This window comes from Neolamprologus brichardi, chromosome 5 (assembly GCF_056152115.1).
Source record: "Neolamprologus brichardi isolate AB-2024 chromosome 5, ASM5615211v1, whole genome shotgun sequence".
NCBI lineage: Eukaryota > Metazoa > Chordata > Actinopteri > Cichliformes > Cichlidae > Neolamprologus > Neolamprologus brichardi.
Window position 1 is genome coordinate 277,019 of NC_142108.1, and position 70,478 is coordinate 347,496.

The 70,478-nt window shown below is 39.9% G+C and overlaps 5 protein-coding genes and 2 non-coding genes across 10 annotated transcripts; 2 read left to right on the top strand and 5 right to left on the bottom strand.

Annotated features, from left to right (window-relative positions):
* The first annotated feature begins 3,008 nt into the window (after window positions 1-3,008).
* On the top strand, window positions 3,009-23,825 carry serinc3 (serine incorporator 3). Its single transcript, XM_087840451.1, has 10 exons — window positions 3,009-3,185; window positions 7,311-7,472; window positions 9,706-9,899; window positions 14,381-14,460; window positions 14,573-14,710; window positions 14,893-15,062; window positions 16,244-16,334; window positions 16,755-16,971; window positions 20,876-21,103; window positions 22,599-23,825. The coding sequence occupies exons 1-10, from the start codon at window positions 3,147-3,149 to the stop codon at window positions 22,732-22,734; spliced, it is 1,455 nt and encodes a 484-aa protein (XP_087696577.1). The 5' UTR covers window positions 3,009-3,146; the 3' UTR covers window positions 22,735-23,825.
* A 2,578-nt stretch (window positions 23,826-26,403) lies between these two features.
* LOC102776900 (uncharacterized) lies at window positions 26,404-36,111 on the bottom strand. Its single transcript, XM_087841235.1, has 7 exons — window positions 36,048-36,111; window positions 35,635-35,973; window positions 34,434-34,766; window positions 34,001-34,120; window positions 32,759-33,103; window positions 28,972-29,289; window positions 26,404-26,955 (listed from the first exon to the last, which is right to left on the bottom strand). The coding sequence occupies exons 1-7, from the start codon at window positions 36,109-36,111 to the stop codon at window positions 26,621-26,623; spliced, it is 1,854 nt and encodes a 617-aa protein (XP_087697361.1). The 3' UTR covers window positions 26,404-26,620.
* A 2,084-nt stretch (window positions 36,112-38,195) lies between these two features.
* On the bottom strand, window positions 38,196-40,360 carry tp53rk (TP53 regulating kinase). Its single transcript, XM_087841236.1, has 2 exons — window positions 40,105-40,360; window positions 38,196-38,833 (listed from the first exon to the last, which is right to left on the bottom strand). The coding sequence occupies exons 1-2, from the start codon at window positions 40,325-40,327 to the stop codon at window positions 38,346-38,348; spliced, it is 711 nt and encodes a 236-aa protein (XP_087697362.1). The 5' UTR covers window positions 40,328-40,360; the 3' UTR covers window positions 38,196-38,345.
* Window positions 40,361-42,366: 2,006 nt separating this feature from the next.
* On the top strand, window positions 42,367-49,702 carry slc2a10 (solute carrier family 2 member 10). 4 transcript variants are annotated; one of them, XM_006800225.3, is made up of 6 exons: window positions 42,367-42,497; window positions 43,702-43,857; window positions 45,156-46,418; window positions 46,561-46,683; window positions 48,780-48,915; window positions 48,994-49,702. In XM_006800225.3, exons 2-6 carry the CDS (start codon window positions 43,785-43,787, stop codon window positions 49,088-49,090), a joined length of 1,692 nt encoding a protein of 563 aa, XP_006800288.2. In that variant the 5' UTR covers window positions 42,367-42,497; window positions 43,702-43,784; the 3' UTR covers window positions 49,091-49,702. The 4 variants fall into 4 exon arrangements, with proteins under 4 accessions (XP_006800288.2, XP_087696579.1, XP_035767655.2 ...); XM_035911762.2 differs by having other exon boundaries at window positions 42,375-42,497; window positions 43,699-43,857; XM_087840452.1 differs by having other exon boundaries at window positions 42,375-42,497; window positions 43,782-43,857.
* On the bottom strand, window positions 47,186-47,289 carry LOC118453660 (U6 spliceosomal RNA). Its single transcript, XR_004843390.1, has one exon. It is a non-coding gene; the product is annotated as a U6 spliceosomal RNA (small nuclear RNA).
* Window positions 49,703-51,819: 2,117 nt separating the features above from the next.
* On the bottom strand, window positions 51,820-67,753 carry csnk2a4 (casein kinase 2, alpha 4 polypeptide). Its single transcript, XM_087840454.1, has 13 exons — window positions 67,612-67,753; window positions 61,885-62,179; window positions 61,682-61,793; window positions 61,500-61,601; window positions 58,074-58,124; window positions 57,740-57,799; window positions 57,399-57,482; window positions 57,072-57,182; window positions 56,635-56,736; window positions 56,163-56,263; window positions 55,356-55,504; window positions 55,157-55,246; window positions 51,820-52,180 (listed from the first exon to the last, which is right to left on the bottom strand). Exons 2-13 carry the CDS (start codon window positions 61,983-61,985, stop codon window positions 52,062-52,064), a joined length of 1,182 nt encoding a protein of 393 aa, XP_087696580.1. The 5' UTR covers window positions 61,986-62,179; window positions 67,612-67,753; the 3' UTR covers window positions 51,820-52,061.
* LOC118454858 (small nucleolar RNA SNORA57) lies at window positions 57,881-58,017 on the bottom strand. The gene has a single exon (XR_004843922.1). It is a non-coding gene; the product is annotated as a small nucleolar RNA SNORA57 (small nucleolar RNA).
* Window positions 67,754-70,478: the final 2,725 nt, after the last annotated feature.

A 70,478-nucleotide genomic window follows, 5' to 3' on the forward strand; every position in this document is an offset into this window, starting at 1 on the left:
GTCTGGATTAAGACCCCAACCAGCCGTGTGTGCAGACCCGTCACAAAGGTATGCCGTCTTCAGGAGACCTTTGACCCAGGATGATGACAATTTTGACACAGCGTGACATAACTTACTTTGATTTGACTTTAACACTAAGAGAGATACATCACAGACTGACTATATTTAGGCTATGTGCTGGTAACCTTTGGCCTATGACTGACTGACCATGTGTGGACAGAAGAAGAGAAGAAAAGAAAAGAAAAAACGACTTCGGTGGACTTTTTGAGCATGTTATGTTGTCTAACTGGGTGTCTGTGATGTGATGTGTACGTCTTGAGTTATGGTGTCCAATATGTAATTATTACAGTACTGATTAGTTGCTGGAATGTGGTTGATAGGCATAGCTTTGGGTGTTGGTGTGAAGTCGACTGTTGCTGACCGCTCAAGCCTGGAGTGTTGTCATCACTGTTGTTTTGGATGGATTTTAAAAATTTTTGATACCATATAAAGAAGTCGTAAATTGAAACTGAATTGCATTACATTGGCCTCTAGTATGACTGTATGGAATCTGGAATCTTCCCATCCACCTGTTAGTGACCCTCCATCTGAATTATTAATATTAATATTAACAAACTAGCAGGTGGAGAAGGCCCCTACTGGCTCATATCTATGGGGGTGATTTCTGCTAATAACGCCCATTGTATATAACATCCGAAGTGCATAGGGATAAATCGCAACTGCTGAAACTTTTTGGAATAGGGTTTGCAGATATTTTTTTTCTTTGAGTACTACAAAGAAAACAGATTTCACTACTTGGGTAACACAGTGATACAACTGTTAGCAATGTCACCTGAAAAACATTTTATGACATTACCTTTGCCAACCACATCAGTGTCACTGAAAATGGTGAATATGAGCTGATTTTTCCACAGGTTACTCATCAGAAACATTTTATATTTTATATTAGTATCTGGTCTTCTCTGTTATCTTTTTTAATGACAGTCCTTGTGACTGTCAGTCAAAAGGAAAGTGAAGTTTGAGGTCACTGAATTTATCCTTTCCCCTGTTGCAAACTCATTGTCAATTCTGCCATCTGCTGACATACAACAGCAACTGGAGAAAAACTCTTTGCTGCTTATACTGAATGGGCTACACTGTACTGAAGTCCTTCTATTTAACACAATGATAAAAAAAAAAACCACAAAACTATTTCATATTCTCATAATATCTTTTAAGAGATATGCTTAAGAGGTATTCCAGGTTGATTTGTTAGCGTCTATTGGCACTGCACTTCATATAAAATGTGCTCGGACACTTGTGTGTCAGTGTGTGCATTTAAAAAACAAAACAAACCCCCCAAATATGTGGTGACGTACACCAGAGAGGGCAAGTAAGACCTAACCTGATCTGATGGGGACCAACTAACAAAAATGGTCAGAGTCAACTGGTATTATGGGAAAATATAATCCAGTTTTGAGATCCCTTCCCAGACGCCTTAACGCCCACTCACACCCTGGGCCATCTGACCTCAGGAATTCGCATGATAAGGTGGGGCCAGGTTTCACAATGAACCCACCCGAAACTCTGGCTGATTGGGACCCACACCCAGTTCCACACCTTGGCTCAGGCGATTAGAGGATCATCAGGGGGTCCTTTTGTCCCTCTGTGGGGGGACACTCCCACTAGGGTTATATCTGGGACTCTCCACCATTTGACCTTAGAACTGAAGAAGCCTCTCGGATGAGAGGTGAAACGTCTTCAAGTAACTTAAAGAAGTCCAGACGCTTTTCTTTGCAAGCTCCTTTGACCACTGTTTTTCATAACTAGATAAATAGCTTAGAACATAATTATAGCATACTTGTTAATGGTATGCAGGTACATTAACAAATTCTACATTTTCAGGTCAAATTATCACTTGGGCAAAGATAGGCAACTATCCATGTTCCCCAAAGAACCATATCATAAAAATTATCACTCATTAAAATATAGCATAGATCATGCAAAGCTTGAATGTGTAGTAGAAGCTCAACAAGGGGCTGCATTCTCCAATCTCCATTCTTGTCACATCTTAGAACTCAGACTTGTGCATGTATTAGTACGTATCATGTATTAGTACATGATATTACCAAAAACCTTCTTTTTCTACTGATTATTTTGAAATGAATGCCCAGATCAAAAATCCTTTGTGCCAATTTCTTTTTTTTTTCTTAACTTTTCTACATAAGTAAAAGCCACTTGTTCTGATTAATTAATCATTTCAGGAAATAGTAAAAAAATAACTATAAATGTGGTCCAAAACCTAAGGTAACCATTTTGAATGTTTGTGATTCTTACCTAAGAAGTTAAGGCTATACAACATGTCTCTTTCACCCACTTAAACAAGCAGTTTTTTCTTCTTTTCTTCTTTTCTTCTAACAGTAGTGCCACTTGGGTTTAGTACCTTAACCAAGGATTTTTGGCATTAGTTGGCTAAGTGAACCACCAACCTTCCAAATTTGTAGATGATCTGCTGTATCAGGTCAAGAAAAAGTCCCTTTTAACAGGAAGAAACCTCCAGGAGAACCAGGTCTTCTGCTGCAACCAGTTGGGAGTGAGGGAAGGAAGACAGGACAAAAGACGTGTTATGGAAGTGAGCCAGAGATTGTGATACAACATACAAGAGAAGGGCTGAAATGAAAGAATGAAAGACCTATAAAAAGGCCACAGGCTTTTCAAATCCTAAATAAATTAATACAGAAAGCGCTTCTTTTATGTATAAATGAAATTGAGTATGTATGACTTATGACTGAAGAAACAATAAACAGTAAACCACTAACACTAGTAGACTTTGCCACTAACTAATAATAACTTTATCATTGTTCTAATATTGTTAAAATACTTTATAACATATAAACCGTTAATGACGATTAGAAAACCTAATTACGTATTAGTATGTCCACATACCGTCACCAAAGCCTGTACAAATGACAACAGGTCAACAACGTCATGACGTCACCCAGCGTTACTTCAGCCCTGAAGTAGTTCGAGGCGCTCTCGTTCTGTCCTGACCGCCTAATAGAGAAGCTTTATTTTCTTTCGATAGTGAAAACACCAGCGAAGAACGGAAGCGAAATAACGGGAAGAAGAACTCAGACTGTGCGCTTCTGTTCAGAAACCCGGCAACCATGGGAGCGGTTCTGGGGGCATTTTCTTTCGCAAGCTGGGTAAGGTCTAATGCTGCGACTCAGAAGTGAGGTTTTTACAAGCGCCTTGATTTAAAGTGATGAGAAATGTAAGGTGTCGTAACAACCTGAAGCTTAGACAGCAACAGGTAGTAGGCTAGTGCTAAAGAACATGGACACACTCAGTTAGCTGCTATATTAATTCCCGTTGTGTTCTGTGATCTAGCTCAGGTTTGTTAAAACAGTTATGGTTTCGGTGACGTTTCGCTGTATTTTGATTTTATCTGCAGAAATCTGAGAATTCCCCTGAAGTAGCTGCCGCGTGAGGAGCAGTTCAAATATACGGCACAACAGATAGTTAATCCCAACGCACTTGGTCATCTGCTGGCATGTGATTAACTGGATTAGTTGCGCTTTGTTACATTATCATAAGAACACAACAAGCGTCGTATTTAGAAATGTCAGTAGATGAAACGTAGAGAATGAAAACAGTGTCTTTTTATATAAGGCAAGAGAGGAATAGCACTACATGGATACGCAATTAGGACGAGAGCAAATACCACAAATATGTCTTGTAATAAAGCATTCAGTTTTTCACAGAGCTGTATTATCTGTCAATTTAACAACTTCATTTATACAAAAAGACAGACACAAGTAAAACTATAAAAAACGGTATTAACAGTATATTTTCTGTCTGGTTTTATGGTTGAGATCATGATGGCCAACCATTTTCAGGCTGTATGTTTTCTGGCAGACATTGTCAAGGCCAGTCTGCAGAAGAACTAAGCTGACCTTGTCTGGCTGGCATACTTGTTGACTATCTTCCAAGTATCGTTATCACTTGACTCCACATCTGGTATTAGTGTATATGAGAGTCCATGCAGTGGTTTACTGTAAATGAATACATATGCTGTCTGACAATGTCAGGCTGTGATTGTTTGTTTTGTTTTTACTACACCAAAACTTTATCAGTTTAGTCCAGTTATTTTTCTACGTAAAGACACTAACATACATATACATATAAAGGTTAGCATGTAGTACTTGCATTATATTACTGCTTCCCACAATCATGTGTCACGTGGGCAGGCCTGTGGGCACAGCCAAGTCCAGCCAAACTAGACTTAGAAACTTTGGAGTAGCAATATACATTTTACATAACGCTAAACAAATATTTTCGTGGCATATTTTCAAAGCTTTAGAATCAATGTAGCTAAAGTATATATTTGAAGAGGAGTCGCTGTGACAAATTCCTGCCCACAGGCCTGCTGGGTCTGACCACAAACACCACATGCTGCCTGTCTTAAATAGCTGCCCCAGTTTTAACAGTCTTTCCTGGGGGTTTTACTGCAACTGATAGCTCATTAAATGAAAGTGAATACTGAAATTTTGATACATTTAGGTACACATATTACCATACTATAGTTTGATACAACATCACATGATTCTGTAGCTTTAACTGTTAATGTATATTGAATATTCTCCAGAAAGCCTGCATGCCCATAGAGGGCATACAGTGTCTTTAATTCAAGAGGTAGAATAGACCACTTGCATAAAGTTATTGGTGCACATGTTGGCAAAGTGCGTCTCCTCTGTCCTCATAACATTTAAAGCATGTTCCCACTGTGGTCCAAATTAATGTGCCTTTACCACAAGGTAACTTAGCAAAGTCCAGTAGTTTCCAGTGAGTAAACCACATTTGCTTCCTCCACTTTATCTTTCTCATACAAATTATGTATCTTAATACAAATAAAAAAACTGGTCTTGTCAAGGGGACCATTTGACAAAGCTTTTTGAACTTGCCATTCAAAAGTCTCTTTTCTTTATCACTTTCTGCTCACCATACATATTGTTACTGCTGCGTCACTTGCAGACATCCTGAACTACGAAAGTGGCCAAAGTCACATACTGTGCGTGAATTCCTCTGTGCATTAATTGTGCATCAAAAAACAAATTAAATAAATACATATATACATATAATATAATATATATTTGCAGCATCTATTCTGGCAGTCAGCAAGCTGGTTGCCTGATCGGTACTGATATGCTATTGTGGTACAACTTGTCATATTTGTTCCATCCAGCATGAAAGTTGATTGAAGTAGCATTTCATTTCATTTGTGATTAAGAATTTTATGCTAACAAGTATTCTATTTGTGTATACCTTTTACCTTTTACCTTAATCTTAAAGTGTATATTTGTTTCTTACTCTTCTTATATTTATTGTTTGTCTTTTGCACTGAATGGAACTGGAGCCTCGTTGTCTCGTCTCTCTGTATACTTTACTGTATATAGCACAGATGACAATAAAGTTTACTTTAACTTTGACCACAATAAATACAACATACAACAATATACCATTCAGAAATGTTGTTTTATTAGCCTGTGCTTAAATAAGGGGCTTTACAGGACTGCTTGAATTTCTTTTTGTCATATTTTAACTAGCCAGTACTCATTTTTCACGTGTCTGTTCAAAATTGCAGGTTCTGATTCAATGTCATGGTAGGAAGGGGTATTTAAAACTTCAGGCTTTTGTCTTTAATATTTTTTGAGACCTAACCTCAGATTTCAAAGTGTGGGAAAACATGCTGAAAGTGGGTCAATAGACATTTTTCAATAAATTTTATCTTGAAATAGATTTGATATATGAAGATGTCGGCCCAACCTTTGCAGCTATAACAGCTTCAGCTATTGCCAGGCAGGCGGGCAGCATAGACACTCAAGTTTGTGAATGCGATAACTTAAGAAGGAAGTCACCGAGGACTTTCAAATCAATACTATAGGTGCATCTACTAGGAGGCTGCGGGGTACCACTGGTGCTTGCCAATATTTTTAAAATTTGTGTTACTATCCATACATGTGTGGAGAGAGACAGAAACATGTTACTGTTTGCAAATATTTGATAATCATAAGAAGAAGAGCCCAGCCTGTTGTTCTTATAATATTATGTTCATATTAAATGAACAGTAACTGTAACATTAGTTAGTGACTAGGCAGGCCCAATGACTTTTATCTGTTTCTCATATAAACAGGTTTAAGTGGCTCATCTTTAAGTACCAGCTAGAAGTCTTAATATCCTTCTGTTCAGTACAGTCAGAGAAGCCAAGGTGTTTGAACTATAGTATTTTTAATTAACATTCAAGCTCACTCAGTTAGTTACCAAACACCAGCTTTCCCCCGACAGCTCACTTCTCGTCTTGCCTAGCAAACTAAGAATATTAATTTACTCATTATCTTAGAAATCACACATTTAACTTACAGAAAAAGTGAGACAATGAGGCCTCAGGTTCCACGTGTCAGTTAGTCCAGTTTACTGCAGAATACTTTACTCTGTCAGTTTGCAGCAGTTGGAAACACTCAGTGCTTCTGCTTTATTTGCAGTTCCAGAAAAGAGATACATACAAGTTTCTCCATGACAGCAGCTGCCAATAAAGGCTCTCATCATTAATTATATTCAGGCAGGGGAAAACAGGACATGGGAAGGACTGCTGCAAACTCATTAGGATTAACGAAGTAATTTTCACAATAAGAGTGAAGGAAATGTCCAATAATAAGTCAGTAAGTCAGTACAAGAAAACACAGCAAACTTGTGACAACTTTTTAACCTGCAGAAAAAAACAACTTAACGAGGGATAATTTGTTTAAAGTCTCAGAACCACACAAGCCAATCTGCTTCATATGTCCTCAAGCCTGATGGCAATAAAGCAGTCACTTTATGACACAACATATCAGATGGCACAGTGGTCAAAATACAGAGCGCTCTCAGTGCAAAGTAGTTTTTCTCTGAATGTCATTGTCTCTAATTGCCAGTGCTGTGCTGAGTCATTGAGTGTTACTCAATGAGACGTTACAGTAGACTGTGTACAGCATAACAGCACAAACATCAAGATCAGTCTATACTGGCAGTTGAATAGATGAAAATCTAAAATAAATGATTGAAATATTTTTCTAAGTTACTAAAATGTGTTGTGTGTGCTTGTTGTCAGTACTGGAATTTAAAAAACAAAAATCCAAAGGTTTAGTAAAGTGCATTATTGTATTATGCGGTAAATGTTTGATTACAAACATGTATATGTTGTGTTCTGACATTGATCGCTTACATCTTTCCTTACACATATCCCTGGATGTTCCACTTTTGCTTCAAGTGCGATTTTTTTATTGATCCTCCAGGTGCCGTGCCTGTGCAGCAGTGCTACGTGCCTGATGTGTAGCTGCTGTCCGAGCATCAGAAACTCCACGGTGACCAGGATCATCTATGCCTTTATAATGCTGATAGGCACCATCGTTGCCTGCATCATGCTGTCACCGGGTGTGGATCGGCAGCTCAAAAGGGTAGGAGTTGACCATAAAAATACCATAAGATAGACATTTACATTCACAATAAAGTTTGCATTATTTAAAGTTAAAATAAAGTTATAATGGTTGAAACTGGTGCATAACTGATGCAAAAAATGAGCATTCATGCAAAGCCACCATGAGATTTATAACACGTGCACCAACACAATTTGTTTCTCGTTTAAAACAATCGTTGACAATTGTTTAAAAATGGATAAATAAAAAGTGAGGCTGACATAACAATGTTGTTTCCTCATTAACTGTGATTCAAGTAAAGTTTGTAATCAAAGTTCATATGAAAAAAGAAAAAGAAGGAAACAAGTGGAAGACAAGGAGCAGATGACATGTCATAACACAGTCCAATCCAGATTCATAGCTCCCAAGAAATAGTACCAAGAAATTAGAATATGTGATAAGTGATGACATCCAGCAATAACAGAAGCTATTTTAATGAAAGGTAAAATCATTTAAGATAAGGAAAACTTGAATATGTATAAACCGAAGCAATTAAATTAAATATCAATCTGTCAATCCTTTCTGTGTCCGGGCCGGGTGAGGTTTCCCGTGTTGGGTCAAATTAAGCCGCAGGCTCCACACAGTATTTTCTTTCTTTAATTTCATTTTTTTTCTATTTAATTCTGAGCATTTTTTTTAGCTTATGGTGTTTTGTAAAATAAATAGTCAATAATAATAATAACTATAATAATAATAGTACTTTACACCTTATTTACTGTTAGTAAAAAGTTAGGATTAAAGTGGAGATGATGATAATTTTGATGAAAGCCAAACCGCATGTCAGCACAAGTCCAGGCCTCAAACCATCTCCATCAAGAGTGCTGTGCGTGAACAGATGCCTACAAACCTCAGTGTACTAAAGCAATTTTATAAAGATGAAAGAGCCAAATCTTCTCCTTATCAATGTCAGAGACAGATAAAATCTTGTAGAAAACCTATTACATCATTGCTGCTAAAGACCTGAGACTGGAATAGAGACTTTGCTTTATCTGACTGTAAAAGAAGCTCGATCATCACAACCCTAACACCACAGCCCTAACTGGCCCCTTCTCGGAGTAGACATCAGCAGGTCACAACGCTTTGACATTATAACAATCTGATTGTTCACATGCAATCTTGATCCTGGACAAAGACTATTATGCTGAACCAGTAACAACAATATCATGAGGATATATCAAATATACCATAAAAGACAAACACAAACTTCCCTGCTGTGTATATATTGTCTGAGTCTCTCTGTTCTTTGTCATGTTGTTGTCATTTGTTCCCTTCGAGCTATGTTTCTTTCCTAGTGCTTAGTTTGTTCCTAGTCTCAATTTTTGAACTTTGTTCCCTGAATTACGGCAATAAAGCTTCCTGTTGAGTTTAGCTCTGGTTGCGAGAACAAATCAAATTTGAATTATTGGTGAAAAAAAACAGTAACATCCTTCCTACAGAAGTTAAGTACTGCAACTGGAGATATTTATTTAGATGGCTTCTCTCTAATTGATCTCTTTGAACTTTAATAATTACTTTCACCATGCCATCAGCATGTCATTTCAGTGAGGAGAGATCATTAGAAGGAAAGTGGAAATGATGTAAAGCTTAGATTAGAAAAAGGTTTTTGTTGTTTTCATTAGTTATGTTTTCATTAGTTATACTTCTTAACAAATCAGAATCTGCAAAGGTCGCACTTTAGAAATTTTGAAATCATAATCAGCTAAGAAAAGTTCAGGTGGTGCATCCGTACTTCTTATGGCCTCAGACAGTGGACTCTTTGTACCTGTCCTGCTAAATCAGTGCAGGATTCAGTACTGTTGACCATAAGATTATACGAGACAGCGTGGACCACACTGTTGGATTTAAAGGAAATACACTGAACTGCTTTGAACCATGTATATCTAATAGATTACAGTTTGTTCAGGTAAACAGGGTGCCTTCTTCACATAACAAAGTTAGTAATGGAGTTCCACAGGGTTCTGTGCTAGGACCAATACTTTTTTTATACGTGCTTGAGGCAGTGTTATTAGAAAACATGACATACATTTGACCTGTAATTTTCTTCTACTAAATTCTGATAAAATTCAGGTTATCGTACTTAGTATTAAAAATCTTAGAAAACATTGTGTCTAATCAGACACGTATTTCAAAGGTGGCTCTTCTTAAAAGCCTTATGTGCATATAAAAATCTCGTCTGGATGTACAGAAAACAAGGGTCTTTCTCTGATTTCTGTAGATCCCAGGCTTTTGTGAGGATGGGGCAGGTTCGTCTGTCCGTGGTCTACAGGCGGATGTCAAGTGTGAGATGTTTGTGGGGTACCAAGCAGTTTACCGTATATGCTTTGGAATGAGTATGTGGTTCTTGGGGTTCTCCGTTCTCATGATAAACATAAAGAACAGCAGAGATCCACGTGCTGCTATCCACAATGGGTAAGTACTGCAGTAAAGCTAGCAACATGTAAATATTTTTACCAGCACAGTCCTACCAATCCTAAGGTTCAGTTTTAGACTTTTTTAAACCATAGCAGGTACATAAACACAAAGCAGCCATAGATCATTTGCATTTAAATATCGCATTTCCAGGCCTTCACTGTGTTTGCACTCTAGTCCACCTTGGCTCTTTAACACTGTGAGGTTGTAAAATGTAAATTATACAAGATGTGTTTTAGCAGAAGACCTTTGTTTTTTAGTTTACAAAGTTTTAAAAATGCAACAATAAATATTTATCATAGCTGTCCGATGTCATTCTAGCACATATATAATGTCCATTATCATATTTGGCTGTAAAGGTCTTATTTGGTTTTATTTTGGTCTCACCAGTAGTGTGTCTTTCAAGTTTAAGTGTAAGATCAGCATAACATAAAAAAAGTAATAGTGATAAATTCTAATAAATTCACTAAATAAGTATTAAATAAATACATGTGTGTTGCACATTCATATCAAAATCAAAGTGTGTTTGGACCTTTCAGGGTAACTGATTGGACTCTGGATATACAGTGGGTTGCAAAAGTATTGGGCCCCCTTGAACTTTTCCACATTTTGTAACATTACAGCCACAAACATGAATCAATTTTATTGATTGACCAACACAAAGTGGTGAACACGTGAGAAGTGGAACGAAAATCATACATGATTCCAAACATTTTTTACAAATAAATAACTGCAAAGTGGGGTGTGCGTAATTATTCAGCCCCCTGAGTCGATACTGTGTAGAACCACCTTTTGCTGCAATTACAGCTGCCAGTCTTTTAGGGTCTGTCTCTACCAGCTTTGCACATCTACAGACTGAAATCTTTGCCCATTCTTCTTTGCAAAACAGCTCCAGCTCAGTCAGATTAGATGGACAGCGTTTGTGAACAGCAGTTTTCAGATCTTGCCACAGATTCTCGATTGGATTTAGATCTGGACTTTGACTGGTCCGTTCTAACACATGGATATGAGATAAGATAAGATAAGATAAAACTTTATTAATCCCTCGGGTGGGTTCCTCTGGGAAATTCGGTTTCCAAAAGCACAGCACCGACAGAAGTTACAGAGCGTGAGCAGAATATTATATATACATACACACACATATATAAATACAGAGACATATATAAATAAAATATACGAAGGGGATAAATAGAATAAATAGGAATAAAAATAAAAATACAAGTGAATTGCACATTTAAAGTATTGAGGTCTATTGCACCGCTGATTATTAACAGAAGTATTGCACAGTGAAGTGAAGAGGCACTACAGCATAGTTGTTCCCCCCTCCTTTGTCCCCCTGTCTCCCCTCCCGCTCGCCTCCAGAGAGGAGTTAAACAGTCTGATGGCATGTGGGACAAAGGAGTTTTTAAGTCTGTTGGTTCTTGTCTTTGGGAGAAGCAACCTGTCACTGAACAGACTCCTCTGGTTATTTATGACCGTGTGCAGAGGATGCCCAGCATTGTCCATAATGTCCAGCAGTTTCTTTAATGTCCTTTTCTCTGCCACTGTCACCAGAGTGTCCAGCTTCATGCCGACCACAGAGCCAGCCTTCCTGATCAGTTTTTCCAGCCTGGATGAGTCCTTCTTTGCTGTGCTGCTCCCCCAGCACACCACAGCATAGAACAGTACTCCATCAACCACCGACTGGTAAAACATCCTCAGGAGCTTCCTGCAGATGTTAAAAGACCTCAGCCTCCTGAGGAAGTACAGTCGGCTTTGGGCTTTTTTGTACAGGTGCTCTGTGTTGCATGACTAGTCCAGTTTGTTGTCCACCCACAGCCCGAGGTACTTGTACTTGTTGACCACCTCCACCTCCTCCCCCTCTATCTGAACCGGCACTGGACCTGCTCTGGACCTCCCAAAGTCCACAACCAGTTCCTTAGTCTTTGAGGTGTTGAGTTGCAGGTGGTTTGTGTGACACCATGCGACAAAGTTCCTCACCAGACTTCTGTACTCCTCTTCCTGGTCATCCCAGATACCCCCCATGATGGCTGTGTCGTCTGCAAACTTATGAATGTGGCATAATTCAGACTTGTAGTCAGAGGTGTACAGGGTGAAGAGAAGAGGGGACAGCACAGTTCCCTGTGGTGCTCCTGTGCTGCTGACCACAGTGTCAGACGTGATGTCCTTCAGCCTGACGTACTGTGGCCTGTCGGTGAGGTAGTCGGAGATCCAAGCGACCAGGCAGGGGTCCATCCTGTTCAGTTTTTCCTGAAGCATACAAGGCTGGATGTATTAAAGGCACTGGAAAAGTCAAGAAACAGGATCCTGACCGTGCCTTTTCCCCCATCCAGGTGTGAGTGGGCTCTATGCAGGAGGTACAGGATGGCATCCTCCACTCCGACACCCGCCTTGTAGGCGAACTGTAGTGGGTCCTGGCATGTTGTACCTGTGGTCGGAGGAGGTTGAGGAAGAGCCGCTCTTCCTGAAAACTGGAGTGAGACAGATGAGATGTGACGTCAGTGCCACCGGTCGGAAGTCATTCAGCTCATTGGGTTCCTTTTGGTGACCGGACAATGCAGGATGTCTTCCATAGGGCGGGCACTCTCCCCAGTCGCAGACTGAGATTGAAGACTCGTTGTAGCGGCTCCCCAAGTTCAGCAGCACACGCCTTTAGCATCCTAGGACACACCTTCTCTGGACCTGCTACCTTTCTGGGGCGAAGCTTCCTCAGTTGTCTCCTGACCTGATCCACTGTGACACTGGGAGATGATTGGAAGGGGGGGGGGGGGGGGGAGATGTCCTGCTGCTGAGAGAGGGATTGGGGGAGGGGGGTGTCATCATAGTGTCAGGAAGGGGGGAAGCGAGGGAGGTAGGGGAGTGGGGAGAGGGCTCTGTAGTAAAGGTGAGGGTGGGGGTGGGGGGGTTGTGGGCTGGTCAAACCTGTTGAAGAAGTTGTTGAGTTCGTTTGCCTTCTCCACAGTCGTCCCCCCCCCACTGTGCTTTTCTTGGTGTTGTGGCCTGTGATGGTTTTCACACCATTCCAGACCTCCCTCATATTGTTCCTCTCCAACTTCTGCTCCACCTTCCTCCTGTAGGTGTCCTTTGCTTTCCTCAGGCAGCGTTTCACCTCCCGCTGTGCCGCTTTCATGTCCTCCTTCACTTTGCTCCTGAAAGGCTTCTTCTTCATGTTGAGGACAGCTTTGACTTCCTGTCTTACCCACGGTTTGTTATTAGGATAACACCGTACCGTCTTAGCAGGGGCGACCGTGTCCACACAAATGTTTTGTTTTAAACCATTGTTGCCCTGGCTTTATGTTTAGGGTCATCGTCCTGCTGGAAGGTGAACCTCCGCCCAGTCTCAAGTCTTTTGCAGACTCCAAGAGGTTTTCTTCCAAGATCGCCCTGTATTTGGCTCCATCCATCTTCCCATCAACTCTGACCAGCTTCCCTGTCCCTGCTGAAGAGAAGCCCCCCCAGAGCATGATGCTGCCACCACCATATCTGACAGTGGGGATGGTGTGTTCAGAGTGATGTGCAGTGTTAGTTTTCTGCCACACATAGCGTTTTGCATTTTGGTCTCATCTGACCAGAGCAGCTTCTTCCACATGTTTGCTGTGTCCCCACATGTTTGCTGTGTCCCCCACATGGCTTGTGGCAAACTGCAAACGGGACTTCTTATGGTTTTCTGTTAACAATGGCTTTCTTCTTGCCACTCTTCCATAAACGCCAACTCTGTGCAGTGCACGACTAATAGTCGTCCTGTAGACAGATTCCCCCACCTGAGCTGTAGATCTCTGCAGCTCGTCCAGAGTCACCATGGGCCTCTTGGCTGCATTTCTGATCAGCGCTCTCCTTGTTCGGCCTGTGAGTTTAGGTGGACGGCCTTGTCTTGGTAGGTTTACAGTTGTGCCATACTCCTTCCATTTCTGAATGATCGCTTGAACAGAGCTCTGTGGGATGTTCAAGGCTTGGGAAATCTTTTTGTAGCCTAAGCCTACTTTAAATGTCTCAGTAACTTTATCCCTGACTTGTCTGGTGTGTTCTTTGGACTTCATGGTGTTGTTGCTCCCAATATTCTCTTAGACAACCTCTGAGGCGTCACAGAGCAGCTGTATTTCACTGACATTAGATTACACACAGGTGCACTCTATTTAGTCATTAGCACTCATCAGGCAACGTCTATGTGCAACTGACTGCACTCAGACCAAAGGGGGCTGAATAATTACGCACACCCCACTTTGCAGTTATTTATTTGTAAAAAATGTTTGGAATCATGTATGATTTTCGTTTCCACTTCTCACGTGTGCACCACTTTGTGTTGGTCTTTCACGTGGAATTCCAATAAAATTGATTCATGTTTGTGGCTGTAATGTGACAAAATGTGGAAAAGTTCAAGGGGGCCGAATACTTTTGCAAGCCACTGTATAACTGTGAAAGCAGATGAGATATTTGATTGAGACAGTTTTCCTGAGACTTATGACAGTAACAATCTGTTTCAGATTTTGGTTCTTTAAGTTTGCTGCCTTGGTGGCAATTACAGTTGGTGCCTTTTACATCCCTGAACGGCCTTTCACCTACAGTAAGAATTTGTATTTAAAATCCTTGATAACTCAGATCTCTTTTACACACAGATTTGTTAGTTTGTATGAAAGACGAGTAGTTCAATTACTTGTGTATTTGTGTTGTCGCAGTATGGTTTGTCATAGGCTCTGGTGGAGCCTTCTTTTTCATTCTGATTCAACTGGTGCTGCTGGTGGACTTTGTCCACTCCTGGAATGAGTCCTGGGTTGACAAGATGGAGAATGGCAACTCCAGAGGCTGGTATGCAGGTCAGTGACGCTGGCCCAGTTACATGCTGTATTCATCTTCTAAATACTGTTACATAAGCGAGCACTTACTCTGAATTTTTTTTTTTAAAAAGCGTGCATATAGCACACACAGATTTCACAAATCTACTTTCAAATCAGTTTTTTGGTTTCAGCTTTGAACTGTTTCTACCTTATATTTTTAGCTCTACTGGCTGTCACGATCCTGAACTACATCCTGTCATTAACAGCTGTTGTGCTGTTCTTTGTCTTCTACACGAAACCCAATGAATGCTTCATCAACAAATTCTTCATCAGCTTCAACATGTTGCTCTGCATCGTTGCCTCTGTTGTCTCAGTCCTGCCAAAAGTCCAGGTGTGAATACACGGCATGTCTGCGATGCACAGATAAACATAAAACAAAAACAAGACACACTAAGCACTGAAGATTCTGCTTTGTGTTTGCAAATGTTTGTGCTACTAGCATCATGTCATGATGAGCATCTATAGTAGCATCTACATGGAATTGATGCTAAGGCCCCTTTGCTGATTTTGACAGTGTAAAACGGAAAGACAGAATAAACCTGAAAATGTTTGGATATCTCTCTCTTAATTCTGTTATTTCAAAACATTATGACTGTGTTTTGTAGCAGCTTGGTTTAGTTTTGCTATAGGAGATAATATTGAAAAGTAAACATAGCTCTTTTGATAACATTTCTACCAGCTATTTTTGTGCAAAACTAACTGAACCGTGTTAATGCAATAATAAAATAATATCAGAAGGGAATAAAAACATTATTTAAGTCTAAATTTTAATTCTAATAAATGTACTCAGGTTGAATTAATCAATTAGAACAAGAAAAACTAAAAAAAGAAGGAAAATTAAAAAATAGCTGTATTTTCTTTGCCTCAAAACAGAAACATGAGTACAGTCAGGGGTTAAGGTGAGATTCAGCGGGCAGGGAACCCTAAAATCAGTTTTACAGATAGTGACAAAAAGCACAATTCACTCAATGTACTGTGATCAGCTGACCTGCTGCTCAAAAAGAAAACACAACCCACTTAAACTGCCCACTATGGCACACGACTGCGCCTCTTTGTTCTCTTTTATGCGATATCCCCTGGTGATTAATGCACGAGCATGATTACCTTTCATTTTTTACTGTCTAGGCTTAAAATTGATGTGTGAAGGCCAGTGATGTGAAACGATAGCTTCCTTCAAATGCATTAAACCAAAAGTAACAAGCCTGTTTTGAAAATGTAAGTAGTAGAAAGTACAGATAGTAAAAAGTTATCAGGAAAAAAAAACATTCATGTTAGAGTTTAGCAGAACAGGTTTTCCCAAGCTACCCACAAACATTCCCACTGTTGCTGGCCTTTTTTAACCATCTAGATATTTTCTAAATAATAAACAAAGGTTAATTTTTGTGTTTGGAGTGCTTAAACAGTAAACACAGGATTATGACTTCTTTTTATATAGTACATATGTACAGTTTCAGTTCAAACCTGTGGGCAGTAAATACTTGGCACTGATAAATCGTATCTGTGTATTTGCAGGAGTCTCAACCTCATTCAGGTCTACTACAGTCTTCTTTCATCACCTTGTACACTATGTTTCTAACCTGGTCTGCCATGACCAATGAGCCTGGTGAGACTGTTTATATTGTCTGGGAATTTCAACAGACTCAAACAATCCTTTATCTGTATATATTTATGTTCTTCTCCATTCATTTCAAATAAAATATCTTTTTGTCTCATAACCTTAAGATTTATTGCTTTTTGGAAAAGCTTTGGGTTATTTTGTTCAAATTGCACCTAAGCTAACACAGCATGATGTAGTTAATTATTATTCCATAAGGTATTTATACATGAAGTATTGCAATTTTAGGTACTATTTTCAAGTTAATTTCACAGAGCTCTTAAAAACATATCAGTTGTGCACCACGTGTAATGATATAGAGTATGTCTCCAAATATGTCTGTGTCAGTTTGTGTAGATTCAAATATTGTGTTTGTTTTTGAAAGTATTTTTAAATTATTATTGTTATTGTTTGTTTTGCTGATCTCAGAGCGGGAATGCAACCCCAGCCTGTTGAGTATCTTCCAGCAGATCGCAGCCCCGACCCCGGGCCCTACAGAGACCGAGAACCAGACAGCCACCATGGCAATGATTACCACAATCACTGGGACAGAAAAACCTGCCTTTACATCTCCATACCTGCAGTGGTGGGATGCTCAGAGCGTTGTGGGCCTCATTATATTTATCTTGTGCATCCTGTATTCCAGGTAACATTGTGTAAAGCTCTTTGAGTGCTTTGTTAGAGTAGAAAAGCGCTATATAAGAACCCGTCTGTTTTACCTCTTTTTACTGTAGACTGCAGTGTTAATGAGCATTAAAAAACATGCTTACAGACTGATGCAAAAAAATGATTTTGATCTCTGTAGCCAGTTTCCTTCATCATAACAACTTTTGCAGTGTACCCTTTTCAGTTAATGGTCACCTCACTTCCTAATGCTAGCTAACAAATTAGCATTTCCTCATTCAAATGTAGTTACCAAATTGTTACCATACCAAAATACTTACATTGGATTCTGTTCATCTGGACTTAGCGTTTTCAGTGGGAGAAACGTTTCATCACTTATCCAAGTGACTTCTTCAGTCTCAGCTGACTGCAGGTTTCCCCAACCTTATAAACAGGAGAGAAGGACAACTGCTGCCTAAGCGAAAACCTGTTGTGATCCCGTATGTGTCAGGAGTATCGGAACAGTGGAACAGTTTTTTTTTCTAAACACCGCGTCTCTGTGGCTTTTACACCCCAAAACACACTGCGCCCAAGGATTGGATCCCCCGACACAAACAGAGTAACAAAGTGTACGCTGTTAAGTGCCAGGAGGATTGCCAGGATCTATACATCGGAGAAACCAAACAACCTCTGGCGAAGAGGATGGTACAACACAGAAGAGCTACCTCTATTGCAGTCTATTACAGGCTGTGTCCTACAGGCCAGTGGACACTCTTTCAATGATGAGGATGTAACATCCTGGACAGGGAGGAACGCTGGTTTGATTTTCATTTACATGAAAAGGGAAAGACCATCTCTGAATTGAGGAGGGGGCCTAAGGGTATATCTTTCGCCATCTTACAATGCTGTGATTGCAGCCATTCCCCAACTCTCTGTGAATGGTACTCATGGCCATTGATCAGTGGTCTTTGATCAGTGGTTGTTGATCAATGGTCATGAGAATGTGCATAATTATGATGAAGGAACTGACCTCCCAGCCCATTGTTCCTTCAGTGGGTTGGTTTCAGTCATTGTGCAAATGTACTGTTTAACAGAAAAACAAAGAAACTCTGCATTTCGTAGGCCTGGCAGAAAGTAACAGAGACCAGGTCAGCCACACAGTGGGACACAGAATTTCCTTTCCTAAATTAAAAGCACAAATGAAACTAAACTAACAAATGAATCTGTGGGGGGGGGGGACCACTGGACCCTCCATTCCAAGTGGGGAGTGGAGGAAGACTGGAGGGGGTACATTACCAAAGGCCCATCTAAGCTGTGTTTAGCGCATTGAATTTGTGGGATTAAAATGTGCTCATTGGAGAATGTGGATTAGGTTGTTCACATGAAAATAACAACATGGGCTGTTAAAAACTGGTTAAGCTGCTGTTTTGTAATGGAGCTGAACTATGAACTGGCTATTGTTCAGTCAGTGAGACTAGTTTAAAAAGGCAAGCAATATCTGGATAAACTTGATTTAAAAATATGATCTCAATTAAATTAAAAAGTTAAAGTTAGCAGGGGCTGTCTGTGAGGACATAGTTCTGGAAACCAGGGGAGATAAGCTAAAACTGGTCAAATATGATCTATTTTTTCTTATGAGCAACCGAGCAGCAGCACTGGGCAAGCAGACAGAGAGGACTGACAGAGACCAGTCCAAGCAGGAGGAAATGAATGACAATCGTACAATCTCTCACAAAAAGAAAAAAAAGCTTATTTTTCAATAAAAAGCAGAGAAGGGAAAAACAGTTTTTCACCACTAAGGTTATTTGCTTTTCAAACCTAAAATCCTAAAGTTTTTTTCATAGGGCTTAACATAGATGGACAGATTCCCAGGCTGATCAGTAAACCCTCTGATGGAACTACCAAAAAGGACAATTTCTGTTTTATCCACTATTTATCATACAGCTAAAGGAGGTTTTGTGCCATCCCGTTCTTAAAGTCCTGAAAGCCTATGATGATGCTATCCAGCCTGGAGCTGTCAGACCTGAGAGGCAGATATAGTTGAATATCATCAGCATAGGAGTAAAAGGAGATAATAGGAAACACAAAGTGCTTTTCCATTTACCATTTCTTCAGTAACTTAAAAGTAAAGAAAATTGAATTAAAAAGAAAATTAAAATCATGATCTGGACCAGTGGCTCCCAAACATTTTTTGCTTGGCCCCCCTTTGTTTTACAAGAAAAGAGATTTTTTTAAAAACTTCTGCCAGGTTGGAGATTTTTGCAAACTCAGTTTTTGCGTTTACGTGTGGACGACTAGAATACGGAGTTCGTCATGCAACGTGAAAGGTGTGTGCCTTTTTCACGTCACGCTGTGCGCCACGTTATTGTTTACATGAGATGAATTTCTTCAATGGCGGATAGATTCAAAATACTGTTACTGTTAATCTGACTATCTGCAGTTTTTACACGCTTACACACACGCAGCTACTGTCCGTCCATTTAGAAAGGCAGAGGTGTCATGGTGTAATTATTAGGGATGCACCGATATCGATACTGGTATCGGGTATCGGGGCCGATACTGTAAAATGTTTGTGTACTCATACTCGTAAAAGTTAACCGATACCATGAACCGATACTAACTTATTTCATTAATCAGAGGGTGGCTTGTCATTTCTGTTGTAGTTTTTTAGATTGGCCACTAGGGGGACATCCCGCCCTAAACAGGCACAGGGTTAGGCGAGTGAGACTGACGGCTCCAGATAAAAAAGAGAAACTGGAGGCTGCTGTAGCTAGGCTAAACAAAATGTCAGCAGTGTGGAACAGCCAACTTTAACTCAGGTTTTGGAAAAGCGAAGAAAAATGTCAAGAGAAAATCCACGGGCAGTTAAAATAACAGAGGCTCAACTCATTTTATCGCTCTGGATGACCAGCCAATGCCGGTCGTGGAAAACATAGGATTGCACCGTCTTCTCAGCATACTCGAGCTGCGATATGAAATTTCCAGCCGCCCACACATCAGGGAGATAATGGTGCCAAAACTTTCTGAAGAGGTAAAGGCAAGCAGTGTGTGCGCGATGTCAGTTCTTGGTTTAACGGCACAGTGGACTGATGATCCACGGGCAGATGAGGAGTTCGTCAATGGCAAATACTTTCGTATTTTGTTTGTTTGTTTACAGTATGGACACTCTGCAATAATTTAAACGTTTATTTTATTCTCAAACCTAATTTGTATTTATTTTATTCCAAACAGAAGTGTTTATTTATTATTCTGAAAGCTCGAGACAGTGCCAATAGTTCAGTGATATTTTGTTAAATTACAATGTGGAGACTCTGCAATAATTTAACAGAAGTGCTTATTTTTCACTTGAAATTTTTTTGTGGTCATTTTTATTAAGATTTTATTTTTTATCGGCAGAGAATAAAATAAAACCTGTCTTCCGATTCATTGCATTTGTGTGTGTGTGTGGTAGAAGTATCGTTTTTGTACTCGGTATCGGCAAGTACTCAGATCCTAGTATCGGTATTGTATCGGTTTGTAAAAATTGGTATCGTTGCATCCCTAGTAATTATTTGTAGTGTAATAATATTCAACATTGCTATCAATACATTTTTCAAAAAATGCCTCTCTGTGCAAAATTGGTGCAAAAAATTGGTGCCCCTCCCCCTCCAGCAATGGCTCTGCGCCCCCCACTTTGGGAACCTCTGATCTAGACAGAACAATCAGTGTGAAATTTAGAAAGATGTATTGCTAGTTACTAAAATTCCTGGAATTTAAAAATTGCAACACTGTGCTGCTATTGGTGTAGAGTACTGTTGTAATTACTAGTTATGGTTCCTCACCTGATGAAGGGTTAACCATTTCTAAGCCTTCCTTGTTAATGTGAACTGTGTTTGTGTCCGTTATTTTTTCATACTGTGATCCTAATACTTGCTTTTCTTTCTTCTTCATCTCTGTTTTGATTCCAGCATTCGTTCATCCAGCAACAGCCAGGTCAACAAGCTAACTATGGCATCCAAAGATTCAGTCATCCTCGCTGAGGGGGGCAGCACAGCAGAACTGTCAGAGGAGTCGACAGGGCCCAGACGGGTGGAGGACAATGAGCGGGACATGGTCCAGTACAGCTACTCCTTTTTTCATTTCATGCTTTTCTTGGCCTCACTGTACATCATGATGACCCTCACTAACTGGTACAGGTCAGTGGCTCCCTTCTCTTTTAGCACAACATCTAAAGTGTAGTTTGAAGTGTTTGGGTGGTCAATAATCCTACAGTATATATATGTGAATGGTAGTTTATTTCATTTCCTTTTTATACAGTGTGTGAAAAAGTGTTTGCCCCCTTCCTGATTTTGTATGTTTGTCAGACTTAAATGTTTCAGAGCATCAGACAAATTAAAATGATGGCCCTGTGTGAAAAAGTAATTGCCCCCTAAACCTGATAACTGGTTGGGACCATTAGCAGCAACAACTGCAATCAAGTGTTTGCAATAACTGGCAATGAGTCTTTTACAGCGCTGGGGAAGAATTTTGGCCTGCACATCTTTGCAGAACTGTTGTAATTCAGCCACATTGGAGGGTTTTGGAAGGAAGCTGGTTTGGAAACATATTTGGTGATGCTTCATCCTCTGCATTGCGTTTGTGTGCTAGCAGTGTCCAAGCATTCGTCTTCTTTTCTTTCTTTTTTTCAAGAGCTCACAAAAGCATTCTGGGGGTCTTTTGTGAGCTCTTGGATGAGTCGTCGCTGCATCCTTGGGGTAATTTTATACAGACAGCCACTCCTGGGAAGCTTCACCGCTGTTCCATGTTTTTGCCATTTGTGCCATTTGGCTCTCATTGTGGTTCACTGGAGTCCCACAGCCTTAAAAATGGCTTCATAACCTTTTCCACACTGAAATATCTCAATTACTTTGATTCTCAGTTCTCCTGAATTTCCTTGGATCTTTATTTTAAAACCTTTATTTAAAAACTGCATATTATTGTCAAATATTTACATTTGTTTGATGATGTGAAACATTTAAGTGTGGCAAACACTGTTTCATGCGATTGTATCCATTCAGATGCATGAACCAGACTGACAGAAACTAAACAACAGAAGGGATAAATGTATATGAAGCAATGCATTCAAAATAGGTTATAAACCAAAACGGGGTTTTTTTTGCATCCAATTATTTTTATGTGTTATGACACAAATGTTATGGTTGACCATGAGAGTCACAGCCTGGCACTAACATAACCCAGAAAATGGTTTAAATATCCAGAATTGCCCTTTATTGGTGTCTGCGGCTGGTATTATTCGGTCAAGTAGTACCAAGAAGAATGAGGACAACAATGGTCTACTGAATTTGCATATCAGTTTCATCTTTTGTTTTGACCTCTTTTTTGATTATGATCTAGTTTTCTGTGCAGCTGTCAGTCCATTGTGCTTTTATTTATATTAGGAAATTCATAACTCATTGTTAAAACTGTAAATGGTCCCACAATGTTTCATTAGGGGTTTAATGGCACCATATAAGCCAAGCAAAGGCATTTCTTACTGTATAATTGATATGCTGACTTTATTTTTCTGAGGTGCAGTCTTGCAGCTAAGAGATTTTGTGATTTCTGCTTGAACAAGTTAAGGAATTTCCTTCTTAAAGTAGCTTTCTCAGTTTTTTATAAATATATTTATTGCATTTTTTTTTGTTCTGACAGCCCTAATACAGACTACACCATAACGAGCAAGTGGCCAGCAGTATGGGTGAAAATCACCTCCAGCTGGGTTTGTTTGGCTTTGTACACATGGACACTGGTGGCCCCCATGGTCTTCACCAACCGAGATTTCAGCTGATCAGCCAGTCTCCACAGCGTGCTCTTATTTTTTGTCTGTTTTTACATTAAATTTGTCAATAATGCTACTGTCAAGATGGACTCAGGTTTTACACTTTTAGATGGACTGAGTTGATTGTGTATGCTTCCAAAGTGCCCTAACAGTTGCTTCAGATAAAGATTTTTACTGTAGAGATTTCACACCAGTCACATCACTAACAATAGCAATATATTGTTGTATTTTTGTACTTGGGTAATTTTCTGGTTAGAGCAAACCTTTTGGATTTTTGTTATTTTAAGTCAGCTAGATTTTTCTTTATCTTCTTCTTCCTCTTTTTTTTTTTTTTTTTTTGCTGTAACCCCAATTTATGGTGAATGCTTAGTTGAAAAAAAAATTCTCAACATCATGGAGTTACACCTATGACTTACTGTGGAGCTGGGGTGAACTGCATTCACTACGAAGAGGATGTAGTTGGCTGTTCGACCTTCATATGCCTTATATGTCTGAAAAATGTTAGAATATTAGATAACTGGGGAGTATGTGCATGAATGTCGCAGACATAACTGCAATATGACCAAAATCAGCTCAAGTTTCTGCCAAATGTAAACGGACCTGCAGGTCCATCAGACCTGAAGATGTCAGGTGGTTTAAAAATATCCTTAGAACAAAGAGATACAGGCACCTCTGAATAGCCTAGAATATCTTTAGTATTTATTTTGATTATTGTTGTAAGAATGTGTTTCTGTAATTTTAAAAAGATTTAAATTTTTAAGAAAAGGACTCTATAACTGAATAATTACAGATGTTTGAGAATAAAAAATCTGAGCATTTGCCTTGTGTTCCAGATTTACCCAGTGTGGTTAATAAGTTATGCATTCTCTGTAATGCATCTGCAGTTTGTGATTATACTGACCTACTATATAATCGTTTGCTTTGCTGTGACTCAGAGATTCAGTGTGCTCATCTGTCACAGAGAGGAAAAAAAGCCTTCTGAAAGTCATCAAGTCATAATTGGTTCCACACTTTTTTGTGTTACTAACTAAATGTTAATATTTTCCAAGGACCACTGTGTTTTTTAATTTTTTTGGTAAAGCTGTGTACTTTGAACCTTTGTTATAACTCTCAGCAATGTGCTGTAAATGAATAAAGGCACATCTGGAGCTTTCTGTGTGCTTTTGTTTTTGAGACACTTGGATATAAGCAGCACCAATACAGCTCAATTATTACGTGTTAACTTACTGCTTTGCAGTGTGCCAGAGAGCAGTAATTCCTTCAAATCAGTTTGATACACCAGTACAATACCAGTAAAATACTAATCTTTCTGAGAAATAAACATTTAAAACCTGGTACAAATAAGTACAGATAACTGTTTTAATCTCTTTCGACACTTTTCATAACAACTTAATCTTTTTTTAACCATTTGGATGATACGTTAAATTGACAAGCAGCGCCCGGCAGTCCTACGTTTTTATCTGAAGGGATGTCAAATGCTATCATTCTTCTGTAAAGTAAATTTACCTACGGGTATAAGTAAAGTAACCTTAACCTTAAATCAGTGGCAGATTGGCACTGATTTAACAGAGCAAGGCCACTGCCTCTTCTTTCACCACCCTGAGATCAGCTACAGTTTCCACTTGTGCGGAAAGACATCCAGCAAATAAACACGCTTCAGAGATTTATCATTGTGACAGATGAGTTTCCTTGGTGATATGGAGAAGATGGCATGTGAAGAGATTGTAAATAACTCCTTTTATTAGCAATGATGGACACGATGATGGAGAGGGGACACCAGCTCTGACCATCTGTCTAATAAAACAGGCAAATCCAGGCTCAGCAGCACTTTCAGAGTAGCATCAATATGAAATTAATAATAATTTAACATTTCTGCATCCAGCAAGAAGATATCTTTTCATCTATAGTAACTAAAGTATAGTTACCTTCTTGTGACGTTAGGACACAGGAGTATTAGGTTATTGTGTACATGTTGGTAAGCTGTCTTGTGGCAACTGATGAACTGAAAAAATGAGCGTGCTGTGCGTGCAACAGCGCGACGAACATTACCTGTCCTTTTATTAACTGCACAGGGTGTCATGGGTCTGTAGCTCTGTCCACTGTTTTAGGGAACATATTTCGTTTTAAAGTAAGTTACAGGGCTTTCCCTGCTTTACCTTACCTGATCACGGGCAGGGCGTAGGTGTTGTTCTTACCGTTCAGCTGACTCCTCAGGACTTGCCCGACCCTCTGCAGGTACTTGGTGGTTGCAACTTTCCTAGCAGCTTCTTCGTGGTTGCCATTTGCCTGTGGGATTCCCAGGTACTTTTAGCTGCCCTTGATGTCTGCAATGTTGCCTTCTATTTGTACTGTTATTTCACAGTAGAAGGTAAATAAAACTGACAAAGCCAACCTAGTAGATTTAGTCGAATTGTTTTGAACCAATAATTTATAAAATCAAATGGCTATGAACCTCGAAACAAAAGAAATCAGCAAAATACTAGCTTTACTTTGCCAGCAGTATAATAATGACATAAAACTGCTTCAATAAAGCATTACTACATTTTCTTCTTTTAAAAAAAAAAAAAAAAAATTCTTCTTTATTTTTAATCTTGGGTTGCTTTATCACATATATCACCAAATGGCAGAGCTTGGTCCAGATCCAGACGAAGTGCTCGTTCTGTCCAGACTAATAATCAGTGACAGAATAAATTTGCCCGTAATACATAAACCCAGAGCACTGTTTTATCAGTACACCATAAAACAATAAACCAGTCCTTACAGTAATCGCCTGTTTACGTAGTTAGGTAGAAAAGCCAATCAAACCATAGCTTACTGCAGACACAAAATAGAGAGGAGCAGACGTTGCGTGCTTGAAGGTGAAAAAAGTTGATTCAGAAAAAAGAAATTTTAAAATTGAAAAATAATATTTTTATTATTTGCAAGTAAGGCCTGAAGTTCACTCTGTTAGCCACATGTGTCCTAATTTGAACAAAAACTTAAATATTACTATAATGAGATGGAAATATATGATTTAACCCTAATCCATGGATGAAAAAGACTTGAGATCTGGACCTTGTTGTGAAAGAAATCTTAGTAACCGGACCTGTTGGGTTTGTAATAGATTACCCCTGCTTTATCACATCATGTAAATTTTCACTTAATTAAAACGACATTGTGACACTGTAACTGAAATACACAAATTATAATGAAATTAAAATAATAATTTTTAAGGAATTAGAACACACTTACTTGCTGTGTTTCAACATTTAATTCTGTTAACAGAAAACAACAACAAAACAATTGTCCCTGTCTCAACAATCTTTGTAACAAAACTTGTTGTTTGCAACTACAAACTACAGTTTGCTATACAAATAAAAATGTTCTGCACAAACACAATAGAACAAAAAAACATGCAGCAATTAGAATACATATAGGAACATATAGCAATGAAACCAAGGTTACTCAAAACTTAGAGTAAATTCAAAGCAGCGTGTGCACTGACTGCACTAACTCTGCAGGTAGCTTAAAAGGTAGAGCCTCTAGCATCACCTTAGAAGAGTTAGTTTAATGGCTTAATAGTTAACTGACACTGTTAACTATATGAAATACAATATTGTGTGTGATAAAAACAAAAAATTATAATGAAATGGCTATTGTTTTATCCCATTTTAAACAGTCTTATCAAGTGGTCTTTAAGATTGTCAGAAAAGGTTTATAGCAGTCTTAAATGTGGATAACCCAGCCTGTTTAACCTAAACTGATATTCAGGCAGGATAAAATTTGCAGATATCAAACTAAAGCATTTCATTTTTTTTGTTTTCTGTTTTACAGTTTTGTAGTCAGCAGAACTGCAGAATTAAAACTAAAATTATTTACTCCCCAGATGTGAAATGATCCAAAGTAGGTTTAGACATCAACAGCTGTCTGTCAGGCAGAGTTTTGGAAATATGAAGATCCTTTCCTCAGGCTCCTTCTGAGCACTATGAACCACCTGGCATTTGAATGTGCAGCCTTGGTAATTCTTGGTGGGATTGAGTTTGAGGAAACTGAACATGGAGTACAGGCCATTGACGTTCAGGCTGGGGGGGGTATTAAAGACACCAGAGACAACCTTGTCTCCATCTTTAGTCCATGTCACCAACACCTCCTCAGGACAAAAGTCTTTTATGTGCAGGTGCAAAGTACACTCTTCATTCACTTTAGGACACTGAGGTTCGTGGTTGATGAACATCACATCAGGAGGGGTTCCTGTTTGAACATACAAAGCAACACATGCAGTAAAGCATTATGGATATATTGATATTGAAGGATCAAACTCTTGTTTGAATAATTTTCAATGAGAAAGAAAATGCAAACTGTGGAATGGAAATAAAGTAGTAATTCAGAGTAAAATTTTAAATAATTAAATTGCTAATTACAAGTCTAAAGTATCCTACTGGTAACAAAAAACCCCAAAAAACTATAAGATGTGGTTGAAATTTAGGACAGTAAGTAGATTTAGGATAGTGAGGCATAGACAACAAAAACGATACCATGACCCGCTACTTTCTAAAGTACCATTTTAAAGCTTCTGTCATCACCATCCTGGTTGTAAAACCCCAGATGTGATGAGGAGGAGAAGTTGTTAGCCAATGAGTGTACAGTTTCACAGATCATCAGTAGCTAAAGCTAGTTTAGTCACTTTGTTTTATTTTCTGACATTTGGGAATTTGACTTCAGTTTCTTTTAACACATCAAAAAGAAATCTGTCATCATAACTGATAGAAAAGTAGTCCTTTTTAACACTGACTAGTCTATCTTCCCAGAGCATCATGGTCTCTGCTACCTTTGACTCTAAAGGTCAGGTTGTGATTTACCATAAATTGCAATCAATTTAATGCCAGAAAGGGACCTCTTATATGCCTCTGACCATTTTCAGACTGATCTCTGACCAGTGCTGTGTGAACATATAACAGAAAACTTAGCAACAAACCAATTATAAATTGTATCTTTAGGCAATGTTTTCAGCCTGTGACACACACACCTGATTTATTCCAATTTCTAAAGTTCAATTTTGAATCTATAACACAGTTATAGTCTTTTTACACCAACAAGAATTTCCATTAGCTGTCATATCTTAGCAGAAAGGTTCAGCGTGTCCTTAAAAACTTTGAGGAAACTACAAAACACGAAAAAGGACAAAAGAAAAAGTGGGAGGCCTTAAAACTATCTATAGGATTAGTACCACGTCCTTGAGAAATAAATTTGTAAACATTGTGGAGACTGTCATGTTTGGGGCTACTAGTGGTGTTTGGGATGTTGTCAAAATTGATAGAATTATGACCACGGAAAACTATCGGGAGCTATGCATGGTGGTATGTTTTTGCACTGTAGACATATTTCCATTTATGTCTGCATGTTTCATAAATCACTGCATCTAGGTCCCATTTCAAGCAAGATATAAAGAAATGAGGGGGTGTCTCAAGACCTTTCCATACTACTGTACATCCATCATCACCAGGACATTTTCTTAACCAGCTAATCTAATCAGAGAGGCTGAGGTCTTTTAACATCTCCAGGAATCTCCTGAGGATGTTTTACCAGTCGGTGGTTGCTGGAGTACTTTTCTATGCAGTGGTGTGCTGGGGGAGCAGCACAGCAAAGAAGGACTCATCCAGGCTGGAAAAACTGATCAGGAAGGCTGGCTCTGTGGTCGGCATGAAGTTGGACACTCTGGTGACAGTGGCAGAGAAAAGGACACTAAAGAAACTGCTGGACATTATGGACGATGCTGGGCATCCTCTGCACACGGTCATAAACAACCAGAGGAGCCTGTTCAGCGACAGGTTGCTTCTCCCAAAGTCAAGAACCAACAGACTTAAAAACTTTGTCCCACACGCCATCAGACTGTTTAACTCTTCGTTGGAGGGGAGAGGGAGGGGAGACAGGGGGACAAAGGAGGGCGGGAACAACTGAGCTGTAGTGCTTTTTTTCACTGTGCAATATTTTATTTTTTAATATTCGACTGTGCAATAACTCAGTCGAATGTGCAATCCACTGGTATTGTTATTTATCCCTATTATATATTCTGTATTTATATATGTGTATATTTGTATATATGGTATATTTATGCTCATATCCTTACTCTCATTCCCCTTTATTTGGTATTTCAACTCTGTAACATGCTACGTCTGTCGGTGCTGTGCTACTGGAAACTGAATTTCCTGGAGGATTTAATAAAGTTTCATCTAATCTCATCTAATCTAAAACATTTGAAGCTGCTACCTTGAGTGTTGATGTGGTAAAAGACATCCTTGTACCCCGGAGCTTGGAAGCTGGAGTGGTAAACACGGCAAGTGTACATGGCCCTCTCATCCTCTATGGCCATGATGAGCTCGATCTTACTCCACACATTGTAGAGGCGGCTCTGGTCAGAGAAGGGGCCAAAGTGAGTGACGAGGTGGACCTTCTCCCCATCATTCCTGTACCATTCCAGGTCGATGTCCTGGGGGTAAAAGTTCTCCACGCGACAGCAGAGAACCAGCAGCCTCTCCACCTTTGGGATCTGAGGAATGCTGGAGATCTTAAGAAAAGATGGTTCTACTGGAAATATGTGAGTGTGTGTGGTGGGAGGAGAGTACATGAGAAGAAAATGAAGTCAGTCAACAGGCATCATTTTATAATTAAATTATGTAGCCAAACATGCTAATGGTAGAAAAAGCTAAGATTGAGTCATACCATAAATACAGTTAGGTCCATAAATATTTGGACACGGATATCTTTCTAATTGTGGTTCTGTACATTACTGCAACGAATTTGAAATGAAACCACTCAGAGGGAGTTGAAGTGCAGACCTGCAGCTTTAATTCAGTGGGTTGAACAAAAAGATAAAAATAAAATGTGAGGAGCCAAAGCAATCTTAACACAATCCCTTTATTACAGGGGCTCAAAAGCAACAGGACAGATTAAATAACTGAAAATAAAATGTTCATTTCTAACACTTGTATGAAAACCCTTTGCTGGCAATGACAGCCTGAGGTCTTGAACTCATGTATGAACTCAGATGTTGGGCTTCCTCTTTTTTAATGCTCTGCCAGGCTGTTACTGCAGCGGCTTCCAGTTGCTGTCTGTTTGTGAGCCTTTGTGTCTGACGTTTAGTCTTCAGCAAGTGAAATGCTCTGTTGGGCTAAGATCAGGTGACTTGGCCATTCAAGAATATTCCACTTCTTTGCTTTAATAAACTCCTGAGTTGATTTGGCTGTATGTTTGGGTCATTGTAAATCCATATTATGAAACACTGCCCAATCAATTTGACTCCATTTAGCTGGATTTGAGCAGACAGTATGTCCCTGTCACATCATCAGTAAACACTAGTGTCCCAGTGCCACTAACAGCCATGCACGCTGCCTCTGCTGTGTTTTACAGATGATGTGGTATGCTTCCCCCCTGGAGAGTGTTGTTTACTTAATTGGCTATTGTGAAGGGGTTTCTCATCGCCATGGAAATAATTCTGCAATCATCCACCACTGTTCACAAGTGCTTCTTTCTTTCTCAGGATGTACCAAACTGTAGATTTTGCCACTCAATTTATTGTACCAATATTAGGAGTGGGTTTTGTCTGTTTTCTCAGCTTTAGGGTGGCTTCTTTTCAACGGCATGGAGCTGTTTTCTGTTCACAGCAAAATCTTCCAAATGCAAGCACCAAACCTTAAATCAACTCCTGGCCTTTTATCTACTTAATTGATAATGACATTACAAAGGAATTGCCCACACCTGCCTGTGAACTAGCACTTTGAGGAAACTGTCCAATTACTTTTGTTTTGATGCATGCTCAGTCATCCAGGTAAGTAAATCTCCAAAAGTTGATTCTGTTCATCTGGACGAAGCGTTTTGTGGGAGAAACGTTTCGTCACTCATCCGAGTGACTTCTTCAGTTTCAGCTGACTGCAGGTTTCCAATCTTATAAACAGTACATTTGCATAATGACTGAATCCAGCCCACTGAAGGAACAATGGGCTGGGAGGTCAGTTCCTTAATCTTAACGTTTCTCCCACAAAACGCTTCGTCCAGATGAACAGAATCAACCTTTGGAGATACACATAATGTTCAATGTCCATTGTCAAACTACAGTAAACGGTGTCAACAAATCCCAAAAAAGTTGGGACAAGCAGCAATAAGAGGCTGGAAAAAGTAAATTTGAGCATAACGAAGAGCTGGAAGACCAATTAACACTAATTAGGTTAATTGGCAACATGATTGGGTATAAAAAGAGCTTCTCAGAGTGGCAGTGTCTCTCCTCCGGGTAGAGGATCACCAATTCCCACAATGTTGCGCAGAAAGATAGTGGAGCAATATCAGAAAGGTGTTACCCAGCGAAAAATTGCAAAGACTTTGCAGTTATCATCATCAACTGTGCATAACATCATCCGAAGAGTCAGAGAAGAAGAAGAAGCCATTTCTAAGCAAGATCCACATGCTCAGGCGTTTTCACTGGGCCAGGGATCATTTAAAATGGAGTGTGGCAAAATGGAAGACTGTTCTGTGGTCAGACGAGTCACGATTCAAAGTTCTTTTTGGAAATGTGGGACACCATGTCATCCCGACCAAAGAGGACAAGGAAAACCCAAGTTGTTATCAACGCTCAGTTCAGAAGCCTGCATCTCTGATGGTATGGGGTTGCATGAGTGCGTGTGGCAGCTTGCATGTCTGGAAAGGCACCATCAATGCAGAAAAATACATTCAGGTTCTAGAACAACATATGCTCCCATCCAGACGTCATCTCTTCCAGGGAAGACCCTGCATTTTTCAACAAGATAATGCCAGACCACATTCATCAATCTCAACATCATGGCTGCGTAGGAGAAGGATCTACTGAAATGGCCAGTCTGCAGTCCAGATCTTTCACCTATAGAGAACATTTGGCGCATCATAAAGAGGAAGGTGCGACAGAGAAGGCCCAAGACGATTGAACAGTTAGAGGCCTGTATTAGACAAGAATGGGAGAGCTATTGCTAAACTTGAGACACTGGTCTCCTCGGTCCCCAGACGTCTGTTGAGTGTTGTAAGAAGAAGGGTAGATGCCACACAGTGGTGAAAATGGCCTTGTCCCAACTTTTTTGGGATTTGTTGACACCATGACATTTTGAATCATCATATTTTTCCCTTAGAATTATAACTTTTCTTAGTTTAAACCTTTTTTCCGTGATTTATGTTCTATTCTGAATAAAATATTGACATTTGCCATCTCCACATCATTGCATTCAGTTTTTATTCACAATTTGTTTAGTATCCCAACTTTTTTGGAATCTGGTTTGTATATAAGTTATGGTACAGAACTTAATTATATAATGTAATATAGATAAATAGAATTTCAACACAATCATTACTTCTTTTCTATAAATAGGATTAAATATGCCGACTGCACTTACTGGTACACATGGATTGGGTCACGTGTTTCTCCAGTTAAACCTTTTAGAGTTAGGATGCATGGCATTATGGGAGTCCAACACAGTCTCATGACATTTCTCGAAATAGTTGTAATATTTAATCTTTAATCTATTGATATTTGTTCCTGGAAACAAATTTTATAGTTTTTTTTTCTGTATCAGTTCATGTCCATTTACACGTATTGAATATTTCCCACTTTTAAAGGTTGCATTTTAGTGATAAGAGGAATTGGGGGCGGAGTTAAAAACCTTTGCCACTGTGCTGTGTATGACAATTTCAAGTCATACACATCACAGATTTTCAAACAGCTTGTTTGAGGTTAGGGATGAAAAACTTATAATTAGAAAAAGATTGTGTTTGGGAAGAATAGTTGCCACATCTTTTAAAGCTTTCTTTTCTCAGTGTGATACTTTCTGTTTCTCTGGGAAAAAAAATCATGCTTCTGTCATGAAATATCCTCCCTATTAAAAAAGTTTAATTACAAATCCAAGCTCGCACTCACAAAAAACGTAACAGTTTGTGTGCACATGAACATGTTTTCTTATGAAACCGGGCTGAGGATTTCCCCACTGAGCTGAATTCTCAGAGTGTCTGATAATCTGCTCCCAAAGCCAAAACTACTCACCTTTAACCTTGACTGTGGTCTCCCTTCTGAAGCTCCTGTCCTTGCACCACACTACACACTGGTATTTGGTTTGGTCTTCAGTAACAGTCAGAAATACAGGCAGGAGAGATGTGTGATTTTTGCCATCTGACTGCAGACAAGCCCGTTCGCTGAGATCCTCAGTCTCCAGCAGGGAATCTGAAGAACCTGACTCTGACTGAATCACTGAGTCTGGACTGGTTCTTTGTTTAAACCATTTCACTTTGAGCTCCCACCTTGTGGCTCCCTGAATGGTGCACTTCAGTTCTGTGGGTACCTGAGCGTATATGATGTTGGGCTGACTGATTTCCGAAACATTAAATGGAACTGTGAAGTGAAATAGCAGCATTTTCTTTTCATTTTAATGAAATCAAACTTTTTAAAAATCAAACACATTTTATGATATCTAGGTAAAACTTTAAAGGGATGGTAATAAAGGGATAAAGAAGGCTCCCTAAATACAGAATTGAATTTAAAATCCTTCTCATCACATAGAAGGTCTTGAATAATCAGGCTCTGTTTTATCTTAAAGGCTTCATAGTATCGTATCACCCCAATAAAGTAATCCACTTTCAGACTGCGGGCTTACTTGTGGTTCCTAAAGTATTTAAAAGTAGAACAGGAGGCTTTCAGGCCTCTCTTCTGTGAAACCAGCTTCCAGTTTGGATTTGGGAAAGAACACCCTCTCTACTTTTAAGATTAGGCTTAAAACTTTCCTTTTTGACAAAGCAGGTGGTCTCTTTCTGGCATCCTGCTTATCCCTTAGTTACGCTGTAATAGATCTAGGCTTATCCACAGCATGTCTTTGTCTTCAATGGATGAAGAGCAATATTGGCCAAACAACACTAACTAAAATGGGGATTTATTTTTAACATATTAAATTGAAATTGTTTTTGGTTTTATTGGATCATTTATTTAGAAACTGGAAAATATGGCATGAAAAATATGTTGTTTTATAAAAATATGTTATAATATTCTTGTTAACGAGGTAGTTAGTTTTTCCACAAATAAAACTCTGAATGTAACCATGAGGTCAACTCCAATTTGGTCTATTCAGAGTAGTTTTAAGCTGTAGGTTTTCCCTTAATTTACACATAGTTGCCAAATTTGTTAAATCTGTAGACATCTTTAATGTGAACATCTGACATTATCGCATTCAAATAAGACCAAGCAAAGAAAATTATCAAAATTGAACAAAAAAAATGTGCTTGTGTTGATACATACCTTTGTAAAAATATCTGTAGAGATATAAAGATCCTCCAGTAACACAGGCGACCAGTAGCAAAGTTATTACACTTGTAACAGCTATCACAGTGGCCGTACTGTGGAGCGCCTCTGATGGAGCTGAAGGAAAAGCACATGAAAGTAACATAGTAAATATTAAATAGTTCTTATGTCGTGCTTTTCTTCTCTACTGGAAAACTCAACTACAGGCGCTTTTGCTTTGTGCTTTTTTGTGCTTCCTGTCTAACATTCACACTCATACGCCAATGGACACATCAGAAAGCAACTTTTGGTTCTTGCCCAAGGATACTTTGCCATGCAGACTGGAGCAGCCAGGGATCAAACTATCAATCTTCTGATTACCTGCACTACAGTATACCACTATGTATCTATGAAATCAAGCGATCCAAAGAATAAATAAATAAAATCCCACCTTGAACAGCCAGTGTTACAGATCGGTTGTACAGACCATTGTAGGTCTGGTGCTCAACTTGGCAGATGACATGTATTTCTCCACCCCGTAGAACTGAGGAGTGCAGCGTGATGCCACTACGAATGCTGTAGGTGCCATCTGGATTGTGTACAGCCAGCTCATTGCAGACACGGGACAGTTGGCCCAAGCCTGCATGGATGGTCTGGGTGCCATTTTGGATCAGCCACGTCACAGCCACTTTCTCTGGGTAGAAACCTGTTACATCACACTGTATGGTTTTCTCCTGTCCTTCTCTCACTGTTGCCTTTTCTGGGAGCAACACTGAAGGCAGAGCTGAAGGTGTACGGTTCAGAAACAGATATTACAGTGTTATCATTAGAATTATTTAAAATGATTGTGCTTGAATTCGACAATTTGCACCAAAATGGATATAATGTCACTAATTGTTGAAGCTTTGAAGACCATAAAGTCCTCAGTAACACGTTTATTAATAATCAAGTGAGCAGTTGGGTAATTTTCTTAAAAAGAAAGTACACCCTCGTTCAATGCTAAGGTTTTATAGGCATAATAAAAACATCCAGTAAAGACAATCACAGATTAACATGTCATGTTACGCCATTATTTATTTAACTAAAACTAAGCCAAAATGCAAAACCACCTTTAGCTGCACCCATCCATCGCTTATGTAACGAATGACCACTGTACAGGATTCAGTGCAGCCCAAGTTTGTTATTTTCATTTATCAAAGCTTAACATGGAAGCTCTGTGGAGCACTAGTGCCAACAGCAAACACATCTGGCAGATCTCCATACCGTGCTGCTGATAAGCTGCACCCTGGAACTTTTACAACTTTGAGACAGTTCATTTAGGTTTGCAGGCAACTGTTTGTGCACATATACATGTATATATATATATATATTACTGTAAATCCTATCAGAATACTACCTTTTTATAGTTCAGCCTGTTCCACGGGGTCACCTTGTTTAAACTTTGAGAATAAATTCATGCATGCATAAACTTCATACAGCCTGATGTCTTAAACAAAAATAACCTGCAGCTTGTCTGTTTGGTGAAGCTCGCTGACATCTGAAATGTCACATTTTAAATTACCTGCAACTTCACTTTAAAGTTTCTCCTTTTTTGTATTATTAAGCCAGATAAACACTGTGGCTTTCTTGGCCCATATAACTCTCAGGCGTACCGAGCACTTTCAGAGCAGTGGACTCTGTGTAGATCAGAGGGTTGATGACTCTGCAGGTGTACAGCCCTTCATCTCCTACAGTGACATTATGAAGCTGCAGAGACGCATCACTCTGACGCAGGCGCGTTTCATTCACCACAGAGCCTTCTTTGTACACATGAGCTCTTCCATCTTCCAGCGTGTACACCATGCTCTTCTTTGCGTGTTTGTCCACCATGTTCCATTCAATACTAAGAGCACTCCACTCCACTAGCTTATGCGGCGTGTCGAACATGCAGCTGAGCGTTACCTCTTTGCCCACTAAGACACGGAGCTCTCTGGTGATCTCAGCCAAGGAACCTGGAAGGAGTCATGTAGACTATGAGAAAGGACAGAGCTGTCATTTACAAGCCAGAACACTGACAAACACTCACCTTTACAGTACAAGGCAAGAACCATGAGTTTAATCGTCATGTTTGTAATACGCTGCTGATCCATGGGGTCTCAGATGTTACCGTCACTGTAAATTAAAAATGAAAGCGACATGTGACACATTCGTTTTTACTTGGGTGTGTTCGCACAATTCAAACACAGTTAACTAAAGATCACGTGGTGCGTTACAAATGCTGTGTTAATAAGCATAGTTGTGGTGGCTAAACATTCACCTTAAGCGTTTGCTTATCAGTCATAGTGCACCTCCTCTTGGACTTTGACCTGCCTACCTGACTTCTAGTGCCATTCAGACTCAGAATTTTAACTGCAGAAGAAAACCAAAGAGGCACAAGGAAAATCTGCAAACACTATCCACAAAGGCTCCAGCCAACCATGAAATTTAAACCCAAAACCCTGTATGTATGTCGTCACCAGTAAGTTCTGGTTTGGTCTAACCATTACAAATTGGTACTTGTGAAAATTTCTGGTAATTTCTATTCCAAAGTTTGTTCTGCATCCAACATGTTCACTGTATTGCTGTAGGGCATGGCTATTCAACTACAAAGTTAGTTGGGCCAGATTTTCAAACCGAGGAATTTATCTGGGCCAGATCTTTTTTTTTGAAGCCAGTAAGCAGCAGATCATGATCAATTTCAAACCCACACAACTGTATTGAAAAACAAGTAATTTTTTTATTCCTTTTCCCCTGTAAATCTGGTGACCTCACAAATGCACACCAAAAGGTCCATTAAAAAAAAGGGAGCTATAACTAAACTATTTTTTGCACATTTGAAATAATAATAATAATAACAAAAAACATTTTGATAATTCCCTTTCAAATTAAAATAAATATTTCGCTGACCACTCACTTTTCCTGCCATGGATGGAGCCCCATCCGTCACAAGTATACAGACACGCTTCATATCCAGACCATTTTCCTCAAAAAGAGCTGAAATCTTCTCAAACATTATTTCGCCAGCTGTGTGTCCCTCTAACGGTAGTAAGCGAGCAATTTCCCATCCAAAAAACGGACATATACGCACAACTGTACATTATCAGTTCTGTCTGTGATCTCCTGGTATAGACATTACACCAGTTTCCTTCAGGTCATCTAACAGCATTTCAAACTCGTCTGACGCCAGAACTTCAACTCTACGAATATTTGAACTGTCCTACAGGGGTACGTTTTTAATAGCAGATGTCACACTTACTTTAATTTTTTCATCACTTTTCACCGCATCCACTACGTATGCAGTATTTCACTGCTTCAGAATCTGTGAAAGGCCTTTTCTTCTTCGCCAAGAAGCAAACACGAAGGGAAGCTGCTGCAGCTCTCTCTTGGGCTGTACAGGACCCTCATCATGGTAATACAACTCCGGTTGTAAGATTATTAAACTCGGTAAAATGAATAAGTATTTGTCAGTCCAGGCAGAGTTAAACCGACAGTTTTCATTGTCAATTTTGCGCTTTTGGAGAGAGAAAGACGTGCTGTTGTCGCATCATATATTACGATGATTGTTTAATATGTTTACATTACGGTGCATTGTGGGTTAAATATTGCTAGGCTACTAGGAGTGTTGCATTCACAGTCTACACTACGCTGTAGGTTTTTTTAATTTTTTTTAAATAATTAATTTTTTGCGTTTTCTCTGTTTCTGCCAGGACCACAGGCAGGGCCACTCGCAGGTTGCTTCTGGGCCGCATTTGGCCCGCGGGCCGCCATTTGAATAGGCTTGCTGTAGGGTCTTTACTTTACAATATGAAGCACATTGAGGCAACTGTTGTTGGAATTTGCTGCTATATAATTAAAACTGACCTGAACTAAAGTCACTTGAATAGCTGACTGTTCTCTACAAGTAACCTTCTCCGTGATTGAGGAAACACTAATTTCTGCTGTCTTTAAAATCCTGCATCGCCGCTTCAGCTATCAGTGCTCATTTCAAAAGGAATGCAGTAGTTTTTTAAAGTTTTTAATACTAAATTGATCCACGTGTGTGTGTGTGTGTGTGTTCATAAATTCAGTTTACTACTTGATATATACATATACACACATATCTATGTCTCAATCCTTCAAGCTCAGGTCCTCTACCTGGGAGCTTGAGGGTACTGAGCAGTACCTTAGGTGCTTTTATATAAATCACCACAAACTGCAAGATCTGAGGCCCCATTTATTAGAAATATTGTTATATTCAATTACAATTTTTGCATAATGTTAATTTACAGACTGTGCACAACAGTGTCTTAATTTCAGCGTTATGAAATTCCACAAGTTTGCCCCTGTACACACATGGGGAGTATCTTCACCCCACCATTGACCTCTTCCTTCCCCTCAACCGAACCTCGTCAAGCTTTTTAATGACAGCTGATGACTTCTTGGATGACGCTGTGTAGCTTTTCAGCAGCTTCTCAAACAGTTCCTCTGTGTTGGGGTGGGTACTGAGGAAGGCTTTCTCCAGCACATACAAGTCCACACCCTTATCCTCGGGCAGAGCGGAGATGTAACTCAGACCAAAATCTATGAGGACCAGGTCGGATTCTCCTCCCTCTGGGCTGGGTCTCAGCAGCATGTTGGAGGTGGTCAGGTCTCCATGGATGACATCTTCATCGTGCATTTTAGCCAGGACCTGCCCCACGCGCTCGACCAGCCTCTGCAACTTCATCTCCTTGCAGGAGTCAGACTGTTGAGCAGATGCAATATAGTCACGCACAGTTGAGGAGCCCACAATGTCCTCCAGGAAGATACAGTGGCAGGTATAGTCCACAAAGTAGACTACAGGGGCAGATATTCCTGTGAAGAAGAAAAAGTCTGATTTTACAAACTTTGTGTGACTACAATACCATTCAATTATCGATTAAGGTTTGTGTGTGGCTAAAAGATGTTTCAGTGTGGGCGGAGCAGATTTTAGAGAAAATGTTCAGATCCATGTTGAATAAGGGGCAAAGATAACACAAGTTGAGAATGCACAACAAAACATAAGAGATAAAATGTGAGAAGGGTTGAATTTGTAATTTTTCATGCAGAAGCTGTGACTAAACATCTGTGGAAGCATTTGCTCATCTATTGTGCCCCCTTGTGGAGAAGAAGGGGTTTGTAGACAACATACTAACTATGAGTTATGTAGAGATCACTTTCTTGCATTTGAATGAAACGAGCAAAGGAATAAACACATTCCACTTTGTTGTTAATCTACTAATGGCTGCTTAATTATTTAGGCTATGTCCACACGTACACGGGTATTTTTGAAAACAGAGATTTTGCGTTTTCGTTTTAAAAAATAATCCCGTCCACACGTAAAGGCAGAAATGAAGGAAAACGCTGCTAGGAACATGCCAAAGCAGCAGGTGGCGCTATATTCCTAACCATGCAGAAATGTTGGCCAATCAGAAGTCTAGAAGCCTCGGTGGGAAATAGTAAACAAAGATGGGGCATAGAAGCAGAACCGAGTTGTATGTGTGGAGGGACAGTAACTGTGTGTGTATATGTAAGCATTTAAACACTGCAGAGAGAACAATTAACAGTAATAATATTGTAGAAATTCATTTCACCGAAACAATAACGTGGCGCACAGTGTGACGTCAAAAAAGGCGCACACCTTTGACGCTGCGTTTTCTCCGTTTTTCTCGTCCACACGTAAATGCAAAAACAGAGTTTTAGAAAATATCCACCCTGGCAGTTTTTAAAAATCTCCGTTTTCAGTGACCGAAAACGCCGTTTACGTGTGGACGAAAGGTGCAAACGCATAGAAAAATCTGCGTTTTCAAAAATACCCGGGTACGTGTGGACGTAGCCTAAATCATGGTGCAAGTATAAATATTCACAGATCCGAAGCTTCCAACAAGGTAGAACTGCTGCTGTGTACGTCTCTGCAGACTGAATATCGTCTGTTGTTCAGATACTAAAAGCAATTTAGCTGAAAAGTCAATCTGGCCTAATCATTGACTCAGAAACTAACGACCAGCAAAGCCAACAGTCTATCCAGTGGGTTAGTTGGCTACAAATATTCTTAAACCACCTTCGGGTGGTGCTAATTTGATCACCTCCACCAGCGGAGGACTTACCTGCTCTCCGACACCGTAATATGGCGCGGACCTCCTGCACGGTCCTGCGGTGTGTCAGCTTTTCGTCTAAGGCCGGGTGTCTGTAGCGTTTAGGGAACCTTTCCTTCACTATGGTTGGCGTTCCCAGAAACTCGGCCCGGTATACCCGGGCTTCTGCTCCCTGCTTCAACAACTCTGCTTGCCCGAGGAACTCAGGGACCGCCGTGTTGTTCTCCCGCGCCATGTTTACTTCCTGCTCCGCGCTGTGCGGTCCCTCCGTTCTTCTTCTTCTTTGTGTTTAACGGCGGTTGCAACCAACGTAAAGGAGCATTACCGCCTCCTACTGTTCCGGAGTATGGGTCAGACAATGAGTTTACAATTCGTATCCAAAAAACGGTCCCTCCGTTTTCCTCTGTGCTCTTTTTTACGTCTGCCACCTAGCGACCACAAAAATACCTACACATAAATACAGAGAAACGTTTTATGTATATGTAGAACACATATACACAAATAACCTCACAAAGTTCACGCCATCTAAAACCGGCTTCTTGAACATGACTCGGGTTCACTGTACTTCATTGTTACTGTTAATGCAATAGACCACCTTTTGAATGTAGTGGAGCAGTGATTCAAATCATGGAGCTGACAAATCTGCAGCAGCTGTGTGATGGCAGCATGTCAACATGGACCAAACTCTCTAAAGAATGTTTTCATCACCTTGCAAAAACAATGCATATGAAAACTAAGGCAGTTCTGAGGGGAAAGGCGGTACAACACAGTGTACCTAATAAAGTGGCCAGTTAGTGTATTCATTCAATTCCATTCAATTATATAGTGTCAAATCATAACAACAGTCGCCTAAAGGCACTTTATTTATAATGTAAAGACCCAGCAGTAATAATAGTATTAACATTTTAAGTGTAGTTTGCATTGATATATACTGTTACATCCATATCAGCATTTTCAAATTGAAGACAGCCGTCGGCCATTCTGCTGCTTACCTGAACCCTTCAATCCCAGTTCTGAGCAAGTGTGGGTTTTTTTGTTTAACCACTTCGAGTTATTTGCCATTACTGACAAAATACAAGATGGGGTCAGGATGAAAAACTGTTCAGCAAATTAAGGATAAAGTAGAATTTGTAAATCCTGTGGCTTTGTTATATCACTTTTCTTTTCTTTTTTTTTTCTTTAAGTAACTCAAAGATCCCTGAATCTACATTTCTGAGAGGATTATGAAAAAGAAAAGACATTGGTGGAATTTTCAAAGGAAAAAAAAAACTTTTTTTAAAACTTATCTGGTAGTTTTATGTCATTGTTTTTATATCACTGTGACTACAGGTTTTAAAATTTGTTTAGACAAAAAAATAGCTGCCCACAGTAGTTTCAACATGGAGGGTGGTGAAGCTCATTTCTAGAAATTTGAGATCAAATTGTCTTCTTTATATATACTTTGGAAGACTCCTACAAAACCATTTTAACAAATAATTACATTCTGTCCAAAAAAATAATCCATTGGCAGGTTGAAGACAAATGGCACCTTCCTGGCCTGCCAGATCTTGATAAATTTAAAAGGCGATGGCAAATAGGAGGAGAGGAGGAGAGGGGCATGAAAACAACAACTTTTGTGTGGCAGGAAGTCGGCATTGATAGACATACCACTGGAAGGGGGATTTGTGGGGTGTGGTCCTGCTATTGAACTTCAGATACATTATCTCCAGTATGAATTCCATATTAAACACATATTTCTAAGGTACCATCAGCGCAACATTTTCATTGAAAATTAAATCGATTATATGAAGTAAGAGCAGAATTTCACCATTTCCAGTTTACCAAACCAGAATAAATAGCAGGCACACACAAACAGAGGTTGTTAAACAGTATTTCTGTTCAGCTACAATATAGTGTAATTAATTAAGGCAAGCCTACAGTGTATACATATAGATTTCTTACATATCTCTTTTTTAAATGTAAGAATATATTCTAAAGCTTTAATTATTCTAGAAACCTTCAGTGTCAGCAAATTATGTGATATTATATTATGTTTACTGCACTGACATATCACTATCATCACCAGTAATTATATCACAGTTAATAATACGCGCAAAATGCAGTACGAGTATTTTTTTTAACTCTTCAGCTCTTTATGCTACTTATAAAATAAATAGTTAACTATACTCGTCATTAATGCGAGTGGACTGGTCCTCCTCTCTGCTCTGGCCGGCTGTGGGCGGTGCTTGCAGATCCTCTGCCTGGATTACGTTCCCGGGAACTTCCATAGCTGACGACCTCTGGCGTCAAAACTTAGCCAAGAAATTCTTCTTTGCAATTCGACACTGCTGCCACGTAGCCCCAACTTCCTGGAGGGCCAGAGGTTTTCCAGGAGCATTTTTGTGTATTGTTTCCTGCTGCCAGAGGTGAGTCCATTTCTCTGTTCTACCCAAAATATATAAATTCACAGCGGATTGCCCTGTGTGTGTGTGTGCGTGCCCACTGTGCCTGCTGAAATACAGTGGGAGGGATGAATAATGGAGCTACATTTCTCCACAACAGAAGAAGCTGGAGCGCTAAAATAGGCTGCAGAGACTTGTGAAGAGGAATTTTTATGGAATTTTGAATTTTACGTAAATATGGTGGCATTTACGTAACTATAAGTAAAAATGTTATTGAAGTGTTTTATAAGGAAATATTTTACTTTTTACTGTCATGGTTTTAAGTGTGAATCCCAGCCGTGCTACAGATTTCTAAACATCGTATTTAATTCCAGGTGGATTGCTATTATTATCATCATTATTCTTATTATCATTATTTTTGCAATAATAGTCGGAAACAAATATAATAGTTGTATACCGTATTTACTGCCTTACTATCGAAAAAGCACAGCAAATTTTGTAAAGTAACTTATGAAATCATTCTACTTGCAGATTTTAAATATTTAAATATTTAATAAATTGAAAGATTGAATTAATCCACCTTTTACACAAAAAAGTTTGTCAAACAAATTAATTGTTTTAAGAAAAGTGATGAAAAGTTACTCTGTTAAACTAGTCAGGTTATTCTCATAGAAGGCTCTTATACACCCTGGACTGACACTAGCACAAAAAGACAGACGACTCTGCCAACATACCTCAAAGTTTCAGTTCAAGCGTTAAGTTGAATCGTTGTCTTTTGCATGTTAGTTATGAGCACTGTCCAAGTTATTGATCAGTGAATGAACTGTTGGATGACTCATCCACCAGTCAGGAAAGTCTGGATGTTTCGGTGACAGTTCAGTGTTCCAGCTAATGAATACTGAAGCTTGTCAGTGATCATTAATGTCTTCCAGAGTCAGCAGAGACACAAGTGCTTTTTAACTACAGTAGTGGTGTTCCCCTCCCTCTTGATATTTCAGAGCGACACATCAAATTCTCCGCTGCCTTGTCACTGTCAGGTGACAGGATGTTTAGCAGAATTATACTTTGACGAGCTAACTGCTTCCTACACAGACATGTTTTATTTAATTCTTTTTATACCTTCTTTGCATGGACTCCCTAATGAAATCATTGTAATCAACAAGAGCGTTGTCATGGCAGCGGTGCTGCTACAGGCTCTGATGGGCTTCCTTTGATTTTCTGTCAGCAGGGCTTCCTGTTGGTGCCAGAGCAGGAGGACAGTACACGAAATGGAGATGATCTTTTTATTGTTTCTCATATACTCTACAGTGAATGTCTTCTGAAAGATGGATTCAGAGCTGCATGGTCTGGCTTAAATGTGCACATAACAGGACAGAAGCAATGAGTAAGTAATTTTATGTAAATCAGTTTACCACAATAAAATGCTGATTTTTACTGTGACATAAAGTAAATTGGTGTAAATATTGTGTGAAATGCATTAGTGTTGACTAATGTGATCGGCCAGTGCAAATGCTTGCTTGCTTGTTCTAGCTGCTGATAGCTCACATTTCACACGAAGCCCTGAATCTACATTCAGAACATGGTTATTGAACAACACAACATCTTTAATTACTCAAAGGTGCAAAGGTGAAAATTAAATGACTATCAAGGGAAGACTGAACTCCAGCAGCTTACATCTTCATCTTTTTCTGCCTCATTTGCATTTCAATCAATAGAATCTGAACATCAGAGAACCACATTGATCACAGTAACCAGTGTGGCTCATTTATTAGGGTACTTTCTAATGCTAAAATGCACCTGTTGTTCTAACGTGATCAGCACGATCTTCTTCTTCCTGGCGGTTTATATCCCGCCACGCAGGGTCCACTATCTTGCATGCCTTCCTCCACTTCTTCCTATCAAGGGCGTCTTCTGGTGTAACATTCACAGCCTTCATATCATCCTTGATTCGGTCCATCCAGCGCTTTTTTGGTCTTCCTTGTGGCCTGTTTCCATCCAGATCTAATTGCTGTGCTGTCTTTGCAATGGAATTTTTATTGCTACGGACAACATGGCCGTACCCTTGCCTCTCGCATCTTGTCTGTGATTGGTGTCACTCCCCATTGTTTCCTGACATCTTTCGTTCCTCGCTCGGTCAAGTCGTGTGAGACCCAGAGGCCACCTCAGCATCTTCATCTCCATGGTGTGAAGAGCTTGTTCGTGTTTGGTCGTCGCTGGCCAGCACTCTGACCCGTAGAGTGCCACTGGGCGCTGACTAAAGCTGCCCAATTCAAGTACCTCGGGGTCCCTTGTCACCACGGACTGCGAAACTCTACCAGACGCCAGACTCCGTGTCAACACAGCAAGATGAAGTTGTAATACCACTTGCTGATGATGTCAGGAGTTTAGTAAATTGTAAACTAACTCCTGACATCTGAAGGATTTAAGGTTTTGTCCAAATAACATCATCTAAGTATCCATCAAACCAAGCCGTTTCAAGTTCTATCTTTATTTCTAGACGCTAACCCAACAAACACAACGAAAAATAATGTTTCCAATTCAGTTTACCACAAATAACATAAAAGGAATGGATTCGAATCTTATAACCGTTCAGTAGTTTCCTTCTGTGTAATTCCTTTGGGAGGCAATACATTTTCTTTTATACTTTAAAAATTAACCATCTTAATTTTTCTTTCCTCACAGGTTGTCCTATCACGCCATTGGCCAGTGTGGTGTCTACTCTGGGCGGACTTGTCTTTGGTTATGAGCTGGGCATCATATCGGGCGCTTTACTGCAGCTCAAGGTTGATTTCAGGCTGTCGTGCATTCAGCAGGAGGCGCTGGTCAGCTCCTTGCTGATAGGAGCCTTGCTGGCCTCGATCATTGGCGGCTGCTTAATTGACCGTCATGGCTCCAGGAACTCCATCCTCATCAGCAATGTCATGATCCTGACAGCCAGCCTGGTTCTGCTCATCAACTCATTCTTAGCACTGGTCATAGGAAGGATCACAATAGGCTTTGCCTTGTCTGTATCCTCCATGTCCTGCTGCCTCTTTGTGTCTGAGGTAGTAAGTCCAGACCGCAGAGGTTTCCTGGTGACACTGTATGAGGCTGGGATTACTGTGGGCATCCTGTCAGCTTATGCCATTAACTATATCCTGTCTGGCTATAAAAGAGGGTGGAAGTGGATGTTTGGTCTAGCTGTGGTACCAACACTGGTACAGCTCATGTCCATCTGCTTACTCCCTTCCAGTAGTAAGGATTCTTTCAACCAGAGTCAGTGCTTTGACAGCACTGAAGCCCAAGAAGCAGAGGACTCAAAAGTGCAGTCTAGCAAGAGAAATAAGAAGGTTCAACACAGCACTTTCTACCTGTTCAAGCGCCAGGACAATATGAGGACTCGGACTATCATCGGGCTGGGATTAGTTCTCTTTCAGCAGTTCACAGGCCAGCCAAACGTACTGTTTTATGCCTCCACCATCTTCCACACAGTGGGATTTCAGAGTGACTCCTCAGCAGTGTTGGCATCAGTTGGGTTGGGGTTGGTCAAAGTGATTGCTACTCTGATATCCATGGCGTTTTCAGACAGAGTGGGCAGAAGGCCTCTGCTCATCGGAGGCTGCTCTGTCATGGCTCTGTGCCTAATAACCATCGGACTCTTCAGTGGACATTCGCAGGTGACCGCTATGAGACCTTGTGATTCTCAAAACATTGACGCTAACGAAACACGGGCACATCACTCACCTGTTGGCAATTACTCTGTTTTTGATACGTCTCTGACTGGAAACCACTTTCTTTTTAAAAACACCACACAAGATAAGGATGTAGTGTTCAATAAAATCGGCCACATTTCTTTGGAACCCACTCCTGAAACTTTTACTAAAGCCCACGGCAAAGTGATCAACTGGATCATCCTCCTGTGTATGATGGGTACTGTCAGTGCATACTCTGTTGGATTTGGACCAAGTGTGTAAATTTACTCAATATTATTTACTTCATAGATTTAAAGCTTAAATAATTTCTGTGTATTTGTCAAGCATAGCTTTACCTCCATTACAATTTTTACCTGTGGGTCATCATAACTTTTTTTTTTTTTTTTTTGGATCAGTGACATGGCTCCTCCTGAGTGAAATATTTCCAGCTGCTGTTAAAGGAAGAGCATTCGCATTCACCAACTGCTTCAACTGGGCTGCAAACCTGCTGGTCACCTTCACCTTTTTGAATGTTATTGGTGAGTTTTGGAGTTTCAATAGCACTATAGGTTTTAAAGTAGCTAGATGTTTACCTTTAGTTTACCAGAAAAAAATAAATGAATAAAAAAAATCATCCATCCATCCATCCATTCGCTTCCGCTTCTCCTTTTCAGGGTTGCGGGGCGCTGGAGCCTATCCCAGCTGTCATAGGGCGAGAGGCGGGGTACACCCTGGACAGGTCGCCAGTCTGTCGCAGGGCTAACACATAGGGACATAAAAAAAATCATAATAATTATAATAATAAAATGCTTCCAAAATAAATGTTCATTACATCTATTGATTTCATGATGCATGATAAATGGACTGCTCAGTCAAAGCGCTCTAAACTCCATGCCACATTCACCCACCCTCTGACTGATGCATCAGAGAGCAACTTGGCGTTAGTATCTTGCACAAGGATATTTGCAGGGCCAGGGATTGATCCACCAGCCTTCCAATCAGTAGATGATCGGCTCTACCTCCTGCGCTACAGCCACCCACAAAAATGTGGAACGCTTCACGAATTTGCGTGTCATCCTTGCACAAGGGCAATGCTAAACTTCTCTGTATCGTATCCAATTTAGTGCGCACCCTAAAATAAAAGTACTGGATACAATAAAGTGTAATTACATTGTATTATGTGGTGAATATACATATGAACTCATAAATAATGTACAAAAAGACAAGGATCCACTGTTGCAAACACAATAAATGCCTCCGAGGGCCTGAAAAGGCAACACGCTAACATTAACTGCTAACATTAAGCTACCAGTGGTGATCCCACCCTGACAAATGGCTCGACTTGCTAAGTCAGACTCATTACTGGTGGGAGTTGGACTCTGCCAGGGCTGCCCTTTGTTAACAGTTCTGTTTATAACTTGCATGTGAAGTGGTCCTTAGCTTAAAAGCCACAGAGACGCAGTGTTTAGGAAAAATGCATCTCAACTGTTCCAATACTCCTGACACAGGAGGCAGTGGTTGTCCTTCTTTCCTGGATCGGTTGGAGCTTTCATTAGGTGCCTTCCCAGGTTTAACAAATGTCCAGTAAGGATAACCACGTTTACTCAGGGCCTTCTTGATGTGATGTTCTTACATCATTAATGATCAAGGAACTGACCTCACAGCCCATTGTTTATTCAGTAGTGCTGGTTTCAGTCATTGTTTATAAGAATGGCGAAACCTGCAGTCAGAAGACTGAAGAAGTCACTTGGATGAGTGACGAAACGTCTCTCCCACTGGAAACGCTACGTCCAGATGAACTGAATCAACCTTTTTGGGATTTACTTACCTGGATGATTGAGCATGTATCAAGATACCACTGTTATCATGGGTAGTATTGTAAAGCAAGTTACTCTCTCGGGCCCACCTCCAGTTTTTATCAGCTTTGCTTCTGGCTGTGGATAATACTCGAATACTACAATTATTTGTGCTTCTTGAGATGAGAATTTGTGATCGCTGTCATGCTGGCAGATAAAAGTTGAAAGCTGCTTGAAAGCTTGTTAACTGTTAATTATGTGAAAATTCAGAGTGACTTGTTTATAACTGAATGGAGACTGAAAGTGTGAAATATGGAGAATTATACTTTTTGTTTTTAAAAGTAAGATAGCTATAATGTTGACTTTTAAATGAACCCAACCTTGACTTGAGTTAATAGTATACCAAAATAAAAGATCTCCAGTTTGAAGTTAAATGTGTTGCACGAAATAATTTAATATTTTTTTGATAATGAATAATCAAAAAATGCAAAATATTAAATCTATAAATGCAGAATTTAAGTTTAACAGTTAAGATTACTTGTTTGATTTAAAATCCACTGTTGTGATTTACAGAAGCAAATTGGTTTTTCTTTATTTTCATTATTCAAAAACGTATGGCTCTAATTGTATGTCATTAACCTAGAACCCAACACACAAAGTAATGGCAGCCTGTGTATGTCCAAGTAGTTATTGAACATTTAGGATTTTTAAAATGAAAGATTGTTCTTTTTAAATAATTGCTTTAGTACGAGAGGGGATCTTTAAAAACATATCAAGACCCACAGTGTAAATATTTTTTTGAACATGGTAGCAAAAAGAAATGTGTTTTAATTCTGCAGATATGATTGGACTGTCAGGGATGTTTCTTGTGTATGGGCTGACTGCTGTGGCAGCTGCAATGTTCTTCTACTTCATGCTGCCAGAGACAAAAGGGAAGACTCTGGAGGAAATAGACAAGGAGCTGCGTTTAAACAGGTATGATCTGCAGTCTATTCATCTGATCAAATACAGAGTCGAGTGATGCAATGTGAGGCCTCCACTGTTGTTTTGCAGGTTTTACCACCATCTGGAGTGCTGTGGCTTCAGCAGCAGCAGAAATACCTCCCCACAATACCAGAGAGTGCACTGTCAGGTTTGCACATCAGGGTGAACCAAAAAGATAATGAACTGTTTAGGAAGACATCACCTCAAACAGCTGACCTGAAATCTTTAGTCAAAATAAAAATCGACAGTTAGCGTGTGCCGAAGTTCATGAGGGTTGAACATGAATGATATAGAACTTTGTAACATGTCTTTGAACTTAACTGGGTGACATGAGCTCGTTTTTATCTTTACCACTGTGGGCTTATTGGATTTCTTTGTTAAGAGAACTTAACAGGTCAACATCTTTCCAGCTCCTGCTTTAGAACAAACAAACCTTTATTTGTCACATACACATTCATACAGAGCACAACATGTAGTGAAATGCTTGTGTCCGAGCTGCAGACAGGCTGTAGACATAGCCGCGGTCTAGCCAGGACCCTTACTGGATACCGGGTGGGGAAAACGAACGACTCTCACTCCAAAGGTGTCTAGTCTTACCACTACACTATCCAGATGCAGGGGATAGTGGGGATGAGAGGTGACTGTCAAACAAAAGGTTTGCTTGTTTACCTCAAAATATCAACTTTAAGATATTAAGTCTTCGGAAAATGTTTTCATAGATTTTACAGCTTGTCCTACTGAATAAATCTTTCATACTACACCAAAATAACTGTTTTCCTACCATCTACAACAGAAGTGTGTGTGTGTGTGGAGGTGGGGGGGTTATATTCTATCACAACTGGGCCTATAAGCGGACCCATCCTTATGGCAGACTTTTTGAATGGAAAAAGGAAAATTAATGGCAGGAAAAACAACTGTGTTCCATCCATGTGAACAGGCTTCAAATTCGTGATATTGTGCAACATCTGAAGAAAAGCATCCACTTCAACTGGACACAGATTTGTTTTTGCACAGAGAGGTAGTAGATTTTAACCACTAGTAGAAACAGCACACTAGTCATTGTTGCTGTAGCACAGAGTTGTACACACTGAACTCGAGATGGCAACACCTTTCAAAACTGAAGTTGCACTTTGGGATACACAAATATTTCTTTTCCATATTTATAGTTTCAGTGTTCATTTAGCATCAGTGCATCTTTCTTAAACTCTTAATTTAGAGCATTTGTGGCAAGACATCCAGATGTTGCATCTGTAGCAGTCTGTGTAATCATGACAGACATGAATCAGACAGATTTACCTGATAAATAAAACACATGTTTATTTACACAAATATTTTCAAATACTAGTCTTCTACATAAGGACAGAAAAATATATACAGTGATGTAGGGATTTAAACTGCTCCATTGTCGGGTCAATCTATACATGTTTTGATTTATTTGCATTTTCAGGTTTTGAAATGGAAAAAAGGCATATGTACAGCAGTCTAAAACTAAAACTTGCACTTTCAAACTCTGGCACTAAAACATTAGGGGAAACCATCTTTCAAATGCTATTATACTCCTCTGCTTCCCTCAACGTGTTGGTGAAAGCCAACAAACTGCGTGACTCTTCAAAAAGCATGTCACTCACTATACATAAGAGGTGAACGTTTCTCTAACAGTCACCAGCAGGTAGGGCTGTCTCAGTGAAAGGATTATACCTGCCCTACGCAATGCAACATTAATCTTAATTTACTTTACTTACTCTGGACTTTAAGGGGTGCGTTTCCCTCATTTAAGCACTTCTTTTCAAATAAATGGGAGTCTATCCCATTTTGCTTTCATTTCTGGTTGCACTTGCGTCTCAAGTCAGTTTCATTTGTGGAGAGGCACGTGAAGAGAGTTGATGACAGCCCCTCATCTTATTCTTCAGTTCCATAAAAAGTTCAGCAGAGGAACACAGAGGGCCAACAATGTTCCTCCTCTGATTGTGTCGTGATTACACAAATACAAATCCTCGCATGTGGCTTTAAAGCACAAAGGTGTTCCAAAAAAAGAAAAAGAAAAAAGAAGATATACATCACTGTACTTCATTTTGTTGGTATTGTGACAGCCCTACCAGCAAATGACAATGTCCTATGTTTTCATTTCATTCACTACACATATCACACTGTCCACTCTGTGAGCAACTCCTACTAGCTTCCCACTGGAGGGGAAGGAAAAAAAAGCAATTGGTCAGCCTCTTCTTCCAAACAACTTGAGTAAACTTTGGTTAGATCTTGAAGTAATTCAAGAAAAGCCACTTGAAGTATTTCAAGGAACTGGAAAGCAGCACATTTAGAGAAACCATTTCTTTGAGAACCTGAATGACCCTTACCTGGCTTCTTAAAAGATCGCACAACAACAGAGTCGAACAGACACCTTGATGGTGGAGAACTTTTATCCAGCAGTCCACAATGTTTTGGATTAGAGAAAATAAAAAACAAAGGAGGATGACGTGACAGGGAGTCACAGAGCAAAACAAGTCGAGTGATCTTGTTTGGTAAGAAAGGCAAGACAAAGCTACTCGGGCAGAGAAAGTGTTGAAGTGTCATTGTGTTTACATACACCTGGGGTACAGAACAGCACCAAAATCTTCCAAAATACTGATCTGGAGGGTGTCTCAACTCTCCTGGGGAGGTCAGATGAGTGTTCTCATTAGGTCGTGTGTTTGACGCTGCTCAGTAGTAAACTATATATATATATCCTCTTGGTCCTGACAGCCAGCATCTCCTTTTACCTTCTGCTGATATTCTTATTGACCAGTGCCTTCTCTCGCCAAACTAAAACACACAGTGGGGGAGGAATGACCATTGCTTAGTCTCACCACCCAAAACATACTTGGGGGGCAAAATGAAAAAAATACCAGATAAACAACATTCATTTCATATGTCATGTTAACACTCTCATTCACAGGAGGGAAAACAGCTCTTTTCTGTAAGATAACTGCTGCCTCCAGCTGCTGAAGCGTAGTCACACCGAGTTAAGTTGGATATGGTGACGGCTGGCAGAGAACGGCTAAGACACCCCTCCCCCATCCCGACTGGGTGGTGGTGAAAGTGGGAGATTGATAAGACAGGGAGGGGTGGGGGTGTTTTTAGTGTGAATCTGGGTGAGGGTGTCACTGTGGGGCGCCAGCAGCAGCGGGCACCGGGGTGCTCAGGGCATTGGTGGCAGCAGATAGGACAGGTGAGCCAGTGAGAGGCCCCAGGGCAGTAGAGGCTGGCAAGGCAGAGATACCTGAGAGAGAAAAGCCAGACAGACATCAGGACAGTCGAGCGCTCTGACGATTAGCATTTCTACCTCAGAGTTGACAGAAATTTTTCAATAGTTTCAAATTCGCATGAGAATTGATAAGAATTAACCAATTCCATTATCGATTCTGATTGGGTGCTCACTGGCCCGCTTGAAGAGTCACCACCATCGCATTGCATATCAAAGGCTACGTTCACTCTGCAGGTCTTAATGCTCAATTCTGATTTTTTGATCAAATCCGATTTTTTCGTCTGCTCGTTCACACTACAGATAAAATGTGACAGCAAACGTTCTCTAGTGTGAACGCTCAGAGCGGCCGCATGCGCAAAAGAAGACGTCACACACAACGCGCTCTGTTCAGTGTTGCCAACTTAGCGACTTTGTCGCTATATTTAGTGAGTTTTCAGACCCCCTAGCGACTTTTTTTCTAAAAAAAAGTCGCTAAAAAGAGACATGAAAGCACATATCGCTTTTACTCTCAACAAGCAGCGGGTGCTGTAACGCAGTCAGTTCTTCTTTTACTCTTATGCTGTTTTGTGGATCAGGTTTAAAACTACTTATAAACACACACACACACACACACACACACACACACACACAAAGTAACTCCACCAGAGTGCCTATTTCGGGTCACTTTTGCCGGTCCAAGCCCGGATTAAGGAGCAGGGTTGGAATTGTGACATTAAAAAAAACAATAATTGCTAAAAGAAATTTAATTTGTAGTTCTAAATAAATTCTAAATGCATTTAGGACGTTTTTTGCTCACTTTATGTCTCTTCCACGATGTTATTTCTCTCTCCAGCAGTGTAGGTTACAATTACATTAGCATGACCAATTATGCAAATTAGGTGATGACGTCATTTAGCGACTTCTAGCGACTTTTAGGACAACCAATAGCGATTTTCCTTACTGAGGAGTTGGCAACACTGGCTGTGTTTAGACCCAAAGCAAACAGTATTGTTTGACTGATGGCCCTTAATATAAAGACTTGTTTTGGACTTTACGTTTCCCAATTTTGCTTTAAGTGATAAAGTTATTTTGTTATTTACATTTGGCCTAACAATGATCCTTATTGCTGTTTTAGAGGAGCGGTGCTTCAAAGGATAGTTGCAGATTTCTGTCAGAATCTGCAGATTATACAGTACAAATAAAATGTTCACGCTGTCTTCCCAGCAGTTTCACCAGATGGACAGGAAGCGTTCGCGATGTCTTCTCGGGCGCTGATAGTTGGCGTCTGTCTTGTGTCAGTGACGTAAAAGACGGATTTAATGCGACCTGACCGTTCAAACAGCAGTCGCTTTCTGAAACATCAGATATGTATCGGATTCAGTACCACATACGAAAGTGACCCAGATCGGATTTGAAAATATCGGATTTGTGCCGCTCACACTGTCACACCATGATCGGATATGGGTCGCATAGGGTCACAAAAATCCGATTTGATGCGCTTTCGCCTGCAGTGTGAACATTTGCAATAAAATGCGTGACAGAATAAAGACATTTGTGCAAATTAACTGCATGCTGTGTGGTCAAATGTGTTGCATGTTGGAGGTATCAGCTTTGAGGTCATTTTAAAAAAGTAATGTATTACACATTACACAGAACAGTTCTGCAGTACAGTTATTACTCCCAGGAGAAAGGGTTTTTTTCTGTAAAATAAGATGAAATGTATTATCTCATAATTACCTTTTAATAATATAAACCTATGGGTTACAGTCCCACACAGCAACACAAATCCCTATCCTAATAAGACAGAGATGATATTTCTCTTAGTATTTATGTGTGAACATAAAGCCAACAGCACAAAGCAAAGATTAAACCCAGCCCACAGTAATTCTACTTTAGACATATGACACAGAAGCTGCAGCCTGACTGCTCATCACTTTGCTGAAGTTCAGGGTCTGGCTGCTGGGCTGGGGTCAGCATTCACTCAGCTTCGGGTTCTTGACTAGCTGTGGCTAGCATGCTGCGTGTGCAGCTGCTTACAAAGAGTCACAGCTGTGTTAATGGGATAATGCAGTCGTTTCTTTCCTGGACACAATTTAAAATTTACCACTGCACTCTGATCCTTTTGTGCAATAGAAATAAAAGTGATGCCCATATCTATGCTGTAGACTGCACTACTAGTTTCCTCCTCCAGCACACAAACTGCCCAACTGCAAGTGAAACCAGTAAGCAAAGCAGGCAGCTTCAATTCCAAGGATTTGAACTACTGGTTAAAATTAAATCCATAATTTAATGCAATCACACTGTGTGTGACCAAAGGTAAACCAGGAAGTAATATTACGAATCTGAAGTAAATTTTTACTTTAGGACAGCAGTGGATATCCTTAATATGGTCGGGGCTGACACCGTCCCAGGTACACACCTGGGACGGTGTGTACCTAGGACTTGGCACTTTTTAATAATAATAATGGATTGCATTTATATAGAGCTTTGAGGGCCCTCAAAGCGCTTTTCAATTCCCACTATTCATTCACTCTCACATTCACACACTGGTGGAGGCAGCTACATTGTAGCCACAGCTGATCTGGGACAGACTGACAGAAGCGAGGCTGCCATATCGCGCCAGAGGCCCCTCTGACCATCACCAGTAGGCGGTAGGTGAAGTGTCTTGCCCAAGGACACAACGACCGAGGCTGTCCGAGCCGGGGCTCGAACCGGCAACCTTCCAGTTACAAGACGAACTGCCAACTCTTTGAGCCACGATCGGCCCATTACATGACAGTAAACTGAAGATTTGGATGTTGTACTGTAGGACATCCAGATTTTTGACATGCATCTTAATGAAGCTAATGCATAATAACTCTGCCATATTGGTTGAGGAAAATGTAAACCTAAAGCACAAGGATGCACAAACCCGTAAGTTTTGTTTTTTTAAAGAGAAACTTTGATGGATTAAAAGGCATGGGGATTTAAATTGTAGGCCAGTATACTATCAGTATAAGTGCGCGTTCTCACCAGTTATCATGTTTGCTGTGCTAACAGCAGGGTTCCCACTGGGTAGGTTGGCTGATCCGGTCACACGAGACTGATCTTTCCCAATAGGGACTGTAGAAACAATAAATAAATTACTTCTTGTCATGGCAACCTTCATTTTATTGTTAGCAGAAGAAATAAATAACTATAGATAGACACAGAGGTGATGGTGAGGGCTTACAGAAGTATGGGTGATCCATGGCCTCGCGGGCAGTGAGTCTGGCCTGGTGGTCGTAGCGCAGCAGTTTGTCTAGGAAATCCAGAGCCTCGGGGCTGACCAGGTGCTGGTTCTCACTGTGGACAAATCGCTCCCACCGCTTACGAGAATGCCTATTTTGGGGTGGGGGGGAGAGGAGATTAGTGCCTTGTGTTTGTATTCGTTTACAGCATGTAAACACAAAACAGTAAACACTTTAGATCACAGTTGTCCAAAACTCAAAACTGGAACAAAGTCGCGGGCTAACATTAATATTTATTGAAATCTTCCTCCAGATATAAGAATCAATCTTTTCTTATTGACTCAAACGAGTTTTGCTGAAAAATGGCCCGCGGGCCAGAGTTTGACACCTATGCTTTAGATTATCCGATTACAAACCTCTGTAACGTTTTGTGGCCACCAAAATGGGTACACACACATGAATGAGTAACAAGATGGGAGTGGAGAAGATATACTCAGTGGATCATCAGTCACCCAGCAGCTAAAACTCTTCTTTTGAACTGTGATATTTAACTTAAAATGTGCAATATAAATACAATTTTATTCACATTGATTCTTTGTATTGCTCTGTTCTCATGTGGATATTTAAATGAGTTCAGTCTTTGTGGAGTTTGGTTGTGTTTGTTTCTGACTGGAACATCACAAACCATGAAGAAATTCCAATTTGACCCATCTTAGATTTACCTGACAGCATGACACCCCCCCCCCCCCCCCCCCCGTCGACCCCCCCGCAGGTGTATTTGCTAACAATAATTCAGCTGAACCTAGTACCTGCCAAGAATGTCATTGAAGCGAGGTTCCAGCTCAATGTTGTATTTGTCTATGTAGTCGTAGAGGTCTTCTGTCCCCAGCACCTTGGCTATTCTCACCAACTGCAGGAGGACATGCAGCAGTCATTTAGAAATCATCAATCACACACACACTATAATAAAATCTATTTCCCAGTTGTTTACAGAAAACATCTAAACACTTAGTAGATCAAAACCCTATAAAACAAAGCTCAAGGTAATATCTATAAATCCTGCTGGGAATTAATTTAATAGTCGTTTAAGAAAAAAAAAGAAAGAAAAGGAAACTACAGTAGTTGACTAGTTTGAAGGACAGAAAACATCAACAGACTGTGTATACTTTATGTGCGCTATAAAACTCATCATCTTTAGAATTAACAAGTACAGACAAACGGCAAAAACCAATTTTAAAGAAAATAAAAAGGGAAACACAATAATAGCTTAGATTTATTCACCTGGTCATAATTGTCATGACCATGAAAGAAAGGTTCCTTTCTGAAGATCATGGATGCCAGCATGCAGCCCAAGCTCCACATATCGAGGCTGTAGTCATACATCTGAATACAGTGGAAGAAGCAATGATGAGGAAAGAAGACGACTGAAACACTACTCGCTGAAATCTGTTACAAAGTCTATTTATTTACCTTACAATATAAAGCACCTTGAGGTGACTTGATATGATTTGGCACTATATAAATAAAACTAAACTGATTTGACTTAAAATACAGCCTAGCATTTCAAAAGGAACAAGACTGTAATTTTGGACACAACAGGTTCATTCAGGGTTATTCAGCGACTGACAAAGACTCAAAATTCAGTATCCACAGTACAAAGACCTCCAACTGCACTCCAGGAAAACGCTAAAGCACACGCTACTACCTCACTGCCATACCTGATAGTCCACCAAAAGTTCGGGTCCTTTAAAGTAGCGAGATGCAACTCTGACATTGTACTCCTGTCCTGGATGGTAAAACTCAGCCAGACCCCAGTCAATAAGACGCAGCTACAAAGAAATTAAGCGATTAGCACTCAGAACCAGGGTACGTACCAAGTACAAGTAAAGTAAGTGGAAATTAAAACATTGTGCTTCAACCTGTGAATGCAGTAGAGTGACTGTGAAGAACAGGAATCCACACAGAGAGGCAAACAGAGCACAACAGCAATGACAATAACTTTATCATGTTGTTACATTGCAGAAGCGACGTTATCTCTCACCCACCTTACGGTGCTCATGATCTATCATCACATTATGTGGCTTCACATCTCTATGCATTATTCCCATGCTATGGCAGTAATCCAGAGCCTACAAACAATACCAAAGGGACTTTGTTAAATACTGTTTAAGTTTTTCTTCCCAAGATTTCCAAAACAGCTAGAGATAATTCGTTGATTCTCCCTTCAGGAAAATGCTGATAACAAAATGAATTCAAGTATAAAAAGCCAAAGAAAAACACAGTCAAAGAACATTTTCCAGGGAATTAGTGTCTTGTGTAAGGTCTTCTTCACATGTATCACAACGTTGTGAGTTTGACACATCATAGAGTGAGCTGGAGGACTCACCTTGAGGATCTCATACATGTAGAATCGAATATCAAAGTCCGTCAGGGTCTGGTATAGTTGCTGAATACCAAAAATAAAATCATTAGCCTTTTAATGATAAAGTCCTACAGCTAAATGACAGCATGTGTCACACAGAAGGAGCACTGTGCCAGTGATTGAGGATAGAACCAGAAGACTGTTGACTTTCTGGCACCGAAGACATAGCACTGGACTATGCTATTCCTCCATCACATACACACACGTGTACGGTAAAACAACGAGTATGCCAAGAAAGGAGGATGAAATATATTACAACAAAATGCGTGACAGAATAAAAATCATAGTGTGTTCCTACCTTGAAGTCTGTGTTGTTAACATGTTCAAAGACTAAGGCAGGTGTTCGGGACTGCAAGAGAGACATTTCATGTATTTTATTTTTCGTTTGCAGTTTCATACAAAATCCAAACAATTTAAGAAGAAGAAGAAGAATACACAAAGAAAAAGCACTAAATCTATCTCTGTACAAGCCAAGCAGACAGCACTCTGAGCCTTAAATTTTGTTTTAATATAAAACATCAAAAGTCTAATCAAACTGTGATCTCTGCACAACCATATCCACAAATAATGCTAATCACAGTGTGAATCAGAGCTACCAACTTTCACTATTAAATCTTTGATGCTCTATTAAAATCAGTTTCTATTTAAGTAGGAATAACCATGAAAGATATTCTCCACTCTCACCCAGGGAGATCAGTCCTGGAGATTTCTACCCTCTGCTTTTTGGACACTTTTTTTTTAACTGGTCACAGATTAGGGCTGCTCGATTATGGCAAAAATGATAATCACGATTATTTTCACTGACATTGAGATCTCGATTATTATTTTATTTATTTAACAATAACAATGTGTTGAATAATGACTTTAAAGATTAAAAATAATATAAAATAGTGTGCAAATACTGATAACAGTGCAAATGTTTGCAATATAAGAAATTAATGAAAAATGTAAACATCTATGTTTAGTGAACTTTGCAGTGTTGCTCTGTGGTGCAGCTACGACACTGTAGCAAAGTTTACACACTGTGTCGACTTGATCCACGTCTGACTCCACGAACCCATAATGTTTCCACACCACTGAAGTTTTTTTTTACCTCTTTTCAACCAACAGCAGTCACTCTCCTCTCCAAATAACTTCTGCTTAGCTTTCCGAGCTTCCCTCGGGTCCTCTTAATCAGCGGTCCCCAACCCCCGGGCCTCGGACCGGTACCGGTCCGTGAGTCGTTTGGTACCGGGCCACGAGAGTTGAGGCTCAGGCTCAGGAAATGTATAGTTTTCAGTTCTCAGTCATAGTTTTTTTATCGTTTACTCGGTTTTCCTGGGTCTTTTCACATGTGTTATGAATAAATCTTCTTTTTTTCGGTACCGGTACTAGTTTTATTTTGTTGTATTTATCCGCGACACCTTAAAGGCCGGTCCGTGAAAATATTGTCGGGCATAAACCGGTCCGTGGCGCAAAAAAAATTGGGGACCGCTGCTCTTAAATGTTGTGACACGAGTTCGAAACGCAGAGAGGTGCGCTCGATTTGTCACACGGAGCAGCGCGAGAGTAAAGCACGAGGGAGGGGCTAATAATCGGCTCAGTCATTTTTAATGATCGTTGAAAGCCCCGATCGTAATCGTGATTAAAATTCGATTAATTGAGCAGCCCTAGTCGCAGGTTTGTCCAAAAATAAATAAAATAGGTACTCAGAAACCACGTGTTACAATAGGGTAGATATTTTCATAAACAGACTTCTAAAATTCTAAATCAGAAGTCTTAATCTGTATCTGTTTTAATCTTGAATGACCATGATGGCTCAGACACAATGTGTTGTTCCGCTGCTTGGACAGAGCCCTCACTACATTTTATTACTATAAAACTGCTTACATGTACAGTGGGGCAAAAAAGTATTTAGTCAGCCACCGATTGTGCAAGTTCCCCCACTTAAAATGATGACAGAGGTCAGTAATTTGCACCAGAGGTACACTTCAACTGTGAGAGACAGAATGTGAAAAAAAAATCCATGAATTCACATGGTAGGATTTGTAAAGAATTTATTCGTAAATCAGGGTGGAAAATAAGTATTTGGTCAATAACAAAAATACAACTCAATACTTTGTAACATAACCTTTGTTGGCAATAACAGAGGTCAAACGTTTACTATAGGTCTTTACCAGGTTTGCACACACAGTAGCTGGTATTTTGGCCCATTCCTCCATGCAGATCTTCTCAAGAGCAGTGATGTTTTGGGGCTGTCGCCGAGCAACACGGACTTTCAACTCCCGCCACAGATTTTCTATGGGGTTGAGGTCTGGAGACTGGCTAGGCCACTCCAGGACTTTCAAATGCTTCTTACGGAGCCACTCCTTTGTTGCCCAGGCGGTGTGTTTTGGATCATTGTTATGTTGGAAGACCCAGCCTCGTTTCATCTTCAAAGTTCTCACTGATGGAAGGAGGTTTTGGCTCAAAATCTCACGATACTTGGCCCCATTCATTCTGTCCTTAACACGGATCAGTCGTCCTATCCCCTTGGCAGAAAAACAGCCCCATAGCATGATGTTTCCACCCCCATGCTTCACAGTAGGTATGGTGTTCTTGGGATGCAACTCAGTATTCTTCTTCCTCCAAACACGACGAGTTGAGTTTATACCAAAAAGTTCTACTTTGGTTTCATCTGACCACATGACATTCTCCCAATCCTCTGCTGTATCATCCATGTGCTCTCTGGCAAACTTCAGACGGGCCTGGACATGCACTGGCTTCAGCAGCGGAACACGTCTGGCACTGCGGGATTTGATTCCCTGCCGTTGTAGTGTGTTACTGATGGTGACCTTTGTTACTTTGGTCCCAGCTCTCTGCAGGTCATTCACCAGGTCCCCCCGTGTGGTTCTGGGATCTTTGCTCACCGTTCTCATGATCATTTTGACCCCACGGGATGAGATCTTGCGTGGAGCCCCAGATCGAGGGAGATTATCAGTGGTCTTGTATGTCTTCCATTTTCTGATGATTGCTCCCACAGTTGATTTTTTTACACCAAGCTGCTTGCCTATTGTAGATTCACTCTTCCCAGTCTGGTGCAGGTCTACAATTCTTTTCCTGGTGTCCTTCGAAAGCTCTTTGGTCTTGGCCATGGCGGAGTTTGGAGTCTGACTGGTTGAGGCTGTGGACAGGTGTCTTTTATACAGATGATGAGGTCAAACAGGTGCCATTCATACAGGTAACGAGTGGGGGACAGAAAAGCTTCTTACAGAAGACGTTACAGGTCTGTGAGAGCCAGGGATTTTCCTTGTTTGAGGTGACCAAATACTTATTTTCCACCCTGATTTACGAATAAATTCTTTACAAATCCTACCATGTGAATTCATGGATTTTTTTTTCACATTCTGTCTCTCACAGTTGAAGTGTACCTCTGGTGCAAATTACTGACCTCTGTCATCATTTTAAGTGGGGGAACTTGCACAATCGGTGGCTGACTAAATACTTTTTTGCCCCACTGTATCTATCTAGCCGTGGTTATTTAAGTACTTACAGACACAAATTTCCCAAGTGTAACCAATAAGCTGGCACAAGTGGTAGGTTCAATGTGCTATTGGTACAATGACACCATCCCAATATTTAATGCATCTTTTTTCTGAATAACACATTATGTAATCAGAAAAAAGAAAACGCAAATAAAATATAATTTCCGCTGTACTTGTGAACAAGACCTTAAATGTTCTTCATTAATAACTATGATACTTACTACAGGGTCTTTCACTATATCGATTAGAGAGATTATGTTAGGACCTCCACGCAGGTTCTCCAGAATCTTAATTTCACGTTTTATTTTCTTTTTCTTTACAGGCTAAAGGATAAACGAAGAAAAAGAGTTAGGATGCATAATGACTTCATGAGGTATAAAAGTAAGCCTTTGTACAGCTTTACCTTGAGTATCTTCACCACAACCTTCTCGTTATTGGTGATGTTGATTGCCTCAAAGACTTCACTGTACTTGCCACGTCCCAACTTCCGCACTAACTGAAAATCATCCTGGTTTCTGTAAAATACAGTAATTTTGCAACCAAATATCAGTTACGAACATTTCTCAACTAGCATGTGTAAATTTGTCTAGAAGTCAAAATATTTACCCCCATTCAACCACATGGGACTCGTAGTCCCAGTACTCCCTTGGCCGGTGAGTGTTGACCTCTGTGTACACTCGGGCCCGGCTTGGCACGGGTCCTGACATGTCCGACAGCTTGGCGGATATGATGGGGAAATCTTACTGCAGCGGATGACAGCCAGAGGGATGGAGGCTGGGGGGGAGGAAGAGGGGATGGGGGGGGAGGTAGGGGTGAGGGGGTCGATCCCACAAGGGAATAGGGTTGGGGGGGGTTTTGCCTGAGGATGGGGGGAGGGGCCACCAGGGGCAAGGTGGGAAAGCTGACAAAAAATGATTGGAACAGAAAATTAATGATCAAAGAAACCTGATTTGGGCTCACACTCCTGTATTACCAGCTCCACTGTCTTTCTGCTGTACATTAATCAAGCTATCATTCTGATGGCAATGCAATTTGTTTGCAATACTTACAACCAAAGAGTGGCTATTAAAATACTGGCAAAGTGTACACCTTTTTAACGCTATAAATGCAAAAAGAAAAAAACAACAATTATTTAAGATAACATACGCTAACCTGTTTCAGTTCAAGGTTAAAGGTAAACACAAACAGAAGTGATTAATTAGTCAAATAGCTTTGGCCAAACCCTGAGAGAGAACATGACATCAACAGGTGGATTACCTGCGATGTGCAATAACTGTGATCAATATTGCAATAACGATATGACTTGATGTATAAGTCATGATAAAATAAATAGCAAAAAAAATAAATAAATACATAATTTCCGTTTTACTGCAACAGTTTTATTTAACCCTTTAAGACCTACCATAGAACCAAGTCCGCCAGAGCTTATATTATATTTTTACAAGCTGTGGAGCCATTTTTGGCAGCATTTCAAGTTGATATACATCAATACAACCATTATAGACCAAATTTTAATAATATGTCTGCATTAAGTGCATAGTAATTACATAAATTGCAAAAAAGTGCAATAAACTACAACAAAATTGAAAATTGTTTTTGTTTTTTTAACATATATTTCTAGTTAGAGAAAAGAGGCTTATCCCTCAAAACTGCAAATACAAAAAAGTTGCACAAAATAGTTTCCCACCACAGGAAATTTATTTTGAGTGTCTTCATAGTTTTATTTTTGAAATACACCAATTTCTATACACTGTAGGAAAAACGAAAATAAATATTATAATGCAAATTTGCAAAAAAGCAGCATATGCATGAAACATTGCCCCCATAAAAGATTTTCTGAGGCTTGAATTCTGAAAGACATCCTTCCCGATCTCTATAATTAGTTTTAAATAAACATAACTTAAATTATACTGCAAATTATCTCAGTGCAGTTGTTCATCATTTTACCACTCACCAAGTAGTTATGTCTGGAAAATACACAGTCTCTAGATACCGTGTTTTCAGTTCAAAGTCTTCGGTGAGGAAGTGCACTGTGAAACTCATATATGGTTCCGTTGTACGACTTGACCAAATATATCTGTAGTGCCTGCGTAGTTTTCAGGCTTGGCTTAGTTCAAACATGACGGTCTTGCGGCATGTTTTGTACATTTGTGGAATGGCGAACTGGTGAAGCCCTCCCTGCTAACTGTATTTATAGGCATCACGTCTTTAGCCAAAAAATGTGTAATGGCCTCTGTTATTTCTTTGTAGCGCTTCGACGTTTTCTCATTAGGAGTTCCACTTGAAAAACTCTGATACAGAGACGGCTGTTGGACTGCTGCGCCCTTTGTCTTAACATTAACAACCTTTGTTTGGCTAGCCCTGTCTTTCTAGAACTCTTCAAACAGTTCTCTGTGGTTGTATTGAAGATGATGGTGGAGATTAGTTGTGTTTCCTCTGGTGGTTGCCACGAGTGTTCGGCAAGTTTTGCAGAGTATCTGTGTTTGGAGAAGGTCGTGTTTATTAAATCCAAAGTACCTCCAAATAAGCGAGGTACTATTTTTTTTAGCCACAAGTTCATAAGTCAGTAGCGCTTTCGTCATGCGTCTCGCTCTCAGCCATTACAACTTTGACTCGTTGCTGCAGCGTTGTTCGCTCCCCACCTACGTAGGAGGTGGGCCTCTAATCCATTTGATTGGTTAATGCCGTGAAGGGCTCTATTCGACTGGTCAAATGTATAAAGGGGTTTCTTTGATTGGTAAATTCTTTAAAGCACGTGTGTAAACATTTTAAGGTACCCAATTATCGCAGTTTACGCCGTCTTTTGCGATGGGCCCATCGCACAGGCTGATATCGCGATGACAATAAATTTTCGATTTATTGTGCAGGCCTAATGTCCCAATTATAAATGTATGTCATACATGTGATACCAAGACATAAAACTGCACTTTGAAGCGTCCTCCAGCTTGGGCTGGTAAGCTATGAAGGCGCACCGCTTGATGGATTGCCGGAGCATTACGGCTGCCGTAGTCAGGAGCCCTGCGCACTAATCTGGGTCCAAAACGCCGTCCACTTCAGGTCCCAAAGTCAAAACGAACACTGCGGCATCACTGAAAGTTAAAAACTGTCTACATTCTTTCACCTTTAATAAAAGGATCAGCGTTGCTGCTTTACCAGGTGTAACAATTAAGTTTAACATCCAGGCATCCATGAAAACAGAATTTATTAAATTTAAAGTTAGAAGTTAGCAGGAAGTTAGCTCGCTAGTTACCAACTAAACACGATATGCCATGTTATGACTGAAAGATTTCTGAAAAAATTAAAACGTACAGCTCTGCTATCACTTCATACATAAATGAAGACAGAAAACTAAACAGCAGTGACGTTTGTAGGGTTACTGAAGTTGGACTAGCTGGTATATAATGATCTCCTATGTGATCGCTAGCAAAACATCTACGTTAGCATAACATTAGCACAGTGAAGCTGAAAGATGAACACTAACTTTTTTCCACGCAATAAAAGTTAACGTGAGGGTTTCTGGTGGTTAGGTAACAAATGCAATTGCATGGTAGGATGCTGTAAACGGACCAAACTTCAGTCAGGAGAACAACTGAGAAAATCCATCCACAATACGAGGTTAGTCATTAATATACTGCAACAACATGGGAATAGAGCAGTTGCCAGAGAATTCAGCATTAATGAATCAATGGTATGGAAGTGGAGGAAGCGCAGTTTTTGTCTTTCCCCATATTCCAAAAGTGCTTCGTCTTAGGGCTGTGCGATATGACCAAAATCTCATATCCCGATATAAGAAATCTATCGTCCAGATAACGATATAAATCACAAAAATGTAAAATTTTCTGTAAATTCTGCGAATCTCGGGCAGCTCGTCTTGCGGGAAGTGTTTCCAGCTGCGCGTCATGTGTCGAGTGTTTTAACCGATGCATGAAACTATACACTTTTAGACATAAGTTGTAAAGGCCGCCGTTTTCTTTGTGAGTATTTATTACACGGCGTGCTGCGGGGAAAAGCCTGTTCTAACGTTTGAGTCTAAGGTTTATTTTTTAAGCACCTGGCGGCTCTTTTTTAATTCTCATCCGTAAATAATCTGCTCTTTCACGTGATTCAGTTTAATTTGAAAAGTCTCAATAGGAACTTGAGCTTTATTGTGAAAGGTTTATGTAGAACATAAACAAGCGGACACGCGATGCTGTTACCGTCGTTGTTGCTAACCACAACGCATAAAAACAGGCGCTTGTCCGTCCGTAGTGTGGTTATATTAAATATAAGAGAAAGAGAGAATTTTAAGAAATTAATATAACCACTACAGTGACCATCAAAACGATGAAAAATATTGCCGTAAACAGTTTATTTTGCGACACCACGAAACAAACAATAGCGTAAAATGAAATGAACAGCCCTACTTCGTCTCTTTGCTATTACTGTCGCCCGGCATAATTTGCAGATGTTGTATGCAGCCGCTGCAATGCTTTCGACCAAAACAGGTGCGGCTTGATGACACCATCAACGTGCACTATTGCGGTAGAGTGGTAAAGTAAAAATCTCTACTGTTGGCCAAATTTATATTGTTTCTACCGTATACCGTTTATACCATCCACCTCTACTCGCTAGTTTCCACATAAACATGCTATAGCATATTCTGACAGGGAGGTTTTGGGGGGGGGGGGGGCTCTGCTATCACTTCCAACATAAACAAAGACAGAAAACTAAACAGCAGTGACTTTTGTAATTTGCAGATGATATTGCTTGCAGCCGCTGCAATGCTTTCGACCAAAACAGGTGCAGCTTGATGACACCATCAACATGCGCTATCACGGTAGAGTGGTATAGTCAAAATCTCTACCATTGGCCAAATTCATATAGTTTCTACCATATACCATTTATACCGCCCACCCCTACTTCATGGGATGGGTTTCTATGGTCAAACAGCTTCACCAAGCTTTACATCACCAAACACAATGTAAATTATTGGAGACAGCGCTGTAAAGCATTAAGCTCCACTGGACATGGAGTGACAAATCACACTTCCCTGTTTGGCAATTCAATGGAAAAGTCTAGGGTTGGTGGTTGCCAGAATTGTACTGCACTGTGCCGAATGTGAAATTCGTTGGAGGGGAATTATGATGTGGGGTTGTTTTTCATGAGTCCATTAGTTCCAGTGAAAGGAACTCTTAACACTTTAGTATAAAAAGACATTTTTAAAAATTTCATGCTCCCAACTTTATGGGAACAGTTTGGAGATGGCCTATTCCTGTTCCAACATGACTGCACACTAGTGCACACAGTCCATAAAGACATGGATGAGTTAAGTTGGTGTAGAAGAACTTGATTGGCCTCAAACTTTGCCAGCACTTCATGTCCAGCATCAGTGTCTGACCTCACAAATGCACTTCTGGAACAATGGTCACAAATTCTCATAAACAGTCCTAAACTTGTGAAAACCTTTTCCATTAGAGTTGAAACCATAATAATAATAATAATAATAATAATGGGATGTCACTCAAGGTCTTACGCATGTCAGGCAAACAAGTAAAAGCAACATAATGTATATAACGCCAACTGGATGTTATCACTTCAGCTTATGGCCCTTCGTTAGGTAGGGCTTGCTCACCATTGGGGATTAAAAAAACCGTTAGCTCTCTCTTTCACACGTGATTGACACAGTCTTCCACATAAGGTAAATACAAAAACATTCCGAATGTACCTTTACGCATATATTCCTAAATTTAACTTAACTTTAAGAAATGAATCGTCCCTCACTTATAATCAACAAAGAATCATGCACCGGGGACCTTTTTTTCAGGTGAACCGGTGGAACACCGGATAAACTCATGGGTTCAATAGAAATCCCGCTAACTTTAGCTAGATGGAGGAGTTAAGTAGTCCTCTAGCACATTTAAGTATTGCCAAATTGAATTAACCTTTTGCACAAGGCTCGCATACCACCTTTCACCGAAAACCGCAACACTAGATATAACGGTAACGTGGACTAGTGTCATGTTATCTTTCAATTAGATAATCTCGTTTGAATTCGACATTCGGTAAGTCAACGTTATAGCGACTTACGTATTAAGCCTGAAGAAATGTAGTGTTTTCAAATGTAATGCGGTGGATATTGTGTTTATCGATAGTTCAAGCACTTGATCTAGTTCGTTAAATCCAAGACCGGTACTGCTTTCTGTGTATTGAGGTTTCGTTAACTTATGGGCTCTGGGCAGGCCCTGTCTAATAGCCTGCTAACCTTAGCATGGCTAACATTAGAACTCGCCAGTTCCAACAGAAAAGCTGTTTTTGGTAAATCAACAGTGAACACAAAAATTGGCTGGTATTTACCCCCTTGATCAGTTCTACGACCGAAATGCTTCCAAATAATGAGGGTTTCTGCAAACTAAGAGTCCTCGCCTCCCTCCTTCACCGGTGCGCCCGTGCCAGTGTATGATTTCTGCTGTATCAGAGACAATATGGCAGACCACCACCTACATCCTACGTCCCAGACATTTGCTACGGGGGCACTCGATGGACAAACTTGTAGAAAGTTGCAAAACCATAGACCAGGGGTGTCAAACTCAAATACACAGTGGGCCAAAATTCAAAACTGGAACAAAGTCGCGAGCTAACATTAATATTTATTGAAAAAAAAAAATCTTCCTCCAGATATAAGAATGAATCTTTTCTTATGGACTCAAATAAGTTTTGCTGGAAAACTGAATATGGAACAAGCAAAGCTTAATACTAAACAATATATATATTAGCTGTATAATACCAGTAGGCCAGCTAATTTGGTATGGCTTCAGGCCCGCGGGTCAGAGTTTGACACTTATGACTTATGGCAAAGTTACAGTCTCAATGTTATTTTTTATTTTTTCTCAGTGTCTTCTTGAGGGACAGTATGTGTATATGTGTATGTGATATTAAATGAATGTTTAAGTGCAGGTTATTGTGCAGACTCAGCACAGAGCATCAAAGAGTTGATTTGTAGTGTGTCACATCAGTGTGGTGGCAGCTGTCCTGGCAGCCATGATTCATATCAGTATGTCACACATAAACACATTGTATTGAATGACACAAAAACAGAATCTTATGAGAATTATAAGATTCTGCTAACATTCTGTCCACATTTGATAACCTGCTGTGAAATCATCATCAATGTGTGTGGGCAAAACAGAAGCAACTTTGGATTTCTAACTACAAATCCATTCTCTCTTGTTTCTTTTTGTCTTTATCCCACTCTAAAAGTTGAATGTAACAGTGAGACCAAATTCACAACCCAATAGAAACAGATCCAGGTACATTTACTGCAATATTCAAACTGAATACAGGCTGCTGGCCATTGACATGTAGTATCCTTTTGACTTGAAGTCACCTGGAACTGTAGCTGTGCTGTAAACAAATAATGAAGCACAGTTTGACCAGAATAAGAACTAGAATCTTTAACACACTAAGATAATAAAATACACAAGCTATTTAGCTGGTAACTGGCAATAAGCCAGAGGACTAATGGCCCAGAAGGCCCAAATGAAACTAGTAATGTCCAGACATCTAGCCTATATTACTTAATATTCATTAACCTATTTAAAAAGCACATTTGCTCTGTTTCAGGTAAAGTGTAAATCTGCACCTCTGATTTGTGTGATTACATTTTCTCTTTGTCTTTTTCTGCTGCAGCAGCCAAAGTCTGATTTATTAATGACAAACCAGTGGTAGAAGCATCATAACATCAAGAAAACTGGACAGTTAAAGGATTTTTCTTTATACATAAAAAAGAAAAAAAATGTTTGATGATCTGAAATGTTTAAGTGTGACAAACATACAAATAAATTGGAAAACGCTTTTTCACACCATTGTCATATAAAAGACTTACTTCCTTCATTCTGTTCATTGACCCCATTGTGGACCACTAAACTTTTGTATACTATGTAGTGTATACCTTATTTACTCTATTTATTAAATTTTGGGTTTGTTTTGTTTTTTTGCACTACATTAGACAACATCAAAATAGCGTTGTCAAAAATGACAATAGCGTTGGCATTTTTGTTACTTGTGTTTTGTAATCTTTATAAAAACCTAGAAAAAAACCACCTCTTAATCTTTGGTATATGGCGAGGCGCTGTGGACATCCAAGTTTGTGATTGTGTAGATTTTTCAAATCAATACCATGGTTGCATCTACTGAAAATCTCTGTGAAGCTTAAATCTCAGTGACATTGACTTCAAGGTCAGAGGTCAACTTTTCTGAAAATCGAGGAGTTTCACATTTATAACACAGGTATGTCTACTAGGAGGCTGAAGGGTATCACTATATATTTATAAACAATCAAAAACAACAATTTATTTCCAATTTGTATGGAATTTATTTCTGTAAACATGGTGTTTTAGGTCGGATTAAAGGACTGATGTGATGGTAAGGTGTCCGCTGCTCTGCTTTGAATATTGGTAGGCTTTTTTTTTTAAATTTTCACAAGAATTGCTAGTTCCCCTAGAGTTTTGGCCACCCCAGCAATCAAAAGATTCCCTATGAGCAAGCATTTAGCGACAGTGGGAAGGAAAAACTCCCTTTAAAAAGGAAGAAACTTTCGACAGAACCAGGCTCAGGAAGGGACAGTCATCTGCCGCGACTGGTTGGGGTGGGGGGAGTGAAAATTTAAAAAAAAAAAAAGCCAAAGTGATAATTATTGGAGCAGCTTAATTTATGTTTCCAGTGTAATTTGCTGTTAATATGCTTTTCCAACCCCAGTTTGTGTTTTTATCACTTTTGTCCAGAGTGGAAGATGCCATGCTGGAGATTGACTCTGTATGGTTTTTCAATGTTGATACTTGGGAACCTGTTGGAGAGGCCAGGGTTGAAAAAGGGATGCCGGAGAACCTGAGAGGGTGTTATCCGCTGGTGTGCATCCAAGGCCAACATCTCTTTAATTAGGCTGACAAATAAGCGTTGGCCATCTTCTGGTCCTCGTCTAAACATCATTATTTGTTCGAGGTCTTCCAGACGTTTAAGTTTTATGTATCTTGTCTCCAAAGATTCATATCCTGTCTCGTATTTAAATTGTTGGGCGGTCTTAAATGTCCAGCGTTGTTGGTTGTAGTTGTAGTTGTCTTTTGTGAAATAGTCTTCAGTGTACACGCCAGGATCGAGAACATGATCTGGTGGCTGACCCTGAATCTCTATGATGAATTTCAAAACATCGTAATATTTTTTTCCAG

What these genes read in the sequence shown, in the direction of transcription:
- serinc3 (XM_087840451.1), top strand. Translation starts at nt 3,147, where the DNA reads ATGGGAGCGGTTCTGGGGGCATTTTCTTTCGCAAGCTGG. An exon ending in CAGTCCTGCCAAAAGTCCAG is followed by an intron (nt 15,063 to 16,243) that starts GTGTGAATACAC and finishes GTGTATTTGCAG; the next exon opens with GAGTCTCAACCTCATTCAGG. An exon ending in TTGTGCATCCTGTATTCCAG is followed by an intron (nt 16,972 to 20,875) that starts GTAACATTGTGT and finishes TTTTGATTCCAG; the next exon opens with CATTCGTTCATCCAGCAACA.
- slc2a10 (XM_006800225.3), top strand. Translation starts at nt 43,785, where the DNA reads ATGTCTTCTGAAAGATGGATTCAGAGCTGCATGGTCTGGCTTAAATGT. An exon ending in CTCTGTTGGATTTGGACCAA is followed by an intron (nt 46,419 to 46,560) that starts GTGTGTAAATTT and finishes TTTTTGGATCAG; the next exon opens with TGACATGGCTCCTCCTGAGT. An exon ending in AAGGAGCTGCGTTTAAACAG is followed by an intron (nt 48,916 to 48,993) that starts GTATGATCTGCA and finishes GTTGTTTTGCAG; the next exon opens with GTTTTACCACCATCTGGAGT.
- tp53rk (XM_087841236.1), bottom strand. Translation starts at nt 40,327, where the DNA reads ATGGCGCGGGAGAACAACACGGCGGTCCCTGAGTTCCTCGGGCAAGCA. An exon ending in ATTACGGTGTCGGAGAGCAG is followed by an intron (nt 38,834 to 40,104) that starts GTAAGTCCTCCG and finishes TCTTCTTCACAG; the next exon opens with GAATATCTGCCCCTGTAGTC.
- LOC102776900 (XM_087841235.1), bottom strand. Translation starts at nt 36,111, where the DNA reads ATGGATCAGCAGCGTATTACAAACATGACGATTAAACTCATGGTTCTT. An exon ending in TGTAACACTGGCTGTTCAAG is followed by an intron (nt 34,121 to 34,433) that starts GTGGGATTTTAT and finishes CTTTTCCTTCAG; the next exon opens with CTCCATCAGAGGCGCTCCAC. An exon ending in CTACAGATATTTTTACAAAG is followed by an intron (nt 33,104 to 34,000) that starts GTATGTATCAAC and finishes TTCACTTCACAG; the next exon opens with TTCCATTTAATGTTTCGGAA.
- csnk2a4 (XM_087840454.1), bottom strand. Translation starts at nt 61,985, where the DNA reads ATGTCAGGACCCGTGCCAAGCCGGGCCCGAGTGTACACAGAGGTCAAC. An exon ending in ACATGTATGAGATCCTCAAG is followed by an intron (nt 57,483 to 57,739) that starts GTGAGTCCTCCA and finishes TATTGTTTGTAG; the next exon opens with GCTCTGGATTACTGCCATAG. An exon ending in CATGGATCACCCATACTTCT is followed by an intron (nt 55,247 to 55,355) that starts GTAAGCCCTCAC and finishes TTGTTTCTACAG; the next exon opens with TCCCTATTGGGAAAGATCAG.